Source organism: Odontesthes bonariensis, chromosome 21 (genome assembly GCF_027942865.1).
Source record: "Odontesthes bonariensis isolate fOdoBon6 chromosome 21, fOdoBon6.hap1, whole genome shotgun sequence".
In the NCBI taxonomy this organism is placed as follows: Eukaryota; Metazoa; Chordata; class Actinopteri; order Atheriniformes; family Atherinopsidae; genus Odontesthes; species Odontesthes bonariensis.
In genome coordinates this window covers 5,426,763-5,498,335 of record NC_134526.1, presented here as the reverse complement: position 1 = coordinate 5,498,335, position 71,573 = coordinate 5,426,763, and the positions used below count along the sequence as shown (strand labels likewise).

The following is a 71,573-nucleotide window of genomic DNA, read 5'->3' as shown; positions in this document are numbered from 1 at the left end:
CACTGTCCAGGGCATCTCTGCCAACTATGACAAGAAGAAGCTAGTCAAGGCCTTCAAGAAGGTAAGAGCGTGGGGTGGGGTCTGCCCACCTGTTCGGTGGCAGCCTGCCAGCTTTAACAATAGCTGCATTCCCACTGTAGGGACCTTCTGCAGTTCCTAGAACCTTTTCAGGAACGGGGCCGTTTTTTTTCCCTCATTCGAACATACAGGAACCAGGGACCACGGCCCTCAGTTCCTGGAACCATTTCAGCTCCTTCTCTTCAGCTGGGTCTGTTCTGGGTTGCATAGGAACACATCTGACGGAGGTGTTTGGTGGCTGGTAGCCCCGCCCCTTGGTGGTTGGTAGCTCCGCCCCTTGTCATGTTGTCAGGCTGAAATGTTTCCTCATACGACACGGACACAACCTTGGCGTGTTTAATAAGTTAAACCTCCACGTGGTCTCCTTTGTCTGCGGCGCTCTGCTCTCCTTCCTTCATGAAACCAAGAAGTATGGCCTGCGCTCCATCCTTCGTCTCCTGACTCTCTCTGTGAGCTCTTCCAGCCTCCATGTTAGACGCCCCATGTGATCCTCCATGATTAATATCACCATCATGCAGACCATGAACATGGTGGCCTCCCCGCAACTGAAAACAGCTGAAACAGTTCCCCTGGGGAAGGACAGTTATTAGGACGGAATTCCAGGAGGACCGTTCTTAGAACGGCTCTGTCCGAATGCGGCTAATGTGAAGATGCAGGGTGGTGTCGGTGTTTTCTGACTCAAACCTTTTTGGTTCCAACAGAAGTTCGCCTGCAATGGGACAGTGATCGAGCACCCAGAGTATGGTGAAGTGATCCAGCTTCAGGGAGACCAGCGCAAGAATATCTGCCAGTTCTTAATGGAGGTGAGCTGTTGTATTGATGGGTTTGTCTGTTCCTGCCGGTTTTCTTTTCTCAGCCGTTCTCAGTGAGCTCTTGTTTCCTCTCTGCAGATTGACCTGGCCAAGGAGGAGCAGCTCAAAGTCCACGGCTTTTAGACGCTGCCCTCTCCTGGAAGGCCATTAAGCGCCCCATCCCCCTCTTCCTCCTCCTCCTCCTATGTACTGCTGTTGCTCCTCCTCTCCTCTTTCCCCACTTTGCAACCCCACCAGCTCCTATTAGCTAACACGTGAATTACAGCCATAATATTATGACCACTGACGGGTAAAGTGAAAACACTATCTTGTTACTTTGGCACCAGGCAGCAAACAAACGTTGAGTCCATGAGTACGACGCGTCGGAACCTGAAAAGATGGGAAAGCGTGAAGATTTGACGGATTTTGACAAGGGCCGGATTGTAATGGCCAGACGTCTGGGTTTGAGCATCTCCGTGACCGCGTCTCTTGTGGGGTGTTCCCGGTCCGCGGTGGTCAGGACTTACCAGAAGTGGTCCAAGGAAGGAAAACCAGTGAACCGGCGACAGGGTCACGGGCGCCCGAGGCTCATCGACGTGCGCGGGGAGCAGCGGTTGGCCCACGTGGTTCAGTCCAACAGACGAGCCACGGTAGCTCAGATCGCTGAAGATGCTAACGCTTGCTTCGACAGGAAGGTGTCGGAACACACCGTGCACCGCAGTCTGCTGCGTTTGGGGCTGCGTAGCCGCAGGCCGTTGAGGGTTTCCCAACCGGGTCCGTGTCCGCCACCAAAGGCGCCGGCAGTGCGCACGTGTGCGTCAGAACTGGAGCACGGAGCAGCACACGGAGCAGCGCACGGAGCAGCGCACGGAGCTGGCCGGGTCTGATGCTTCCTGGTACGTCGTGAAGGTCTGATGCACGTGTGAAGAAGAGATGTAGCGCTTATGGAAAACCATCGCTCCTGCCTTTCTCATGGATTCTCCACGCCAGGCACCACCCACCGAAACATCAGGCCTTTTCACATATTTCTTTCCGACTGATGCGCCTTCGTGCATCGGTGGCATGGGGAGGGGTCAAAGTTGAACCGCCGCTGGTATTCCTCTGAGTAACGGAGGTGAAACGGGTGTCTGTGTCAGAGCATCACCCGTTTTCTCCCCGTTTCCTCTCCCACAGCGGACTCTGCCATGTGTGAGCACACGTTGGTGCGGGGCCGATGTGGGAGAGACCAAAGAGGAGCAGCGGGGGCTCAACAAGGACGTCTGTTTTTATCTGAAAAGGGCTGCTGTTGCTGACCATGTTCCCCCCTCCATGGAAACGCCTCCTCAGCAGCATAACGCCACACTACAGTGATAGTTGAGGGAGCACAGTGTTGGGATCTCAGTCCAAACGAGCATCTTTGGGGTGGTCCGATCCGTGGAGGCCCCGCCTCTCAACCAACGGGATGTAAAGGATCTTGGTGCCAGATAACGCAGCATACCTGTAAAGCTCTAGTGTTTTCCGTGCTTCGATGGGTCTGAAAGGACCCACTCAGTATTAAGCTGGTGGTCATAATGTTATGGCTGACTGCTGTACCTCTGAATAACATGGGACTCTGTAACACCCCCATTCCCCTCCAACACCTCAAAGAAGCACCACTCCACACCACATCAGGGACGAGTGGTGACCCCACACACACGTTTCCTCCCTCCATGTCTGCTCCATCGTCTATTTCCTTTTTCTATTTTTGTTTCAGGTGTCGTGCCATAATAAGGAGGCATCGCTTCATGTAACATTTTGGTTTTGTACTTCAAGGTGTTTCAATAAAATCATGAGTCTCCATAAACTGAAGTGGACTTTTGTCATGTGGGGATTGGGTGGGACATATTTGGGAGATTTAAGTAGAAAAAGGAGCTTTTTACTTCTCATCCTGGAGTATTTTCTCTGCCCTCATCAGACCATCAAACAAATGGGTTGGTACTCATTTGAATGCGATATTTTTTAGTTTTTTCTCTGCCAAAGCTTTAAAGTTGAGCAATCTTTGGTGGTTTTGGTTAAAACTGAGTTAATTCTCTGTGTGATGAAGTGACACTAGCCTGGCGACGCCGTCCTACGTACATACGCCCAAAGATTTTGGCTCCGCGCATAATCTGGCCCAACCAGCCAATCAGCAAACAGTGGCGAGTGGTGACGCAGAACTCACGCGCGGAGTCCATTGTAGTCCATGTAATTGTAGTTCAACCGCAGCAGAAATAAACATGGCGACGGAAGAGGAGACGCTAGAAGCTATCCATGAAGTCTCAACTCTGGAGAGCATGAGACAATTAAAATTACCGTTACAAAATCGGCACATGTCATTGACATCCATGATCTTAAATAATGATTGCCTCCGCGATGTAAACAAAGTCTAGCCCATGTTGGTTAGTGTTGCAACCCGGTATAATGAAAGCGGATGTGGGAAGCGTGATTCGCGAGCAAGCATGAACCTCTGCGCATAACCTACGTCATTTCTAAACATTACTGATTGGTTAAGGGAACTCCAATGAATTTAAGTTGGTGAGTAAGGTCCCACCCTCCATGGAAACGGATTCCTCTTGGGTTTTTCCAGACTGTTTGAGTCAACAGTCGGCTTTCGCTCAGGCTAAAGTGACACCAGGGTGGGAGAAGTCTGCTGCTTGACCAGCTTTCTGGTTTGGTGCTGAAACCTGGTTTCTAAATGTCCTGCAATGCAGTAATTTATACACAGGAGGCCATTGGCCATTGTTTGCTCTGCATATTCCTCATTTGGTTCCATAAAACTCGTGCAGTTTAGTCTGTTTTGTGTGATGGGTTTTACTCAACAGTCACAGGCATCTTTAGCTCAAACTTTACTGACGTTTTTACAATCTTAGCAACACATTTTCTGTAGATGGCAGCATCTAAACTGTTCAAACTTACCTTCTATATATGATGATAAAAGTTAATTTACTGTAGCAGAAATTAAGTTCTGGATTAGATTAAAGATACAAAACCCCTGTAAGGAAGTGGGTTTACAGTTTAGGTTGAACGTCCATATATAAAATATAAAGATATTATATACTTGGTTGAAATCATAAGGCTATTGAGATAATACCTGAAGTTGGAAAACAGTTGGTATTTTAATATTTACTATCACCTAATTGTAGTTTTTTCTAAATTTGCTCATGAAAATGATTATTAAATATCCTTTGTTGGTGTATATTTTGTTCCCTTTTGTTTTAGTTTAGTTCAAATACTCTTTTGAAAAACTACTTTTAATGCAAAATTAAACTTGGGTGATATTTTTGTTTTTGTTTTTTGCGTTTTAAAAACAAAAACGGTTATTTTGGAAATTTCGGTCGCTTATGAATGACGTCAAAGCGCTCTGTAAAGTATACAGAAAAATATACACATACATATATATATATATATATATATATATATATATATATATAAATTAATTTTAACTTAAAAAAAATCTCTGAACATACTAAGAACTCTTTAAATTAGAATTCTTCTTTAAAAAAGAATTAGTTGGTTTCCGGGTGTGCCTTTTTGTCCTCAACAGGGATCCGTACGGCTCCATGGCAACGCGCTGCTGCTGCTGCAGCCGCCATAGCTCGAGTCCCACTGTGTTTGTTCTATTTGGATGCAGAAATTTTGTTTTCCTTCCTACGATTAACGATGAATAATGGGAACTGTCACCTTATTTCAGGTTTACCAACAGTTCTCCGTTTTATTGACACCCGCCGGTGAAAGCGCGGGAAGGCACCGAGCGGTAAGATGTTAGCTAACGTTGTAAACACGGCTCGTTAATGTCTGTTACCAACGGATATTATCACTTTATTAAGATTTTTATTAAGTTTTGTTTGTGTAAAATCTGTCCTGGTCATTTAGACTCACTTCTGAGTGGGTAATAGATTGGGCCGGCAAACAAAAAAGCAGTAAAATGAAGCGAAATTCTTTTTTATAGAAGCTTAAATGACCAAAACAATCAGAAGTGGACTGTAGCGTCATTTAAATGGAGAAAAGAGCCAATAATAAATGCAGTTTAACCCTGGTGAAAAATCAATATACATTATTGTATTTTAAATGTATTCACGTTTTCAGTTGTGTTTTAATAATACACATATATATGAGAAGTATGCTAATGTCACGTGTTGAACCATTTTCATAGCAACACTTTAAAATAACTGTAATATAGTTAAACTTTTTTAGAATATGTTTGAAGATAATCTGTGTGTATCTGTTTCAACATGTTTGTGCTTATTTTAAGTGACATTTGAGCTTAATTTTTCGTGTTTCAGAGTTACAATTAACCTTGTAGCACCCACAGTTGCAAATATGCAACTGCCAATAAACCAAAAATGTTGGTTTATTCTCACCCATTTTTACATAAAATGTAATGTAATAAAATATTACACATGAATATAAATAATGTATGTAAATTTAAAAAATCAAATCAAATCATGTCATGTAAATAAAAATATAATGTAAATAAATAAAAAGCTTGTTGCATATCTGCAACTGTGGGTGCTACAAGGTTAAATACTAATAAAATGTGAAAATAGTGTAAATGAGAAGGCTATTCATGAAACTAAGAGGTGCTTTGGCAGTATATTTTTGAGGGACTTATAAAATAAAGTAGATCAGCTTTAATTTGCTGATCAAACATGTAAATGAGTCCAAACACAGCCTGTATTCATGAGTGCAAAGTGTCCTTTCATCTGTTAAACTTTATCACCGTAAGATAACTTATTTCTTAATAAGTTTAATAAGATTATTTTTCTCCGGGGAAAGTTGCTTTTTTTTAATCTTGTGTCTTTCTGTCAGAGCTCCTGACGGATGTTGTGATAGTTAAAGTCGAACAATGCCGGTAAGACAGCATTATCTTTATTATATTATAATATTCTCTGTAATCAGTGTTGCTGTTACGTTTTAAGCTGCTTGATGCTTGTCGCTGGTTTCGTTCCTCAGGTGTTGCCTGTTTGGGGGCTTGCCATCCCCCTCCCAGCAGTGCTGATGATCACTGTGAGTCTTTACATGCTTGTCCTGGGGATCGGGCTGGGGATCCGATACTGCCTCAAGGTTGGTGCTGCTTACTGTGTCTCAGCAGAGACTTTGTAAAATGGAGGGTGTGTATATTGGGACTTTGAAGCAGGAAAGTGGAGGTATATGAAAAATTAGTGTAGAAATTAGGGGTGGGACGATGCGCTTTGGTCGCAATTCGATTGTATCACGATTCTAAGGTGCCGATTTGTTTTTTATCACGATTCTTGATAATTGCGAATCTACAAGTATTGCGATTTGATATAATCAGTAATTGCAATTTTCTTTTCCTTCTTAAAAAACAAACAAGTTGAATCATAAACTTCTGGAATGAATGTCGTTCCCATAAACAACACACATCAGTCTGTGTCAGTCAGTCCAGCAGCTGACATTTATTTCAACTGAGACAAAAAGAGGCATTTTTTTAAGTTTACAGTTACAAAACGAATTCAAATGTCCACACAGCACAAATGTGGGCTAGTTTTAACATAACTTAATGTAATGAAATGATGAAGTGTTTCTGGATATGGATATGACGTAATATAATCGATTCCAGGGAGAAAAATCGATTTTTAAAATCATCCCATAACAAAAATTGCAATATGTACATGAATCGATTTTTTTTTGCCCACCCCTAGTAGAAATGGCAATGAAATCACATTTGTTGGCTAATTTTATAGCTGATATGACAGTAGTGGGTTCAATGATAAGCTTTTCATTGAAAACTATTAAAAATTCTGATGACTCATCCTTCCTTCTGGGGTGCTTTGCTTCTGATTAAAGTATTTTTCACATTTTGGATATTAGTGGAGATGATGTGGAATGGTTTAGTAATAAGATAAATTAAGATAAAAGTGTCATCGTACTACTGGGTATTAAAGCTGTCCTAAATAAGTAGGTTTTTGGCCTAGATGTGAAGAGGCCCGGGTCAGAAATAAGAGGCAGCTGGACGGGGGGCTTATTCCAGAGCCTGGGGGCAGCTTTGGGAAAAGGCTCGCTCACCCCAGGGTTTGTATTCTGACCTGGGCACTTCCAGCAGAAACTGATCTGTTCACCTCAGAGCTCTACCAGGACTGTTAAAAGCTCAGATAAATACCATGGGGCGAGGCCGTTAAGAGCTTTAAAAACAAACGTTAAAAGTTTAAAATCAGTTCTATAAAGGACAGGAAGCAAGAGAAACAAGTAATGATGTCAGTAATGTTACAGTGGCTGCACAGGTTGGTTACCCGGTCTAACAACGCCACAAAGATCTGGAAGCTCAGAGTGACAGACAGTTCCTGCTGTTTATATATATAATCTGACAGCAGAATCTAATATCCGACAGAAATACCCTGAAAATGAAATAATAACATGGTTTGTCTCTGTGTTCTCTCCTGAAGGACTACTGTTCTCCAGAGTGTGCCCGTTGCTGTCCAAACATGTCTGTATGTGACCAATGCTTCACTCTGGCTGAAATGTGTAACTGCCGCCTGCCAAACTTCAGCCTGTCCCTGCCCAACTCCTGCTCTCCTCCTTCTGTAAGTAAACCCAGAACATCTGCTTCCCACCGGTGGAGGTTGGAGCACCGAAACCACGAATCACACCGTGTATACTTTACTTATTTCACTGCTTCATGTCGGGACAAATACTCAGATCCAATCTCCTCAGTTACTGAAGGTCAGAGATGGAACCAAGTCACACAAGTCCCAAGTCTTAGCTTTCAAGTCCCAAGTCATTTTTTCTTGGGCAAGTCAAGTCAAGTCACCTTATTATTGCTATTTTACCTGCAGAATCTGATCTTAAAGGGATAGTTCGCCTCTTTTGACATGAAGCTGTATGACATCCCATATCAGCAACATCATTTCTGAACATCTTCTTACCCCCTGCTGCGTCCTGTGAGCAGAGTTCCAGCCTCGTTTTGGTGTTGATGAAGGTAGTCTGGCTAGTTGTGCATGAAAAAGTCAGACCTCACAATAGCTTGGCGCTATTTTTGCCTCCCTTGATATCAATGCGTCCAATGTAAACTGTGCCGACCGAAGAGCAGACCGAGCAGTCCCCTGCTTCCGAGCAGTAAACACCGTAACAGGTGCAGCTATCGCTGGGTGGCTTGACGCATTGATATCAAGGGAGGCAAAAATAGGGCCAAGCGATTGTGAGGTCTGACTTTTTCATGCACAACGATTTTGTGATGCAAATGTATTACTCTGTTGAACGCATATTGTTCTGAGAAGCAAGACGCTTTATTTTTTAAGCCCCAGCCAACTAGCCGGACTACCTTCATCAACGCCAAAACGAGGCTGGAACTCTGCTCACAGGACGCAGCAGGGGGTAAGAAGATGTTCATAAATGATGTTGCTGATATGGGATGTCATACAGCTTCATGTCAAAAGAGGCGAACTATCCCTTTAATAAAGTGAAAACACAAAGATATAAGTAACTGTCAGTAAACATCATTGGCCAATGTGTCCAACCTGTCCACCCCGTATCATATCAAGCTAACGTTAGCTAACTACCGACTAGGCTAACAGGATAATATTAGCTCATTTGACGAGCACTTACTGGTCAGAATGGATCTTCATCTAGCATCTTATGCTAGATGCTTAACACTCAAGTCATTCAAGTCATCGTGTCTCAAGACAAGTCAAGTGCCGAGTCTTTAACTTCCAAGTCCGAGTCGAGTCTCAAGTCTTTTATTTTTTGTGAAGTCACAAGTCATCAAAACAGCGTCTCGAGTCCAAGTCACAGTGACTTGAGTCCCCATCTCTGCTGAAGGTAAACTGATTCAGATGAAGTTGATTTAATGAATGTTGCTGCAACAAAGCAGCTGGAAATGAAAACATGAAGTTATGTAAGTTATAAATGAACAGTTGTTCTGTCCAGCAAAGCTCAGTCTGTCTGAAACAGGTGTGAACCTGTTCATTGGGTGTGTCAGAGGGGTTTTATCCAGGTGTTATGCCATTAAAGCAGCATTTTGGGGGGTTGATAACTGCTGAAAGCTGAGGGTGTAAAGGTGAAATGTGTTCCTCAGTGTGTGCCGTTGGACTGTCCCTGTGCCTGTACCTGCCAGCCTCCCGAGTGCAACTCCTGCAACTGCCTCTGCTTCGAGATCCGGATCAAGTAGCAGACGAGGCGGAGCTGCCGATCCTCCCAACGCACTTTTTTGTTATCTCATGCCTTTAACTGAAGAGTTTACTGAAGAGAGGTGAGATGTGGGTCTGTGGCTGACCTCTGACCTCTTAAACCTCTTCCTGAGGGGCGCCAGCACGACTTTTTTACAGACTATTACTGCCATCAGAGGACACCAGGCCTTCTAGTTTTTTAAGAAGATGAACAGAAACGATCTCCTTCACTTGCTGCTTCACGTTTGTTATTGTACTTCTGTGGATTAACCCTTCATAAAGAAATATCTGTTTCCTGAAGAATCTGTTGAATTATAAATACCTGAAAGTATCTTTGGTGGTGGTCACTCCAGCAGGCTGAGAGTGTTCAGATCGGGCTGTGAGTCACTGCATTCAATCAAATCAAATTTATTTGTAGCACATTTCTTTTTTTTTTTAAACTTTATTTTTATTAAGTTTTTCAATTTACAATATAAGTAGAAAAAAAGAAAAAAAAAAGAACAAAGAAGAAGGTGCACAGACGGAAAAATGTACGCATATATATCAATTACATAAGAGGTAGGTACAGGGTTTAGAGATACTTCAATAATTTTGTTCTATTTATTCTTCATTAGTCTACTCTTCTTACCAAGACAGGACAAAACCTCACATACAGCAAACCTGAGAGAGCACATCAGATAGGGCAGCAGGGGGCACCGCACCCAAGCAAAGAATAAAATTAAAAGAAAAAACAGCACAAGTTATGACAGTGTCACTTATTCATGATGAGCTGTCCATTTCCTCCATAACGCAGTGAATTTGTCCATGTTCAAGTTCAAGAAAAAAGTCAGTTTTTCCATGTCAAATATTTGCTTCACAGTTGCAGTCCACTCCTCTTTAGATGGGGACTCTTTCCATAGCCATCTTTGCGTAATAGCTTTTTTACTGGCGACCAACATTATTTTAATCAAATATTTATCAGTAGCACTGATTGTGGGGGAAATATCACCAAGATAAATTGTACATAAATCATATTTAATCTCAAAGCCCAATATTGAGTTAATTTTCACCACTACAGCCCGCCAGTACGTTTGTATAATCGGACAGTCCCAGAAGACGTGGAAATGGTCCGCCTCTGCGTTACCACACTCTCTCCAACACTTTCCATAACTCGTCTGACGCTTCTGAAGCTGTTTGATTTTGGGAGTGACAAAGAATCGGATTATATTCTTCCACGAAAATTCCCTCCAATAACCAGAGCTAGAAGTACTCATTTGAGTTTTGCAAATGTTCAACCAATCATCTTCTGAAATGGTTATTTTAGCTTCTTTTTCCCATTTGGATTTAAAGCTGCAGTCTGCAAGATTTGTTGTTGTCAAACGTAAAGTCCTACTTTTTGGCATTTTAAGAGTTTACATGATCTATCAGAACGCTTGAAGTTGAAAACGGTGACCTCCGTAGTCGCAAAATGCAAGAAATTATTATTTTTTAACCGAAAAATAAAAAGTTATTCAACTTCCTGTCCCGCCCCTTCAAAACACATGAGAACTCGTGCACGTCTACGTGCACGCCAGATGCGCGTACACGACTCCTCAATTCATCAACTCACCTGTCATTTGCGATCATGGAAGACACAGTAAGTAGACTAGCCCGTAATGAAGTTCAATAGTCCAGATAAATAAGCGTGGGGACGAGCCTACCTTGTATCGCGCGTGCACAATCGGTGATTGACAGGCAGCAGAGCCCAGCTCGTAACCTGATTGGTTACCTTTTACCGGTCCGGTCTGCAATTTTGTAAACAAACCTGCTGGCTTTGGAGGGACCTAGCGGGACATATAGGGGACCTAGAGAACTCATTTTTTTTTGTATTGGGGTTTTCAAAATTGCGAGTCTAAAGTCGGAAAATTCGAACTGATACAACTTTCAGGTCCCTCCCCCAACCTCTAAAGCCTGATTCTTACTCGGCGCAACCGCGCAACTGTTCTGGCTCGAGAACCATTAATGACGTCATCGAAAGCGCCAGCCCCTTCACAGTTCCTTCAGCTCATAAGCGCAGTTTGCGCCGAGTATGCGTCACATTTGCAGTTCTCTCCAGACCAGCGGGCGTCACTGTTGTGGAAACAAGCTGAAGAACCGGACGAAGAAAAGCATACACAATGCCACCTGTGGTGTCACGTCAGCAGAGGCTGGCACATCTGATGCGGAATGAATTTACTCTGGGTGTAGAACTGTATATGTATCTCAGAGCTAAGCGGCTGCGGCAAAAACAGAAGAGAAGGTGGATTGTTCGTCCTTTGCACCAGAACAGAGAAGAGACTGGTGTTCATGTTTCCTTTCTCTTGGTCAGCTGTTTCCGGTTGAGCTCGCGCGAAGTCAGGAAAAAAAGTTGTGTGCGCGACCTTGCGACGCGCGAGGATTTTTTAGCTTGCGACGGGGGGCGTGGCGGAATTTTGGGTCACGTGACCGTTTGCGCCATTTGCGACCAGCTAGTAAGAATGGGTCAAAGCGAGGTTGCGCCGAGTAAGAATCAGGCTTTACAAGCTCAGAATCGCCCCCCAAACCCCTCCCCCTCTGTGGACGAGGTTGTGCACGTGAGTTCACGCCAGTGTGAGCGCACACAAGCTGGGGCAGACTCACGCTCAGCAGCGTGTGCACAAGCTGTGATTGACAGGTAGGATTCCTCCACCCTAACTTGATTGGTTAAAAACAGCCGGCAGCGCTCGGTTTTTGTAAGCATGATTACAGGCTTCAGAGGGAGCTACAGAATTCGTTATTTTTCCTAAACAGCCTATTTAATATTCTACTTCCAGAATCCCATGACAGTTCAAGCTAATATGACTAAAAAAAAGTTACCGACCGCAGCTTTAACATAAAGAGTAGAAGTACCATTAGATTACTGTAAACAGGAGTACATTTTAGAGATCAGTTTCCGGTTTAGTTTGGATTTATATGCCTCGATCAAAATGTTTATTAAATCAGAACTGGCTTCCTCTGTTGTGCTTACATCACAGTTAAAATGGGCTCTAACGTGAAGGTATCTGAAAAAGTCTTGATTTTCTAAGTCGTATTTTTCTTTAAGTTTTTGAAAGCAATCTAGTGTCCCTTTGTCAGAAATAAGACAGTATGTTGTGATACCTTTGGGGAGCCACTGTTTAAAGCGTCCATCCATCTGGGCAGGTTTAAAATCGTGCTACCCAACGTAATATTTTCATGTGTTTTTCCAGTTTGTTTTTTTGGCATTCACCAAACCAAATATTTAGGGGAGTTCTTGTCCAATCGCTTAAGGTTTGTTTGTGCAATGCATATAGATTTCTATCACCCAGCAAACTCTGAAGGGGAATATCCAGTTGGCTTAATTCTATAATTTTCCATTTGGCATTGTAATATGGGTCGCACAAATAGATCAAGTATCTGAGCTGTGCAGATTTGTAGTAGTTCTCTATGTTTGGCAAGGCCAAACTTCCTTTTTTCCTTAGACAATTGTAATGTTTTATACCTAATCCTTGGTTTAAGGCCTCTCCAAATGAACCCAGATAGCATTCTCCTCCATTCTATTAATTGTTTTTGCAGTATTTCTGTTGGTATTGACAGAAAAAGAAAAAGCAATCGTGGTAAAATGTTCATTTTAACTATATCTATTCTGTTATGCAAGTCCAGTGGTAATAAACTCCATTTATTCAAATCTGCCTTTATCTCTGTTGTAATTGGAGGATAATTTGTTGCGTAGATGGTAGATAAATCCTTTGGAATTTTTATTCCTAAGTATTTAATAATATTATTTTCCCATTTAAAATTGCACAGGTTATTTATTTGAGGTGGGGGAATATAATTAAATGAGATAACTTGTGTTTTATGAATGTTTAACTTATAACCCGAGTAATGACCAAATGCTTTCAGGAGAGACATTAATGTTGGTAAACTCAGATCTGGTTGGGAAAGAGTGATTAATACGTCATCTGCATAAAGGCAGGTTTTATACTCTGTGCCTTTAAACCAGATCCCCTTAATGTTCTGGACTTCTGTAATAGCCTGAGCCAACGGCTCGATAAATAGAGCAAACAAAGTCGGGCTTAAGGGACATCCCTGCCGACAGCCTCTTTCAAGTGGCACAGGATTGGTCAAACTACCGTTTATTTTGATTCTGGCTAAGGGAGAATGATATAAATTTGTAGCACATTTCATGTACAAAACAGTTCAAAGTTCTTCACATAAAATAAAAGCATTGCAGCGGGGAGTGGAAGAAGCATTAAAATACATAAAGAATATAAAGAGAAACAAATAAAATAATTTAAATTAATTTAAAAACCAGCAACAGTCTAGATAAGTTCAAAGATAGCGTGCAGATTTCATGCATAGACACATGAGAAAAGAAATGTTTTTAACCTGGATTTAAAAATGTCTCCATTTGGTGAAAGTTTAATCTCCACTGGCAGTTTGTTCCACTTGTTTGCAGCATAACAGCTAAATGCTGCTTCTCCATGTTTAGTCTGGACTCTGGACTGGACCAGCTGACCTGAGTCCTTGGATCTCAGAGCTCTGCTGGCTTTATATTCTCTGAACAGATCACAGATTGTAAACCATCAGCAGGCTTTTAAAATCTATTCTGTGACTGACTGGAAGCCAGAGTAAAGATGTTAAAGCTGCTGTGATGTGTTCAGATCTCTTAGTCCGGGTTAAAACTCCAGCAGCAGCGTTCTGGATGAGCTGCAGATGTTTAATGCTCTTTTTGGGAAGTCCAGTTAAAAGAGCGTTACAGTGATGGAGTCTGCTGGAGATGAATGCATGGCAAAGGGAGGAGTTAAAGAATCTCGGGGGTCTGGTTCACAGGTGGAGGGAGAAAGTAGCCGGATTGGGTCGCAGTAATGTGGACGATGTATCGGTCTGTCGTGGTTAAGAGAAATCTGAGCTGGAAGGCGAAGCTGTCGATTTACCCGTTGATCGACATTCCAGCCCCCGTCTCTGTCCTGGAGATGTGGGTAGCCTTCAAAAGGGTAGCTGGGGCTCAGCCTGAGGGTGATTTAAGCCTGGTTTATGGTCGGTAACGCAAGACGCAACGCAAGACGCAACGCAAGCCCTTGCGCGGTTGCAAGCCCCCCCTTGCGTGCTTGCGTGTGTCACCTCAATTTTCTAAACTTCACGCAAGACGCAAGCGCAAGCCACTGGCTGTGGTCGAAACCGCCTACTACTTGATCGATCTGACAGTATGCAGAGCGTTTACACACAGTGCACTTCACTCCTGCCCGAGCCGAAATCAGCCGGCCTGAAAAGCTGATTTCCCTTAAGCTATAAACTCTGTAAATATATAACTTTAGCAACATTTGAAACATTTTCAGGCGAGAAAGTAGTCGTTTAGACCCCCAAGGTGTTGAAAATCTGACAAAATACCGGCTATTTACAAGAAGAAGAAGAAGCATGAATCTATGGAAGAGAGACTTGCCAAAGAGCTCCTGGCGGTGAATTTCCTTTCATCGTAGTAGGCTTGTCATTGAAAAAACCCGCTACTCCACCTACTGTCCTGGAGGTGAATCGCCACGCAGCACACGCAACCGCCGACAAAGCAAAATGAAGTATAAACGTCTCGAGCCATTAACATACGCGCAAGACGCAAGCGCAAGGGCAGTTAAAAGAAGTATAACTCAGCCTTTATGGTCGGTCGGCCAACATTCCCATCTTTCTATCCGTCGAGGAGGCGGAGACCCGCAGAGACCGCAAGGGTTGTGATTGGTCGGCTAACAACATCATTTCTGGAATCACTTTCCCGGTTTAGCTCCTTCCTCTCAGAGCAACAACGCCGCCATCTTTGAAAGAGTTTACTGTGTGCCGGTCAACATTTGGTCAAAATTATTTGCATTTCAACATCAACAAGCTCCAACTCCAACAACAGTCTTTCTCTCTCGGTCGCCATCGTTCACTGTGAGGAGGAACGGAGCCGGAAGGTGAACAACCAGTCAACCACTTTCACCATAGACGTCGCCAGATTGGGTCGTCTAACGTAGCGCCGCTTACTGATCGGGAGGTGAACTGCCTTGGGTATCCAACAGCCCGACGGAGAACTTTGAAAGGTTTAGTGACCACGGAGTCGGATTGACGGATAGCGACGGAGAAGCATACCGAGGCCTTTTGGGTTAGGATGAGGAGCTTGGTCATCCAGTCAGGGCTCAGAGTAGAGATGCTACGGTCAGGATGCCTCAGGGAGGTGTTTAGGATATGTTCCCCAAGACCAGCGATACTCATTATTGTTTTCACAAGAGCCACATTGGCAAAGCAAAATCAAGGGCAGAGCCACTTTTACCACAACATACTAAAGTCCCCTTTTTGCAAATATGCATTTGTACATATAAAACATCCCACAGAAAAAGAAACAACACAGCCAATATATGTTCAATTCAGACCACATTTACCTTTAAAACTGGGATGAGAGGAAGCTGGCATGCATGTCCTTGACTTTCTTCATGTTGTATTTGTAGTTTGTTGTTGTAATCATAGTGAAACATTCAGGATGAGCATGGTTTTTGTGCTGGTTTTTGCCCTTTTTTAATTAAAAACCGATCCATTGTGCCAGCATCTCGCTCTGGCTAAAGGAGCTAGCGTGCTCTGCGGTCAAGTGTGACGGTGGTTTAAGCGGGCTGCGTTGCCAGGTTTAACAGTCCCCCCTTTAGGAAACACCATTAAGCCTTAATTAATACTTAATAAAAATACTTAATACTTCAAAAAAATTGAAAAAATGTATTATTGTATTAATGTATTCATTTGTTATTGTTACCATATTGTTATAAGCTACTATGTGAGTGTGAGCCACCAATTAAAGCTTGAGGAGCTGCGCAATGAGTATCTCTGCCCTGGGGGGAGGCCTCCGGGCAGACCCAGGACCCGCTGGTGTTCTTTACTACAAATGTTTGGACGTTTAAAAGTGGGGAACTGCATGGCCTTATATACATACGTCACTCAGAAGCTCAGTGTTCACAGAAGGGGAAATCTCAGTGTATATAGACCCACAGACTCATATTTCTGTACTCTGTCGTTCCAAGAGATAAAGTCTTCTGGTACAGGACCCCAGTCTGCGATTTTACTGGCCTGGACCCAAGATCTGCTTCAGCTTCAACAAAAGCTATGATCACTTCAGAAGACTGAACATTTCCATCCATCTTTTGCCTCCCAAACAGTCTGTTTTCTGTCCCCTCATTGTTCACCTACTTACAGGATTGGTGTTGAAGTGAAGACATGTGCTTTTGGATCTGTGGAAAAGATCTGTCAGCAGGGTTGGAAATGGCAATCAGCAGCACAAATACCACATAGAGCAGGACATGCAGATAAAACTCTATGCAGATAAAACATGCAGTTTAGAGTCCGAACACCAGAGTAAGAGCTGCTCACTGTCATCTGCAAACTGCAGGGAGTTTGTATCAGTGCAACAGCACAAGCAGAGGTTAAATATCATCATCAATGAACCATCCCAGCAGGAAATGTCACTGGATCACTCAGGAAGGATTTTCCTTCATTTATAAAGCAGGTCAATACAATAATAATAACAATTTAACAGGATTTTAAATGTTAAGAGTCTTATCTATTGGTTTCATAAAGGTTTCAAAACTCACATTCATCATCATTTTATTATCATCATAGTGCAAATACTGCAAAGTGCTTTAAATTTCAGGTAAAAACATGCTTCACAACATTAAAATCATGTCTTAATAAGAGGTAGGTCGATGAACAGGCTATCATTACAGATACAGTGATGAAGCTGGCTGGAGGATACGGTCAGAATCCAATCCAATCCATTTTATTTATAAAGCACAGTTTAAATAAACACAAAGGTTTCCAAAGGGTTATACAATAAATAAAACATAATAAATAAATAGACTGTCCACCCCACCCCAAATAATATATCAGTGAACATAAAATCAACAGCCTACGTAGTATTAAAAGCCAAGGGAAAGAGGAATAAAAAAAAAAAAACACTAACATAAGCAGAGAAACCAAAGGATCTTGTGGATAACCCCATCATCATTTATATACATCGATAACTAGGCTTCAACAGAGGCCCAGAAGATTATTGGCACATATACAGCTGGAGCCCTGAGTGGCTGATTCCTCGTGCTCTGTGAGTCAGTTGGGTTTATGCCGATAAAGTGGCAAATTTAAGTATATTTTTACATTCATTTGTGCCTGACACATCATGTAAATTAGATTAAACTGGACTCCTCTATGAGAAGAGTTGGAGACACAAGGATAAGACGAGGAGATGGAGGCTGAGGAGGATGGAGGAGTGAACAGGGCTGCTCCCGCTGGTCGTCGTCACGGTGGTCAAGGTGGTGGAGGCCGTGGTAACGGTGGTGCTGGTGTTGGAGGTCGGAGACAGGAATGTTCCCAGTGACCGAGTCAGGAAGGTCTGGAAGCGGGTCAGTTTTTCGAAGACCATCACTGTGTCCTCTCGTTTCATCCTGTTAGACGAGCCTGCAAACGATAACACGGCCGGCTGGAACCAAGAACCATCGCTCTTACACATGAGCGGACCTCCAGAGTCACCCTGAACAAACAGAAGGGAAATCAGTTTGTCTAATCTTCCACGATATATGATGCACAGACTATTTTCTTGTGTAGTTTCATGTGAGCACCCTTGAAAAAAGTGGGCTGGGGTCCTCCTTAGAGGTAGTCGGAGGCGTTTCACCATCGGGAAGGAGCACAGAGCAAAACTGTTGAGTCAGCTGAGACCCAGAACACACTGGGGGATTAAATATCCCTACTGGCCCAATTGGTGTTGGGGGTCACTGCTCAATGAACAGGACCTAATCACCTGTAAAAACTAGAGATACGAACCTGAGCCCCCCAAACTGGACAGTTTCTGCCCATTGGCTGTGGCTTGAAATATTTTTTACAGAGTGCTACCCTGGAGGGGTCCAAATCCCACCATTAAACCAAAGCATTCCCTTTGGTGCACATTGACGGAATGGCCAGTAGCAACAGGCCCATTACACCATATTCCCAATTCAGCTCCAAAATGACACCCCAAACAACACGTTTCTATACTTTTTCCAAGCCAAAAAAAGAACATGTAGGGTAGTTGGGAAACTCCAATGCACCTTCCAGAATCCTTGAGGGTATAGAGATGGTCGAACGCTCCAATACCAGTGTAGAAAAACACATTATTCCTAACTGTCAGGTTGAACTATCAGCCAAACTCCTCTCCAGCACTGATTTTACCAACAAAGTTGAATAGTGGGATCCCCTTGTAGTTAGAAAACACCTTCCATTTCTTGATAAGGGGAATTACCACCCCAATCTGCTGGTGAGTCAGCCAGAGCAGCACAATTAAATCCAGATCAGAGTCTGAAGAAACACATTTATGAAAAACATGAAGAGATGATTGCTGGTTGCGATCTGTAATAATCCCTTAATGTACCTGCTCCAGTGTAAACAGTCCTGTACAAATGCTGTCGGCTGTTGATGCAGTCCCACAGTTTTGTATCGAGGTCTGGATCTCCTGCAGAACTTGCTCTTTTAAAGTTTTGAATGAAAAAAACAACAACTTAATAACATTGAAGTGCATTGGTCTTCAAGTTTAATCTGTAACAGTTTAGAATTATTGTATCATTGTGTATTCATGCTGTAGACTCACCTCCTCCTTGCCCGGATCTCCGGCCGGCTATCCAGCATGTCGAGCCCACAGGGAAGCTTCGTCCGTTGTCCAGACAGATGGGCTGGATGTAGTTGGTCAGGGTTGGTCGGGCTGACAGCTGCAGCACGGCGACGTTGGATCCCGTCAGGTTGCTCAGAGTGATGTTTGTTACACTTAGTGACACCTCAAAGGGGTTTAATCCGTTCTGCTTCAATCGACCCAACACGACCGTCCACTCAGATGCTACAGGGGAGCTGTGGGTGAGAAGACAAACTAAATTAGGACAAATAATAACCGAAAACATCTTCCTGATTTAAAAAAGAAGTTGGACCTTTTTTTGCTTTTTAGGATGTAGCTTTCTTTCATTTGCGTTCATGGTGTGTGGTGATCATGAGGATCAGCTGTAATAACTTTGATGTTCTAACTTTTAATTTCATCATTCAAACTAGCCAAATATCTAATGTCATCTACTCACCCTGAGAAGCAGTTTGCATTGCTCATCACCGAGTCCACAGCCACCAGCGTCCCACCGCACACATGCTGTCCATTCTTCTGCAGGCTCGCCATCCACGGCCACTCGCCGGCCCTCGCCACTGAGCTTCCACCCAAAATACGAGAATTCAGTGGAGCTTGTCCACAGACCACCGCTGCAAAGAAACATAGAACATGTTATAGATCGGATCCATAAATTTAAATCCATTTTGTTTACACAGACATTATTCAAACCCACACAAACACAAAAAAAATTCAGCTACCGTTTTGTGTAAACATTGCACATTTCAAAAAGCTGTTAAACTGATTATAGGTTTTTGAGAGATGGTCAAAGGTTAGAACTTAATTTTTACAAAATACGAACATGACAGGTACTGACTTTTGGGTGTGGTGCTTTGAATAGGACTTGTTGTAGTGGTTGTTGTAGGTGTTGTTGATGTTGGTGAGGATGTGTTTGGTGTGGTGGTGGTTGTAGAGTCGTTTGTAGTGGTTGTTGTAGGTGTTGTTGATGTTGGCGAGGAGGTGTTTGGTGTGGTTGTAGAGTCGTTTGTAGTGGTTGTTGTGGGTGTTGTTGATGTTGGCGAGGAGGTGTTTGGTGTGGTGGTTGTTGTAGAGTCGTTTGTAGTGGTTGTTGCACGTGTTGTTGATGTTGGCGAGGAGCTGTTTGGTGTGGTTGTAGAGTCGTCTGTAGTGGTTGTTGTGGGTGTTGTTGATGTTGGCGAGGAGGTGTTTGGTGTGGTTGTAAAGTCGTTTGTAGTGGTTGTTGTAGGTGTTGGTGAGGAGGTGTTTGGTGTGGTGGTTGTTGTAAAGTCGTTTGTAGTGGTTGTTGTAGGTGTTGGCGATGTTTGCGAGGAGGTGTTTGGTGTGGTGGTTGTTGTAGAGTCGTCTGTAGTGGTTGTTGTGGGTGTTGTTGATGTTGGCGAGGAGGTGTTTGGTGTGGTTGTAAAGTCGTTTGTAGTGGTTGTTGTAGGTGTTGGTGAGGAGGTGTTTGGTGTGGTTGTAAAGTCGTTTGTAGTGGTTGCTGTGGGTGTTGTTGATGTTGGCGAAGAGCTGTTTGTAGTGCTTGTAGAGTCGTTTGTAGTGGTTGTCGTGGATGTTGTCAATGTTGGTGAGGAGGTGTTTGGTGTGGTGGTTGTTGTAGAGTCGTTTGTAGTGGTTGTTGTAGGTGTTGTCGATGTTGGTGAGGAGGTGTTTGGTGTGGTGGTTGTTGTAGAGTCGTTTGTAGTGGTTGTTGTGGGTGTTGTAGGTGTTGTTGATGTTGGTGAGGAGGTGTTTTGTGTGGTGGTGGTTGTAGAGTCGTTTGTAGTGGTTGTTGTGGGTGTTGTTGATGTTGGTGAGGAGGTGTTTGGTGTGGTGGTGGTTGTAGAGTCGTTTGTAGTGGTTGTTGCAGGTGTTGTTGATGTTGGCGAGGAGGTGTTTGGTGTGGTGGTGATTGTAGAGTCGTTTGTAGTGGTTGTTGCAGGTGTTGTTGATGTTGGCGAGGAGGTGTTTGGTGTGGTGGTGATTGTAGAGTCGTTTGTAGTGGTTGTTGCAGGTGTTGTTGATGTTGGTGAGGAGGTGTTTTGTGTGGTGGTGGTTGTAGAGTCGTTTGTAGTGGTTGTTGTGGGTGTTGTTGATGTTGGTGAGGAGGTGTTTGGTGTGGTGGTGGTTGTAGAGTCGTTTGTAGTGGTTGTTGTGGGTGTTGTTGATGTTGGTGAGGAGGTGTTTGGTGTGGTGGTGGTTGTAGAGTCGTTTGTAGTGGTTGTTGCGGGTGTTGTTGATGTTGGTGAGGAGGTGTTTGGTGTGGTGGTGGTTGTAGAGTCGTTTGTAGTGGTTGTTGCAGGTGTTGTTGATGTTGGCGAGGAGGTGTTTGGTGTGGTGGTGGTTGTAGAGTCGTTTGTAGGGGTTGTTGTAGGTGTTGTTGATGTTGGCGAGGAGGTGTTTGGTGTGGTGGTGATTGTAGAGTCGTTTGTAGTGGTTGTCGCAGGTGTTGTTGATGTTGGTGAGGAGGTGTTTGGTGTGGTGGTGATTGTAGAGTCGTTTGTAGTGGTTGTTGCAGGTGTTGTTGATGTTGGTGAGGAGGTGTTTGGTGTGGTGGTGGTTGTAGAGTCGTTTGTAGGTGTTGTTGTAGGTGTTGTTGATGTTGGTGAGGAGGTGTTTGGTGTGGTGGTGGTTGTAGAGTCGTTTGTAGTGGTTGTTGTAGGTGTTGTTGATGTTGGCGAGGAGGTGTTTGGTGTGGTGGTGGTTGTAGAGTCGTTTGTAGGGGTTGTTGTAGGTGTTGGTGATGTTGGTGAGGAGGTGTTTGGTGTGGTGGTGGTTGTAGAGTCGTTTGTAGTGGTTGTTGTAGGTGTTGTTGATGTTGGCGAGGAGGTATTTGGTGTGGTTGTGGTTGTAGAGTCGTTTGTAGGTGTTGTTGTAGGTGTTGTTGATGTTGGCGAGGAGGTATTTGGTGTGGTTGTGGTTGTAGAGTCGTTTGTAGGTGTTGTTGTAGGTGTTGTTGATGTTGGCGAGGAGGTGTTTGGTGTGGTTGTGGTTGTAGAGTCGTTTGTAGTGGTTGTTGTAGGTGTTGTTGATGTTGGTGAGGAGGTGTTTGGTGTGGTGGTGGTTGTAGAGTCGTTTGTAGTGGTTGTTGTAGGTGTTGTTGATGTTGGCGAGGAGGTGTTTGGTGTGGTTGTGGTTGTAGAGTCGTTTTTAGTGGTTGTTATAGATGTTGGGGAGGTGTTTGGTGTGGTAGCTGCTGTAGTGGTAGTGGTTGTGTTTGTAATGGCTGGGAGTCCTGAGCATGAGACGCTGAGGTCACTGTCAGTCCCAGTGGATGTGAAGCTGATAAAACCCGGCTGGTTACTTGTTATCTGGTTGTTGATCCATGTCTCATACTGGGACACTCGAGCATAAACTCCTGGTAGATTAGGCTCAGCACATCCTGCTCCAAAACTAACAATGCCTGCCTGAATCCACCGACCGCCCTGCTTACTTACCAGCGGACCTCCTGAGTCTCCCTTCAAGACCAGAAACATTTTGGTTAGAGCAAGTAAGGAGAATTAATCTTTGTAAGAGGTAAAAATTTAATGAAAACAGGTCAAAATGATTACCTGACAGGCGTCTTTCCCTCCCTCAGCTAACCCAGCACATACCATGTTCTCTGTGATTGCGTTCACTCCATAGTTACATTTACACTGTCTGTTTCCCACAATTGGCACCTCCACCTCCATCAGGTTTTGTGGAGAAGGAAGGGGCACTAAGGGGACAGACAGAAATACAGTTAAATAAGACCCACTGAAGGTCAAATCTTTGACCCATCCACCACCATACAGAATATGAATAAATGTATTGTGACTGTGCTAGTTTCTTTTGAAGTTTAAATTCTTTGTTGGTCCATTCTGGCAGTAAAAGTAGTTGGTAATGATTGGTACTCTTCCACTGAAAGTATCGGTCACCTGGAGTTCCAAGTCTTGGGATAAGAGCAAAGATACACTTGTATTTAAGAAAATAACCAAGAAAAATGTGTTGTGTTTGCTTGGCCTGCACCAGTCAATATACCAGCATTGATAATGCAACGTTACACTGACGCCGAAGAATCCAAAACTACTGTTAAAAACTTGTTTAAGTTATAAGATAATACATTTTCCATTAATTGATTAGAATAAATATAGGGCTGGGTGAGTTGACTCGCTATTGTCGCGTCAACTCGTTAATTATTTAACGCAGACAAATATTTTATTGCGCGTTAGCGCAGGTTTTATTATTTATTTTATTTTGTAAAGGTCTGTTGCTCACAGGCTTTTATTTTGTAAAAGTCTGTTGTTCACAGGCTTTTATTTTGTAAAAGTCTGTTGCTGTCTGCTGTAAAACAGGAAAAGAAAGTAATCGGCGGATCCACCAAACATGGAGAAGGGTACGGAGCTTTTACTCGGCCATTTTCATGTTAAAGTTCTTCCAGACGGCGGAGTCGACAGAACCAAAGTCATCTGTAAACACTGCCAAGTTGAATTGTCTTCTCAGCGTAGTAGTTCCAGTCTAAAATATCACTTAAAGGCAAAACACACAACTGATAGCAGCAAGTCATTCAAGGAAACAGACAGTGGAGCGAGGCTTCTACATAAAAACTACAGAAAGATGCTGATGTTAAAAGTGTGTTTGCACAACAAATGTTATGGCACTTTCATTCATATGGCAGCACATTTAAAATAAAACTAAATACTAAAAGCTATACACTACTTTTGGATTCATTTTTGGATTTTGTGTACAAATGTGATTAATCGTGATTAATCAGGGAAATCATGTGGTTAATTAGATTAAACATTTTAATCATTGCCCGGCCCTAAATAAATATAATCCTGTCTCATACATCCCAATAACACCTCGCACAAAAAAGCACAAAACATACATAAGAGGTCATTTTTAAAGACCTTTCCTTTGGCTGCATCATGAGAACATACACTGAAAGTTTCAAATGAAGATAAATTATCCACATGTTGACTTTAGTGTAGTGTTTTTCCTCTCTAAAAGCATTTAGTACATTGTATCCAGCACATTGTCAACCTTTAAAAAATAATTTAATGTAACTGAATCCCTTTATCGACAGGTTAGTGGAGAGAGACAGGAAAGAAAATGCAGGATAAGCAGCAATGATCGGTACAGTCAGGACTCGAACTGGCAATCACTGTTGGCACTGCCAACATGAGACATGCTTTTTATCAAGGAGCCCCTATTTTAGTATTTTATTCCATTCTATGACCCACCTCCACTTCCAATGGTGCCCCATCCGGTGACCCAGGTGTCAACGCCGCTGAAGAAGGTGCTATTTGAGGCTGCCAGGCACACAGGTGCAATGAAGTTGGTAAAATTCACTGATGAAGACAGCCTCAAGAGGGCAATGTCGTTGTTGAAGTTAGTTCCTGAGTTGTAGTCAGGATGACGGATGATCTGTGACACTGTCCGAGACACCTCATTAGGGTTGGATCCCTCCTGACTCTGACGACCCAGAAACACAGTCAGGCCTGATGGTTCTTCACTGAGATCAGAAGAAGTGACATTTTAAAGGATGATGAAACCGTCATTTGCACAACATCCATCCATCCATCCATCCATCATCTTCCGCTTCTCTGGGGGTCGGGTTGCGGGGGCAGCAGCTTGAGCAGAGAAACCCAGACATCCCTGTCCCCGGCCACTTCCTCCAGCTCTTCTGGGGGGACCCCGAGGCGTTCCCAGGCCAGCCGAGAGACTTAGTTTCTCCAAGGTGTCCTGGGTCTTCCCCGGGGCCTCCTCCCAGTGGGACGGGCCCGGAAAACCTCCCCGGGGAGGCGTCCAGGAGGCATCCTAACCAGATGCCCGAGCCACCTCATCTGACTCCTCTCGATGCGGAGGAGCAGCGGTTCTACTCCGAGCCCCTCCCGGATGACCGAGCTTCTCATTCTATCTCTAAGGGAGAGCCCAGACACCCTGCGGAGGAAACTCATTTCGGCCGCTTGTATTCGCGATCTCGTTCTTTCGGTCACTACCCACAGCTCGTGACCATAGGTGAGGGTAGGAACATAGATTGACCGGTAAATCGAGAGCTTGGCCTTCTGGCTCAGCTCCTTCTTCACCACGACGGGCCGGTGCAGAGCCCGCATCACTGCAGACGCCGCACCGATCCGCCTGTCAAGCTCCCGCTCCATTCGTCCCCCACTCGTGAACAAGACCCCGAGATACTTGAACTCCTCCACTTGGGGAAGGATCTCATTCCCGACCCGGAGAGGGCATTCCACCCTTTTCCGGCCGAGGACCATGGTCTCAGATTTGGAGGTGCTGATTCTCATCCCAGCCGCTTCACACTCGGCTGCAAACCGCTCCAGTGAGAGCTGAAGGTCACGGCCCGACGACGCTAACAGAACCAAATCGTCCGCAAAAAGCAGAGACACGATTCTGAGGTCGCCAAAACGGACCCCCTCAACGCCCTGGCTGCGCCTAGAAATTCTGTCCATAAAAATTATGAACAGAATCGGTGACAAAGGGCAGCCCTGACGGAGTCCAACCCTCACAGGAAACATGTCCGACTTACTGCCGGCAATGCGGACCAAACTCTGACACCGGTCATACAGAGACCGAACAGCCCATATCAAGGAGTCTGGCACTCCATACTCCCGGAGCACCCCCCTCAGGAGTCCCATAGGGAGACAGTCGAACGCCTTCTCCAAGTCCACAAAACACATGTAGATCGGTTGGGCGAACTCCCATGCTCCCTCCAGGATCCTGCGAAGGGTATAGAGCTGGTCCACTGTTCCACGGCCAGGACGAAAACCACACTGCACCTCCTGAATCCGAGATTCGATTATCCAACGGATCCTCCTCTCCAGTACCCCCGAATAGACCTTACCAGGGAGGCTGAGGAGTATGATCCCCCTATAGTTGGAACACACCCTCCGGTCCCCTTTTTTAAAGAGGGGCACCACCACCCCAATCTGCCAGTCCAGAGGCACTGCCCCCGATGTCCACGCAATGTTGTAGAGACGTGTCATTAAAGACAGCCCAACAACGTCCAGAGCCTTGAGGAACTCGGAACGGACCTCATCCTTGCCACCAAGGAGCTTTTTGACCACCTCTGCAACCTCAGCCCCAGAAATGGGAGGCCCCACGTCCGAGCTCCCCGACTCTGCTTCCTCATCGGAAGGTGTGTCGGTAGGATTGAGGAGGCCCTCGAAGTATTCCCCCCACCGACTCAAGACATCCCTGGTTGAGGTCAGCAGAGCCCCGCCCTCACCATACACGGTGTTGACGGTGCACCGCTTTCCCCCCTGAGCCGCTGGATGTTGGACCAGAATCTATTCTAGTGGGTCTCCAAAGAGTTTCAGGGGAAACTAAAAAATATTACTTCATTATTTGTCAGGAGGGCATGATTTGCTTAAATGTTGAGATTTGGTTTAACACAATTCAAGGATAAATGTTTTTTTTTTCAAGAATTACAGTTTTTCCCAAAGAGACACAAAACATCCAAAAACAGCCAGTAAAACAAGCAAAATGACAACAAAGACACTGTCCTCTTTGGGGTTTATGAGATAAAATGATATAATATTATATATAATATGATATAATAATGAGAAACATGGAGGACTTGAGCTTTTTTTCAGAGGGGTGTTTTATTCCTAACTCGCTCCCTGACTTGGATGATTCAGAATAAATCACTTGTGTCTCTGTTGCTACTGGATACCTGAAGAACATCACACCAGATTTATCAGAAACTGATAAACTATAACTGTTTTCACACTGAGATCCGCTACCTTAGCGGGTCCAAATTGCCACTTCGTCCCGCGTCGAGCAATGTGAAAGCTTGGCGTATTAGCTGATCCGTGTCGCCTGAAGCCGAGTTCAGGGGGCGTTGCCTAGTGGCAGAGCGTCACACGAAACACATAAAATGCTGGGCGTGTACAATGACATAGGCACAAGCCATGCGTCGGAGGTAGGGTTAAATACACCTGTCTGCATCAAATTTTTCAAACCAACGATGGCGGGGCACCTTGAGGACTCGTTTTTGCAATTGTATATGCAGTTCATGGAGATGTTATTTTACGGGGTGTGTATGGTTACAACGTGGGATGCCGCCGAAGAACATATGCGGAGAATACAAAAGCACCATAGTCCCCGAAATGTGACGGTAAATAACGTCCTCTGCTCGGAGGCTGAGGAGCTCGCGGACCTCCTTCTCTCCCCAGTTGGCCATATTAAAAAATGTCTCGAACTTGAAGTAAAACAGAGTAAAACTTGTCCTCACCTGTCGCTGTTGTTCTGAATCAGCTGTCCATTCTGTCTTTTAAACTCCTCACGCCACGCCCACGTGCGACCCGCATCAATTGTGTTCACATCAAACTCGGCTCGGCAAAAAGACTAGGGTCCGACGCGGGTCGAAAGGCGAGTCGAGTTGACGCGGCAGCCCGGGTCGGCAGTCTGAACGCGGACCCGGGCTGAACAGTGGACACGCTAAATTCGCGAATTAAATGCGAGTTATTTGGCAGTGTGAAAGGGGCTTATGAAGCTCTATGAGCTCTACCCGTGTTGCTCACCTTGAGAAGCAGTGAGCAGCACTCAGCACCCACTGATTGTTGATGAGGGATCCTCCACAGAAGTGACCGGAGGTATGCAGACTGACCTGCCAGGGCCAGCTGCCTTCAGGAGCAACCTGTCCTCCAACAATCCTGCTGTTGAGTCGTGGCTGGCCACAATCTGAGGAAACACACACATTAAATCATCTGTCTGCTCTGAGCAGGAAGAATAAAAAGAGTCTAAATCTGTAAATGTTGCTTTATGTACAGAAGCTTTGACTTACCACTCAACTGTGACTGTGACTCTGAAAGATAAAAGCAAACAAGTCAAACAAAAAGGATTGGTTTGCTGTAAAGGTTCAAAGCTGGTGTTAACAGAGTGGTGAAATCAGTTAGAAGCTCAATTAACCTTTTTAAAACTCTGGAACAGTTTAAAACAAGTAAAAATGTATTTAACAAATAAATCTGTCTAGTTTCTGTTTCATGAAGGAAAACCACTAAAGTGCAGCACAAGCTCAGCGTACATTAATAATTCAGTAAACAGATTACACCACAGTCATCAGGGCTGTAGCGATACACTAATCTCACGATACGATACACGATATTCAGCCAACGATACGATACGATATGATTCGATTCGATTCGATTTGATTCGATACACTTACATCATTTTCTGGGGGAAAAAAAGGGACAGTGTGATTTGACATGAATAGTCGCTGATTGGACCGGTGGTCCGACCTTTGAACCGGAAGGACAACACATACCAGACAAACAGAAACAAACGAACATGTCACACACGTGAGAGCTGTGCACTTTATAACATTTTTATCAATTTATCACTGTTTTGTATAATGTGACCCCCCCTGGCATTGTATTGTATTACCTTAATGTTCTGTGTTTTCCCTAATTGTAACGTCTGACTTTTCAATAAAGTTTGCTTTAAAAGGAATAGATTTAAATTAAAATAAATAAATAAATAAAAAACCTTGCAGCTGAAAAATACACACTTTATGGGGAAACGAAATATTGATATATATCGCAGATAAAATTGCTCAGTCATATTTATTTATTTATATCTATAAATGTGGAAACATCACAAATAAATGCTCAGATGTCATGAACAGGTCCTTCAGATCAGGAATTTATATTTGTGTTAAAAACTTCCTGAAATAAATAGTTTTTTAGAAGTTAAACACCTTATTTCATGAAGTTTTTAACACATTTAAGGTATGCACACGTTTCTAGTGTTTACCTTAAATGTGTTTTTAAAACTTCCTGAAATAAAGTGTTTAACTTCTGAGACAGATGAAGTTGTCCTGAACCCCCCCACAGAGGCTGTGATTCCTGACTGAACAGCAGGTTTCTCCTGAAAGGACCACTGAGATCTCTGAGAAGTTTCCCAATTCTCGGTGTTTTCCTCTTTGTCCCATCACATCAGAGGAAAACAAACTTTTAAACCCACGACATGAACACCGGTCGGACGCTCCAGCAGCAGCTCAGTGTGACGCTTTATTTTACATTCTTTCCTGATCGTTATTCTGTGTTGTGACACCTTTTCCTTCATTAACATGAACTCTGGCTCAAAGCGATCCAGGTGTGCAATGAGCAGATTCTTACCTTGATTCAGGAGAGCCAGCACCGTCACCACGTAGAGCAGCTGTGAGGCCATAACTGTCAGATAACGTCTTCAGATCAGCTCCAGCATAAATAACCTGCCCTGCCCCTCCTTTTCTGTGTCACACACCTGTCCACCGACACACCCAACACCTCACCTGTCCCTCCTCACGTCAAACAACTTTTCCATTTAAGGTATTTTACTTCATTTCCTGCAGTATTTCCGTTCCCTGTGAACATTTGTGTCTTTTTAAAATGCATTTTCTCTGCTTTTTTCAGCTGGGATGTGTTCTCTGGAACTCTTTAGAACCCAAGTGTAAGTGTAAATGTAAATGTACTTTATTTATTCAGCCCTTTACAGACAATCCTTACGGTGTACCAAAGTGCTTTACAGCAGGTAATAAATAAAGAGAAGAAGAAGTAAAAACAAATAAAAACAATAAAATACAACAAAATCGATTAAGATCAAATAAGATAAAAGTGTCATCATACTACTGGGTATTAAAAGCCATCCTAAATAAGTAGGTTTTTAGCCTAGATCTGAAGAGGCCCGGGTCAGAAATAAGACGCAGCTGGACGGGGGGCTTATTCCAGAGCCTGGGGGCAGCTTTGAGAAAGGATCTCCTAGATTTTAAAGTGTAACCCAAAGAACTTTACAGCAGAAAAACTGCAGAGACAAAGGTTTGAAAAGTAAGAAAACCAAAGAAATAAGAGATGATTAGATGCATAAAAATCTCAAAGATTAAAAACACAGAAGATCAGTGAATTAAAGACGTTTTTACTTTGTCTTCAAAGCAGAGAGGAGGCCAGCAACCAGGCCTGTATTCTGAGAGAGAAGCACTCATCCAGGACAGTTTGATCCTTCAGATGCAGGATTTCTGAGGGCTGAACTCAGAATACAGACTGATGGGAGAACACGATGGTGAAGGGAAGCAGGGAGTATTTAATCTGAGGGAGCCAATGACTCCCACAGGCCAGGTGATGGTGATACAGGTGCACAGGGAGCAGGAGGGTCCAGCCGAACCTTCCTAACGGAGTAAAATTACCTGCAAAGTTCTGAGCAGCAGCCACTTCATTTGGTGATCAGCTGGCTTCTGTCTTCATCCGAGACGTACGACTACAGGTCTGATCACAGGACTACAAAGTCAATCATCGACCTTTGGTTCCAGGTGCACTTATGAATAGGAGAGTTAACTCGTTATTATCGCGTTAACTTGTTAATTATTTTACGCCGACAAATATTTTATCGTGCGTTAACGCAGGTTTTATTATTGTAAAAGTCTGTCGCTCACAAGCTTTTATTTTGTAAAAGTCTGTCGCTCACAGGCTTTTATTTTGTAAAAGTCTGTCGCTCACAGGCTTTTATTTTGTAAAAGTCTGTCGCTCACAGGCTTTTATTTTGTAAAAGTCTGTCGCTCAAAGGCTTTTATTTTGTAAAAGTCTGTTGCTCACAGGCTTTTATTTTGTAAAAGTCTGTTGCTCACAGGCTTTTATTTTGTAAAAGTCTGTTACTCAAAGGCTTTTATTTTGTAAAAGTCTGTTGCTCAAAGGCTTTTATTTTGTAAAAGTCTGTTACTCAAAGGCTTTTATTTTGTAAAAGTCTGTTACTCAAAGGCTTTTATTTTGTAAAAGTCTGTTGCTCACAGGCTTTTATTTTGTAAAAGTCTGTTGCTCACAGGCTTTTATTTTGTAAAAGTCTGTTGCTCACAGGCTTTTATTCTTTAAAAGTCTGTTGCTCATAGGCTTTTATTTTGTAAAAGTCTGTCGCTCACAGGCTTTTATTCTGTAAAAGTCTGTCGCTCACAGGCTTTTATTTTGTAAAAGTCTGTTGCTCACAGGCTTTTATTCTGTAAAAGTTTCTTGCTCACAGGCTTTTATTTTGTAAAAGTCTGTTGCTCACAGGCTTTTATTTTGTAAAAGTCTGCTGCTGTCTGCTGTGGAACAGGAAAAGAAAGTAATCGGCGGATCCACCAAACATGGAGAAGGGTACGGAACTTTTACTCGGCCATTTTCATTTTAAAGTTCTTCCAGACGGCGGAGTCGACAGAACCAAAGTCATCTGTAAACTCTGCCAAGTTGAATTGTCTTCTCAGCGTAGTAGTTCCAGTCTAAAATATCACTTAAAGGCAAAACACACAACTGATAGCAGCAAGTCATTCAAGGAAACAGACAGTGGAGCGAGGCTTCTACATAAAAACTACAGAAAGATGCTGATGTTAAAAGTGTGTTTGCACAACAAATGTTACGGCACTTTCATTCATATGGCAGCACATTTAAAATAAAGCTAAATGCTAAAAGCTATACGCTACTTTTGGATTCATTTTTGGATTTTGCGTACAAATGTGATTAATCGTGATTAATCAGGGAAATCATGTGATTAATTAGATTAAACATTTTAATCGTTGCCCAGCCCTACTTATGAACCATCTTATGCTCGAAAAGGACGTTTGTAATGAACAATCCATGAAGCTGCAGGTCGCTGCACCCAGACGCAGAAACTAACATTTCAACAGAGTCTATGCTAAGTGTTGCTTTTATTAAAACCAGAGAGGCCACAGATCTCACAGGTGATAAAAGGATGAAGTAGAAACTGGAAATTAAGTTTTTAATTAAAAACCGAACAGCTGAAAAGGGCCAAAAATACTTCACACGTCACTTGACTTACAGACTTATTCTGTTTCTTACAGGAGAATATCTTTTAATATTTAACTTCAGTTCTCCAAAGGCAATAATAATAACCTGACATCTTTTGGCCTTTCATGTTTTCAATAAGCAACCAGCATGTTTTTCCAGGTGATTCATCACGAGAGAAGGCAGAGAATGTACAGACCTGCTCTGACGTAGTGCCGCTCACTGAGGCCAGTTCATCTGTGAACATCCGCTGATGCAAAGAAGAGAAGGAAACAGAACAAACTGGTCCAGCTGGGCCATTGTCCCGCTGTTCAAGCATTTCTGTACCAGCAGATGACGTCATGGCTTACATTCATCTCCAGCACACGCACGTCTCTGCAGATTTCTATTTTAAAACTCCAGAAATAACAAAATCACCTCGTTGGGCTGAATCAGAGCAAAGGTAGATTTAATCTGATCTACAGAGATAAATCCTGCATTCAAACACCACTCAGTCACGAGCTACAGATACTTAATCTAAAGGAAAATAGCTGAATATTGGTGCTGAATAAAACCGTTCTCTTTGCTTTTTGTGTGATTATCGAAGTCTCCATTAATCCAAATAGATGTTTCAGTTAATATTACACTCAAGACAGTTTATTCAAGAATCAAGAATTTTTATTGTCACTATGCAGGCACAATGAAATTTATTTCAGGAGCTCTTGGCTTTGTATACACAAAAAATATAAAAAGATATCTAAATAATATACAAAAGAATAAAAGTAGTCAAAATTAAAGTAAAAAAGTAAAAAGTTTTGCATTGCCTTCACAGCCTGAAGGAAAGCAAGAAAAGGAAGCTGAAAAGATAAAAAAGATAATAATTTTGCTAAATTCGATATTACTTTTTTAAATATAGAATCAGTTCCGCCAATTTCATGATCACAGTTGATCAGGAAATATGTCAGGAATGGAAAAGTCTGTTCCCACAGTGGATATTTTAGGCTGGGTGCAGCCACATTCCCCTCATTAGTTTCCTGCCTTGCTCATAAATGCCTCTGCATGGGTGAGCTGCTGCTGTGCCCTAATCCTTCAGCACACAACACTTCATCTTGAATTAGAATCAAAGACTAAAAATGTGAGAAAGATCAGATCAGAATGTTGCCACACGGGGAAAACTCATTGGCTCACATGGAATATTGCCATGGCAACGATGAGGTGGGTAGTAACGAGTTACATTTACTTGAGTAAGTCTTTGAAAAACATTATACTTCTAGGAGTAGTTTTAAATCTCTATACTTTTTACTTTTACTTGAGTAGATCTGTGCAGCAGAAACTGTCCTCTTACTCCGCTACATTAGGCTACAATGAGCTGGTTACTTTTCTTCTTACCTCTTTGGTATTCTACGCCTCATTATTTTTATCCCCCCGCGTACGCCTCATTTTAATGTTTTATTCTGACAGAGAGAGAGACTTCCACCAAAGGCTCTACCACCTGACTGTGTTCCACCAATCAGACGCAGCCGTGCAGTCTGGTCACGTGACCGTACTCGATCTCAGCGGCGGGACGGGTTAGCTTTAGCATTAGCAGTCGTAGCAAACAAACAAAGAAACAGATGAAAAATGTCAGAACCAACGGTGGGAAATGCAGACGCAGACGAGGCCTCATACTGAAAGCATGTTTACCTCACAAAGAGTGAGAAACAGCAGCTACATTATGTGTCTTCTGTGTCAACCAAAACAAACGCACATTTCAGCAGAAACTCAGCATCTAACTTGAGGAAACATGTAGCGCTAAGTTTCCTAAACTCGTTTTTTCCCCATGGATAGGTGAATGTTTGTTTTTTAGGTTACATATGGGTTACATATGTTTTAAACATTTCCTAAGTCTCTTTTATTTTTTATTGAAGTACCTGAATTTACCTGGATTATTTTAATTTAAGCTATTTTGTAATTAATTTTAATTAATTTTAATTTATTTTATCAATTGGATGAACTCTAATTTGCCTAAAGATGATTATTTAGTATTTTTGTCTGTCTGATTGAACGCTTGTGTTAACAAATAAATCAGACGTTACTCAACAGTTACTCAGTACTTGAGTAGTTTTTTCACTTTTTTACTCTTACTCAAGTAATTGAGTATTTGGATGACTACTTTTTACTTTTACTTGAGTACAGTTTTTGGCTGCCACCTCTGCCATGGTAACAATGAGGCTGCAACATGCTCTGAAACAGGTTAGGTTTGTGAGTTTTTAAACAGTGGCTCCCCTCCCACGCAACTTATTAGCTGCCATGGAGTTTGGACTTAGGGTTAGGGCTCGGGTCCTGTGACCTTAGGTTTAGGGCAGGTGGCAGGTGGCAGGTGGCAGGGGAAGGTGTAAAAAAAAGAAAAGTATGGTGGTCTAATTAAGGGTAAACAAGTTTTTTGGGAAAAATTATTAAGATTATTTTTTCAAATTGTGGCATGGAAGGGCATGACCTTAGGTTTAGAGTAAATGGGATGTGAAGGTATATATAAAAAGGAAATTATGTTTCTGTTTGGGATGAAATTACAAAATTTTACAAAAATTATTGAAAATAGTTTTTCATCATTAAGGCTTATCCAATTGTTAAATTATAGCCTCTTATTTAAATGAGTTGGGTCCTGAGTCCGTGTAAAGATCTGTATAGCTTCTTAATAATCTCTGGTGTAATGACTCAGTTGATCCACCAGTGTAAAAAGTAATAATAACTTTGTAAAAGTTAATTATCTAAACTAAAATTACACTGAACGGTAATCAAGTAGTGCAAGAGATAAACACATGAACCAATCGAGTCTAAACACAGCATCCTCAGTGGAAATTTGCATGTGCACCCAGTTGTTTCTGTCAATATCATGTCAAGATGGAGGAGATAAAAAAGCACGACCATCTTAATAGACTAAATAGTGAAAGTCCTGCCGTATTTTCAGTGTTTGGTTCTGTTGCGGTACTGTGGTGCCACATAATGGAGGACAATCGAGTCGTTTATTTAAAAAACACATTTAAAACGGCTGCAACTGATCAACTTTCTGTAGGATGAAAAGTAAATAAGGTAGCTCAAATTGCTAAATGAAATGCAAGAGCTTTAATGTAATAAAAGCAATAAAATAAACAGAAACCAACAAAAAAAAAGAAATTCAAAGCAAAGTAATAAAATTGAGTTTTAAGACTAAATTTAAAGGTTCTATGTTCTGCTTTTGCATGTTTTCTTCTTCATTTGCAGATAAAATGATGTATAATAAACACAGCACAAGGAACTCGTTTCATCCTGTTAAACTCTCACTTTAAATACATTTTTCTACAACTTTTCACTCACTGGGTGAAATTCTCCAGGCAGAGTACCTATGTTACTGACCAGGTTTTCAGAACTTTGTTTTTGTTTTTGATCGACAAATTACAAACTATTTGGAGTTATGAAGGTTTTTTACTAGGGCTGGGCAACGATTAAAATGTTTAATCTAATTAATCACATGATTTCCCTGATTAATCACGATTAATCGCATTTGTACGCAGAATCCAAAAATGAATCCAAAAGTAGCGTATAGCTTTTAGCATTTAGTTTTATTTTAAATGTGCTGCCATATAAATGAAAGTGCCATAACATTTGTTGTGCAAACACACTTTTAACATCAGCATCTTTCTGTAGTTTTTATGTAGAAGCCTCGCTCCACTGTCTGTTTCCTTGAATGACTTGCTGCTATCAGTTGTGTGTTTTGCCTTTAAGTGATATTTTAGACTGGAACTACTACGCTGAGAAGACAATTCAACTCGGCAGTGTTTACAGATGACTTTGGTTCTGTCGACTCCGCCGTCTGGAAGAACTTTAAAATGAAAATGGCCGAGTAAAAGTTCCGTACCCTTCTCCATGTTTGGTGGATCCGCCGATTACTTTCTTTTCCACAGCAACAGACTTTTACAATAATAAAATAAATAATAAAACAGGGGTGGTCCGTGGCGTAGTGGGCTGAGCAGGCGCCCCATGTACAGAGGCTACAGTCCTCGCTGCAACTGGTTCGAGTCCCGCATCGGACGGCCCTGTGCTGCATGTCGTTCCCCCTCTCTTTGCCCCCTGCTTCCTGTCTCTCTGAACTTTCCTATCCATTAAAGGCACAAAAAAAACTGTGTTAATGCGTGATAAAATATTAATCGGCGTTAAATAATTGACTAGTTAACGTGATAATAACTCGCCCAGCCCTATTTTTTAATTTATTCAGAATCACAGTTTGTTCTTGTTTGTGATTGGTTCTCTGGTATCAAGTCTGCCCATTTTACTGAACATCCAAACCTAGATTGATATCAGTGTTGAGAGACTGGTGACGATGAGCTCATGTAGACATTCTTCAAGATCTAGAGAGCAACAATGAAGGTTTTTCAGACTTTAACACATGTCCAGACTATAATGTCATGCATGACATAATGGTTAAGGGCATTTTTAGAGGCATCTCTATTGTTCCAAGTTAAACATTGTTCCATGCGAAGGTGTCAAGCCCAGGGATTTTGCAGGACACAGGAGCAGGTGTTGTAATTCCAAGGTTTTTATTTTCAGGAGGAACACGGTTGTCCAAAACTCTCCAAGAGAGAACAAAAAGGACTATATAAGTTATTGATAATATTATATACTCCTCCCAAAGTGAGAGAAGTATATCTATGAAACGTTATAGAAATAATAATCACTCCACTGAGGAGGAAAAACAAAGGCTTCGAAACTTTATATTTAAACGAATAATCACTCCAGCTACGGAGGAAAACAAAAAACCCTCTCCTGTAAAATTAGGAGGCACTAAGATATAAAATTTAACTATAAAACGAAAAATCACTCCACTTGGAGGAAAACGCAAAAATGCTATTAAACTTAAACTATCTTTTAACAAGGCTATAAATACAAAAGTTACCCAAAACAAAAACTCTCTTTAGCGAGATCGGAAACGTGGCATAGGACATAAACTAGGTTAGAAGGCAAGAGTGAGGTATGTTGACCACAACGATAACGACACACTGGCACAAGACAAGGGGAGACGTCAACTCTTATACACACAGGGTTAACGGGGAACAGGTGGAATCACTCATGCGACAATCAGACTGGAACACAAGAGGAAGGGTAAGTGACCTGAAACGAGAGGAGAGTTAATCTTTCAAAATAAAACAGGAAATGACGAGACATGACAAAAAAAACCCCGCTTGACCTCACCGCGGTGTGACAGAGCCCCCCCTTCTAGGACCGACTCCTGACGGTCCAGGTAATTCAGGGTGGTCTTTGTAGAAGTCCGTGATGAGGGAGGGGTCAGCTATGTAGCTCCTTGGAACCCACTGTCTTTCTTCTGGGCCGTAACCCTCCCAGTCCACTAAAAATTGCTTGCCCCTCCCTCTGTTGCGTACAGCAAGTAATTTCTTAACTTTATATAAAACTCCCCCGTCGGCCGACTCCAGCGGTGGCGGGGGCTTGGTGGTCGGGACCAGGGGACTTTCCTTGGCAGGTTTAACTTGACTTACATGGAACGTGGGATGAACTCTGAGGGAGCGAGGCAGGCGTAGACGGACGGCGGCTGGGTTGATGACCTTCGAAACTGAGAAGGGTCCCACGAACCGCGGTGCCAGCTTTTTGCTGGGGACTTTAAGGTGTAGGTCACGGGCCGAGAGCCAAACCTTCTGTCCGGGTTGGTATGGTGGTGCAGGTTGGCGTTTGCGGTCGGCAGCTCTTTTGACCCGGTCCCCCTGGCGGATGAGAACTTGGCGTGCAGCAGCCCAGATGCGCCGACAACGGCGAACCAGGGTGTGAGCGGAGGGAACCGTGACTTCACGTTCCGCGTCTGGAAACACGGGAGGCTGGTACCCATATACGCACTTGAAGGGGGAGAAACCTGTGGCGGAGGTGGGCAGAGAGTTATGGGCAAACTCTACCCAGACCAGGTGGCTGCTCCACGTTGTCGGATTCTGCGACACCAAACACCGGAGGCCGGTTTCCAGCTGCTGGTTCAGGCGCTCGGTCTGGCCGTTGGCCTCCGGGTGGTACCCTGAGGTCAGGCTGACAGAAGCACCAATGAGCCGGCAGAACTCCCTCCAGAACCGGGAGATGAACTGGGGCCCCCGGTCAGAAACGATATCTTTGGGGAAACCATGGATCCTAAAAACATGTTGCATCATGATGCTAGCCGTTTCTTTGGCAGAGGGTAATCTAGGCAAAGCAATGAAGTGAGTCATTTTTGAAAACCGATCCACCACGGTCAGAACCGTGGTGTTACCTGCTGAGACCGGGAGCCCCGTGACAAAGTCCATCGAGATATTAGACCACGGTCTGGAGGGAATCGGCAGTGGGTGCAGCAGCCCCGTGCGTGACCTGGAGGATGTTTTGTTACGGGCGCAGACCGAGCAAGCCTCAATGTACTCCCGGACCTCCGGCTCCATGGCGGGCCACCAGAACCGCTGGGAGATGGCGAACATGGTTCTCCGTACTCCCGGATGGCAGGTGAGCAGCGAGGTGTGGGCCCAATGGATCACCTGTGGACGTAGATTAACCGGGACAAAAAGACAATTATCTGGGCAACCACTAGGTGGAGGAGTCTCACCGTTCGCTTGCTTCACCTCCTTTTCTATTTGCCAGGTAACCGCTCCAACCACACAGTTCAGTGGGAGGATGGGTTCAGGTTCCTTGGCAGCAGGCGCAGGGTCGTAGATACGAGATAGGGCGTCAGGCTTGATGTTCCGGGACCCTGGCCTGTAAGACAACGTGAAGCAGAAACGATTAAAGAATAAAGTCCACCTGGCCTGGCGTGAGTTGAGCCGTTTGGCTTTCCTTATGTATTCTAAGTTCTTGTGGTCTGTCCAGACAATAAACGGGTGAAGTGCCCCCTCCAGCCAGTGTCTCCACTCCTCCAAGGCAACCTTGACCGCCAGCAGCTCCCGGTTTCCTACGTCATAATTCCTCTCCGCCGGGCTCAGCCGTCGTGAAAGAAAGGCGCACGGGTGCATTTTGCCGTCTGTCTCGGACCGCTGGGAGAGAACGCCCCCGATGCCTTCACTTGACGCGTCGACTTCTACGACGAACTGCCGCCGGGGGTCCGGCAAGGAGAGAATGGGTGCGGAGGTAAAAAGGCGTTTGAGTCGCTGGAACGCCTCTTCTTCCTTTGGCCCCCAGTGAAAGCGAACCTGTGGTGAGGTGAGGGCGTGAAGAGGAGCAGCGATGGTGCTGAAACCTCTGATGAAGCGCCGATAAAAGTTCGCAAAGCCCAGGAATTGTTGGACCCTCTTGCGGCTGTCTGGTGTTGGCCACTCGGCCACAGCACTGGTCTTAGCTGGGTCCATCTGGACTTTGCCGGGAGCTATAATAAAACCTAGGAAGGAAGTGGTGTTAACATGGAATTCGCTTTTTTCTGCTTTGACATACAGGTGATTTTCTAGTAGACGTTGGAGTACTTGGTTCACATGGTGCTTATGAGTAATTAAGTCAGGTGAGTAGATTAAAATATCATCAAGATACACATATACGAAAAGGTCCAGAAAATCTCTAAGAACATCATTGATCATAGCTTGGAACACAGCAGGAGCATTAGTAAGTCCGAAGGGCATGACGAGATACTCATAATGGCCACTAGGGGTGTTAAAGCCGGTCTTCCATTCGTCCCCCTCTCTAATGCGAACAAGGTGGTATGCATTGCGTAAGTCCAGTTTAGTGAATATGGCAGCCTGTTGAAGCTGGTCAAAAACAGTGGACATCAAGGGAAGTGGGTAGCGGTTCTTTACTGTGATGTCATTAAGAGGACTGTAATCTATGCAGGGTCTTAGTGATCCATCTTTTTTGTCCACAAAAAAGAACCCTGCTCCGGCAGGTGAGGAGGAAGGACGGATGAGACCCGCCTTTAAGGATGTCTGGATGTAGTCCTTCATGGCTAATTGTTCGGGTCTTGACAAAGAATATAAGCGGGCCTTGGGAATGGTGGCTCCTGGAATGAGGTTGATGGCACAGTCGTATGGGCGGTGCGGGGGAAGAGACATGGCCTTGTCTTTATTAAAGACGTCCTTTAAATGGTGATAGCAGGCGGGAACCGACGTCAGGTCTGGTGACTGGAACTCTGTGACAGGAGCAGAGACAGTGTTTAATATGGCTAAAACTGGGCTGTCAACCTTGGTCGGCAGGCACCTGCCCTCACAATCTCTTCCCCACCCCAGAATCTTGCCCGAAGGCCAGTCAATGTGAGGATTGTGTTTTATGAGCCATGGATGTCCCAAAACCAGGGTGTGAGTGTGCGAATGGAACAGGAAAAAGGTTATTTTTTCAATATGTCCCTCGGTGACCAGGGTTATGGGTTCTGTCACGTGGGTGATGGAAAAAAGCGAGCTGCCATTCAAAGCGCTGGCTTTAATCGGCTGTGGTAGAGCCTCGGTTTTTAGCCCCAGTTTTTTGGCTATTTCCCAGACCATGAGGCTTTCATCCGCCCCTGAGTCAATAAGAGCCTCCAGGTCTAAGGTGGTGTTGTTGTGTTTTACCTGAGTGTAGAATCTTTTGCGTGGCGTGGAGCTTGAATTGTTGTGATTTGTTTTCACCTGAGAGGGTCTCACCGGGCATGAGGAGACGTGATGTCCGGTTTCTCCACAGTAGAAGCACCGTCTCTCCCTAAAGCGGCGTTGTCTCTCTGCCTGCGTGAGTTGGGCTCGGTCTAGTTGCATGGGCTCCTCTCCTCCAGCAGGAGAGGAAGCGTGAGAACGATGAGGTGACGGGATTCCGCGGATGGATGAGAAAGAGGGTGGAGGATGTCCCGCTGACAGGTGGTGCCCTCCCCGCTGCGTCTTGTACTCCTGGAGTCGGTTGTCCGTCCGGACAGCGAGTGCGATGAGAGAGTCCAGGTCAGCAGGAAGGTCCAGAGGCAGCAGCAGCTCCTGAATGGGGGCGGCCAGCCCCTTCAGAAAGACGTCGTAAAGAGCCCGGTCATTCCATCCACTCTCCACTGCAAGGGTCCGGAAGCGAATGGCAAAAGCGCACACTGATTCTCGGCCCTGTTTAAGTCCGCTCAGCTCTCTTGCCTTCTGATGCTCTGAAGAGACCGGGTCAAAGACTCGGCGCAGCCCCTCTTTAAAGCCCTGAAGGGAGCTGCAAAGTGGTGAGCGCTTCTCCCACTCAGCCCTGGCCCACTCTCTCGCTCTTCCAGACAGATGGGTAACCATGTAGGCGATCTTGGCTCTGTCTGTGGAGAACTGGTGGGGGTTTAGTTCAAAGTGCATCTCGCAGTCAATAATAAATGATCTGCTCTGACCAACCTCTCCTGCAAAGCGCTCCGGAGAGGCTAGGCGGGTTCCGACGACGGAGTGGGTCGGAGCGGGTTGAGGCGTGGGATCCAGGGGGGCAGATGCAGTGGCGCTCTGATCATTGCGCTCCAGAAGTCGCTGCATCTGGTCCGTGAGTTTCCCCATGTAATCCGAGACGCTGTCCTGGAAGTCCCTCTGGCTCCGGGCGAGGTTTTCAAGCCCTTGGCCGAGGGCTGCCATCTGTTCCTCCTGTTGGGAGAGACGATCTCCCTGCGAAGCGAGTGCTGCGCTCAAAAACTCGGAACCTGCTGCGTCCATTCTGGCCAGTGTGTACTGTCAAGCCCAGGGATTTTGCAGGACACAGGAGCAGGTGTTGTAATTCCAAGGTTTTTATTTTCAGGAGGAACACGGTTGTCCAAAACTCTCCAAGAGAGAACAAAAAGGACTATATAAGTTATTGATAATATTATATACTCCTCCCAAAGTGAGAGAAGTATATCTATGAAACGTTATAGAAATAATAATCACTCCACTGAGGAGGAAAAAACAAAGGCTTCGAAACTTTATATTTAAACGAATAATCACTCCAGCTACGGAGGAAAACAAAAAACCCTCTCCTGTAAAATTAGGAGGCACTAAGATATAAAATTTAACTATAAAACGAAAAATCACTCCACTTGGAGGAAAACGCAAAAATGCTATTAAACTTAAACTATCTTTTAACAAGGCTATAAATACAAAAGTTACCCAAAACAAAAACTCTCTTTAGCGAGATCGGAAACGTGGCATAGGACATAAACTAGGTTAGAAGGCAAGAGTGAGGTATGTTGACCACAACGATAACGACACACTGGCACAAGACAAGGGGAGACGTCAACTCTTATACACACAGGGTTAACGGGGAACAGGTGGAATCACTCATGCGACAATCAGACTGGAACACAAGAGGAAGGGTAAGTGACCTGAAACGAGAGGAGAGTTAATCTTTCAAAATAAAACAGGAAATGACGAGACATGACAAAAAAAACCCCGCTTGACCTCACCGCGGTGTGACAGAAGGTAAACTGGATCTGCAGGTTGAAGAGTGATAATTAAAGATTAGTGATGGAAATGCAGGTAGTGCAAAGGAATTTTGGCCGTGCTCCAAAAACAAGAAGGAAAACATTAAAGTCTGGTGAAACCAGATGACACAAACATAATTGATGAATTAACATTAATGGATAATCCATGACGAGCACAGAAGTCCAAAAACAAAACACCCCTTTGGTTCTCATCAGCTCACATTGTTTGCTAGCATCTGCTGCTAGCTTACAGCTACATGCTAACCTGTTTCCCTCTGGGAACAACAGAGGAACTATCTGTATCTATATATAAAGCTGGAGGGTTGTTGGTCTGACTGCAGGAACAGCTTCATTATGTCTGTGTTACTGCATTAAATCACACAGCAGATGTCCAGCTGTTGACGACAGCTAACGTAGGTAAACACACCGTAACTCGTCCTCGCCAACGAACAAACAGACATAAATAACCCTGGTGAGGAGCTGCTGATTTTGGTGGAATGTTTTTCCATACTTGAGCATTTAATCATCAGCAGTACTTACATCATTTTATCCATCATGTTGCTGATTTATATCAAATTCTGCAACAGTTTAGTGGTTAATCTCTTGTGATGTTGCCAGTTGAAGTCGAGTCTTTTGGTTGATGATTCCAGTGATAACTTATGCTGATGTGCCCACCTGGTTTTATTACTATGTAGAGAAACTGTTTTAGCATTGTTAGCTGTGAGGTTGTTCGATGCATTTGGAGGTTCACGTTCCTGTAACCAGCGCCAGTTTTACCTCCGGGGAGATAAAAGGAGGAGGAAGTTTACTCCAGCTGTGTGTGTGTGTGATACATGTGATCAGGATGATGGTTAATTACACTCCCCCCCCCCCCTCAGATTATCTGTATCTTGCTTTCAGACTCCACTTTGCATCTTTTTTAGCTTCTTTTCTATCTGAAACATGGTAACCGCAACAGAAACTGGTGCTGCCTCGTACGTAAGAGCCAGGGCCGTATTAAGTCAATGTGTAAACCTCAAGTGTACCCCCCCCACACACCTTGCGCGCGCCTTCAGTAACCTACTGCACTCACAAACTTTGACCTTTGCTGAAATAGTAGCATGTACATAAGCAAGAGTACACATAAAAAGTGTCTTTCTTCCTCATTGAAATTTTACTAAGTAGGCTACACCAGCCCATCAAATGCACTGAAAACAACCAAGGATAGGCATATTGAAATGAATTGAAAATTCGAAATATAAATTCAAATAACATCCAGTACAGCATATTCAGATGTACAATTATTTACATATGTGCATAAATTCAAAAGGTATCTGTCCTGTATGAACATAGACATATCAATTATCACCAGTAGATGGCAGACCGCCACTGGGGCATACTTTGTAACCACGAGTTCTACAGCAGAATAAAAGGACTGAACCAGCAACATGTCCTCCCTGTTGTGTCTCGGGCAAAATAGTTTACTTACACTATAAGGAAGCAACATAACAGTAATCATCTAGGCTACATTTTCAAACGTATTCATTCAAAATCAGTAACAATTAAAGCAGCATCCATCTATATACAGTATGTAGGATTATTCAAATATCTCCATTTAAAACCAATCAATTCAATTTACTATCAATCCAAACAGCATCCATATATTAAAATGTACAGATTCAAAATGTGTATCAATTTGAAGAGCATTTGTCTATATTGAAATATATTATCAATTCAAAGAGCATCCACCTATGCAGCACTAACAACACTCCTATTATCCAGGGGGATGTCATTGCCACAGCTGTCCCAGAGCACCATAAGTTATGGCCTAGGCCCTGTTGCTGTTATGGAGTCTTTCATTTTTTTTTATTTTTCTCTTCGCACAACCACTCAATTGATGTCTATCCATTTTTTTTTATTTTTACCGCGTTTTTTAAAAAATAGATACATTTCACCATAGGTGGACTGGCTCAACTGACAGGTTGAGGGAGGGGGGTTAATGTTCACTTTAGGCCACTATTGCTCAGAATTATGATATATCGTTGCTGTTCTTATCACAGTAGTTTTAATAATGAATTTTATATGAATATTCATGTCAAGTGTAACCATTTTAAGTGTACAAACATTCATGAAAAAAATATTTTTAAAGTTTGTCGTGTGGTGCCCCCCACTGGCTGTAAATGGTTGGTGCCCCTGGGCATTGTGCCGCAGGCCCATAGAGTTAATCCAGCCTTGGTAAGAGCAGTATAAATGTTGCTTTCATCACTTCCCTTTGTTGGTTTAATTCTCCCATATGTGGACGAGCTCGAATGAATGCACAAAAAAAACAAGCTCTGGATGCCGGCTGCTTTCAGTTACAATGTGAAAGCGTAATACTTATCATCAGGTAGAATCTGGGCTATGTTCCAACAGGAGCGGCAGCCAATTAAACAAGTCAGTGAGAGGGTAAACGCTCTAAACTACTGTTAAGAGAGTCTCTGGATTTGTGTCATGATCAACATGACTCCTTTAAATTCATGTCAACATAAATATCTTAAATACATCTGCAGATATGAGGCGTCCTTTCCTTTACACTTCATCCCAATCAGATGGCTTTGTTCATCACAGGTGGTGTGGCAACTCACACTAAAAACAACTCATTTAAAGGGGTTTTATTCCTTATTAAATGACTCAGTGGGGTCACATGGCACTGAAAGGATCGGATTATTGGCTAAATTCCAATCAGACTGAGTTATTAAGTGCATGTAGACACCTTAATCTGACTAAGAACTGGATCGGATGGGATTCCGACCCCGAGATAACCGGGTTGAAAGTCACTCTAAACCTGCTTATAGACGCTGAAGCACGTGGTGAATCAGACTTTGCGTTCTGCGCATGCTCCAGATGTTTTCCCGGGGTCGTGACCCGGAAGTCAAAGGAGACGATATTCCTGTTGTTGTCGCCGTCAGAAAGAAACAAACAACGCGATGGAGAATGCTCCGTTGGGCATCGAGTTTGTGCAACAAGCAGCTCATCACAGACCAAATGTAGAGGGACGTAGCTTCATCTGGCTCTGCGTTCTCCATCTTTCTCCAATGCCTGAGTTTGTTGTTGTTGTTGGTGGTGAAGAGGTCAACAGGAAGTGGCTCCATTAGCAACAGCTGGAATGGGTACAGCGCCACCTATCACACCGGGGTATGACACGCTTTGTGCCTCTGATCCCATTCATTCACCGCCATATATCCAAGGAGAATTACCCTTATAACTCAGTCTTATTGTCATTTAGCCAATAATCTGATCCTTTCAATGCCATGTGACCCCACAAGCTTCGTTCAATCCTTTTCCTATCACCATGAATAGAATGTTTACCCTCGGTGCTCTGTGGGCTAAAACAAAGACAGACTACATTTGTTACATTTACCATTATCGCTATAGGAGGCAGTGCAGTAACTAAACAGCTGACACACGAAACAGTGAAAACAGGATATGGATAGAGAGAGAGAGAGAGAGAGCTGGTGGCCATGTGAAGCTAGTGAACTCTGGACAAAAAGTGAAAACCTGTCGAACACCAGAGATCTCTAGAAATGTGTCCGAGAACAGAACAAGAAGTCTGTGATGGAGTTTACAATGTGAAATGTGTCATTATAAGAATGAAAATAGTGAGATTTAGGAATCCAAGAAGAGTCCAACAGAAAACAAATGTGGTAACAGGAAGTGATGTCAGAATACGTCTTACTGCGGAAACGTCAGCACGTCAGGAAGAAGAAGTGACTCTCAAAGCCCTGCGCAACAGCACAAGTGGAAGTTATTCATTTAACATTGGACACAGTTATATTTCATAGGTATTAATGTAAACAACATCTAATCATCGCTGCACCATTACAGCACAACAGAAAATGTTGGTCAGGAAGGTCAATACAGCAAGAAGACAACTACACAATATCAATGTTCCCCTTGGAAGACTCCTTGGTTTAATAAAAGATTAGATACTTTTATTACTGCTGATTATGGTGCAGATTGATCATTATCATTTTCAGTGCAAATACTGACGATGAACATTAAGTGCTATGAATTTCAGATAGAAAATATACTTCAAAATATACTTCAAACATTCACACCACATTCCTGAAACATCTAAAATACGATGCTCCAAATCCACTGACTGCAAAGTAACGCTTTGTTTATCAAATCGTTCTTCTTAAAATGGATGTTAAATAGTCTTCATTTGACAAAAATGACATATTTTAAACATATTTCAGCCCAGTACAGATTTGGTAAACATACTATAAAATGTTGGAATGCCAAAGTGATGCGTTCAAGTGCAGCTTTAAGAATTCTTCATTTTCACACCCCTAAAATAAAGTGCTGACCACATTACAGATACAGTGATGAAGCTGGCTGGAGGATACGGTCAGAATAGAAAAATAAAACACTAAAATAAGCAGAGAAATCAAAGGATCTTGTGGATGACCCCATCATCATTTATATGCATCGATAACCAGGCTTCAACAGAGGCCCAGAAGATTATTGGCACATATACAGCTGGAGCCCTGAGTGGCTGATTCCTCGTGCTCTGTGAGTCAGTTGGGTTTATGCCGATAAAGTGGCAAATTTAAGTATATTTTTACATTCATTTGTGCCTGACACATCATGTAAATTAGATTAAACTGGACTCCTCTATGAGAAGAGTTGGAGACACAAGGATAAGACGAGGAGATGGAGGCTGAGGAGGATGGAGGAGTGAACAGGGCTGCTCCCGCTGGTCGTCGTCACGGTGGTCAAGGTGGTGGAGGCCGTGGTGGCCGTGGTGGCCGTGGTAACGGTGGTGCTGGTGTTGGAGGTCGGAGACAGGAATGTTCCCAGTGACCGAGTCAGGAAGGTCTGGAAGCGGGTCAGTTTTTCGAAGACCATCACTGTGTCTCGTTTCCTCCTGTTAGACGAGCCTGCAAACGATAACACGGCCGGCTGGAACCAAGAACCATCGCTCTTACACATGAGCGGACCTCCAGAGTCACCCTGAACAAACAGAAGGGAAATCAGTTTGTCGAATCGCTTGCAACATATGATGCATAAAGACTATTTTCTTGTGTAGTTTCATGTGAAGTTTTATGCCAAGCTCTGAGATTTTTCCCTTGACCACAGGTAAGGGTTGGAATGAAGACGGATCAGTATATTGAAAACTTTGCCTTCCAGCTCAGCTCCGTCTTCATAACAACAGATCAGAGCAGCGCCGATTGAGGCAGGCAGGGACCCATCACTGATCCGTAGGGCACACTTCACCTTTTCCTGGCTGTGCGCTGAAGGTCATGGCTTGAAGAAGCCAACAGAAATGCATCATCTGCAAAAAGGCAGAGATGTAACTCTGAGGTTCCCAAACCAGACGTCCTCCCCTCCCAGAGTACGCCTCGAAATCCTTTCCGTGAAAGTCACAAACAAGATTGGAGACAAGAGGTAACCCTGTTGGTGTCCCAACATACAATGTAAACAAACTCGATTTGTACCAGAATGTGACCAAAGCACCTTTAGGATGGCAGCTGGGCTCAGTTTTAGAGATAGGGCGAGGAGTTTGAAGGAGCTCAGAGTATAGCCACTGCTCATCCACATCAAAAGTAGTCAGCTGAAGTGATTCATCTGCCGTTTTCGGACATGTTCAACTGAAAGGAGATCCCGGGGCAGAACCAGAACACCTCAGGATCTCCCAGGAAGAGCTGGAGAGTATCACTGGGGAGAGGGATGTCTGGGTTTCCCAAAGGACTCCATGACCCGACCCCGGATAAGCAGAAGATAACGGATTGATGGATGGATGGGTTTAGTTTCTTGGTCTATGTCTTGATCTTGGGTCTCTGACCTCGAGTCCATAATAAAGCTTAATTGATTGACTGAATAAATCCACCTTTGCTGGGCTGAAACTATTGCCTCACACTTTGAGTTCTTCATTTTCATCTCAGCCTCTTCACACTTTGCAATAAACCACCCCAATGGGTGTTGAAGGTCACGGCTGAATGAACCCAAATAATAGATATACCAACCTGAGCCCACTGACCTGGACAGTTTCTGCTCTTTGGCTCCCACCATTAAACCTAAGCATTTCTCTCTGGTGCATATGAACAAAATGGCCAACATGGCCAGCATGCCATATTCCCAAATTCCCAAATTAGCTCCAAAAGGATACCCCAAATACCATATTCATATTCTTTTTCCAACCCCAAAAGGAACATGGGCGACTCTTGTGCACCTTCCAGAATCCTTGAGAAGGTATGGAGATGGTCCAGAACCCCATACCCTGTATCAAAACCACAATGGTCACAGCGGTGAACTATCAGCCAAACTGCTCTCCAGTGCATAGGCACTGACTTTACCAACCAAGCTGAGTAGAGTGATCTCATTGTAGTTAAAAAGCACCTTCTGGTCCCCCTTTCTTAAGAAAGGGAACAACTCTCTATATCTTGTCAGTGTTTTTCAGTCTTTCGCACAAACTCCGGCTCTTTCCCGAAGTGATATTTTATGTCCCTCAAGGCAGTATAGAGTCACAGGGATCAGACCTGCCTTAAGAATTAAATCTGATCCACAATCGGGTGGTTAGGTGGTCGCTCAATCCTCTTCTAGGTTAAGCCCAGATGGGCTTGATTGATAAAGGTCCAACCTTTTGTTGTCTTGTTGTCCAACCTATGTCTGGCTCCAGGGTAGGCAGCGGTATCCCTTTCTCAAGCTATTTGTATTTCTTCCTTGTTTGTTATTGGGTTTGCACATCTGGTCTCTCATCCAGGATTGATTTGCCATGTGAGACCCTACTGAAAGCAAATCGCCCCCAACAACATAAATCATGGGATTTTTCTGGGTTGTCAGATTTGTGCAGGAGTCTGAAGAAACACATTTATGAACAACATATCAAGAAATGGTTGGTGATCACTATCTGTAATAATCCCTTAATGTACCTGCTCCAGTGTAAACTGTCCTGTACAAATGCTGTCGGCTGTTGATGCATTCCCACAGTTTTGTATCGTGGTCTGGAACTCCTGCAGAACTTGCTCTTCTAAAGTTTAAAACAAAAAAAACCCCATAAGGTTTAATCTGTAACAGTTTAGATTTACTGTGTCAGTATTTGTGCTGTTGACTCACCTCTTCCTCGCCCAGAACTCCAGCCGGCTATCCAGCAAGTCGAGCCCACAGGGAAGCTCCGCCCGGTGTCCAGGCAGATAGGCTGGATGTATACGGTCAGGGTTGGTCGGGCTGACAGCTGCAGCACGGCGACGTTGGACCCCGTCAGGTTGCTCAGAGTGATGTTTGTTACACTTAGTGACACCTCAAAGGGGTTTGATCCGTTCTGCTTCAATCGACCCAACACGACCGTCCACTCAGACGCCACCGGGGAGCTGTGGGTGGGAAGACAAACTAAATTAAGACAAATAATAACCGAAAACGTATCACTGCCTCCTGCCGCCTGCCGACAGCCGCGCCTGTTACGGTGTTTGCTGCTCGGTCTGCACAGCAGGCAGTGATACGAAGGGAGAGAAAATAGGTCCAAGCGATTATGAGGTCTGACTTTTTCCTGGAGAACGATTTTGTGATGCAAATGTATTACTCTGTTGAACGCATATTGTTTTGAGAAGCAAAACGCTTTATTTTTTAAACCCCAGCCAACTAGCTGGACTACTTTCATCAACGCCAAAACGAGGCTGGAACTCTGCTCACAGGACGCAGCAGGGGGTAAGAAGATGTTCATAAATGATGTTGCTGATATGGGATGTCATACAGCTTCATGTCAAAAGAGGCGAAGTATCCCTTTAAAAAAGAAGTTGGACCTTTTTTTGCTTTTTAGGATGTAGCTTTCCTTAATTTGCATTCATGGTGTGTGGTGATCATGAGGATCAGCTGTAATAACTTTGATGTTCTAACTTGTAATTTCATCATTCAAACTAACTAAATATCTAATGTCATCTACTCACTCTGAGAAGCAGTTTGCATTGCTCATCACCGAGTCCACAGCCACCAGCGTCCCACCGCACACATGTCGTCCGTTCTTCTGCAGGCTCGCCATCCACGGCCACTCGCCGGCCCTCGCCACCGAGCTTCCCCCCAAAATACGGGAATTCAGTGGAGCTTGTCCACAGACCACCGCTGGAGAGAAAACATTTTCGGTTCTATTTTTTGTCTAAGTACTGCACAATTTAAAAAAGCTGTTAAGCTGCGTTTTTAACAGATACAGGTTAATAATAACGGTTTAATAACACTGAAAATGAATTTGTCAGAAAGTCAGAGCATGACAGGTACTTACGCTTGGGTGTGGTGCTTTGAGGGGGACTTGTTGTAGTGGTTGTTGTTGCAGTGGTTGGTGTGGTGGTTGTTGTAGTGGTTGTTGTTGCGGTGGTTGGTGTGGTGGTTGTTGTAGGCATTGTTGTTGCAGTGGTTGGTGTGGTGGTTGTTGTAGGCATTGTTGTTGCAGTGTTTGGTGTGGTGGTTGTTGTGGTAGTGGTTGTAGTGGTAATTGCCGGGAGGCCTGTGCACGAGACGCTGAGGTCACTGTCAGTCCCAGTGGATGTGAAGCTGATAAAACCCGGCTGGTTGCTTGTTATCTGGCTGTTGATCCATGTCTCATACCGGGACACTCGAGCATAAACTCCTGGAAAATCAGGCAGAGCACATCCTCTTCCAAAGCTGACAATGCCCGCCTGAATCCACCGACCGCCCTGCTTACTTACCAGCGGACCTCCTGAGTCTCCCTTCAAGACCAGAAACATTTTGGTTAGAGCAAGTGAGGAGAAGGAATCTTTGCAAGAGGTAAAAATTAGGGATGCACTGATCCGCTTTTTTCACCTCTGATACCGATATCTGAGGTTTAGTATCAGCCGATACCGATCCAATACAAAAAAACAGCGCGGAATTATGGTAACAAACCACAAACGGTAAGATTCGTTGCGTGGAAAAGACTGGGATCATTCTTTTGTGCAAGGCAACATCAGACTTGACTTAAACATTTCTTTCCTGTTTTTTTTTAAAACAAATAGACATATAAATGTACTGAATTACTTATTTATTTAATAATTGTGCACCAGTAAAACAGTCTTAATCATAAAAATATAACAAGTGGAACTGGTTCAGTTCAGTTAGGGATTCAAAATCCAATGTAAAACAAAATATTAAATAACAAAGGAGCTGAAATTGAGAAAAAAAAACAATAGCTTCACTAGTTTGGTTGGTAGACTTTCAAAATAAATAGCAATCAGCTCTTTATATAGTTTTGTGTAAATGGAAATTAGACATCCATTACAAAAGCATTTGAACAAAACAATAGCTTCTCTGAGTCCCAACTTAACAACTTTTTTCACCACTAGAGGGGGCAGAAGGCCCTTGCATGAATGCCAATGCTGGACAGGTCAAGGGGAAAAATAAATGGCCGATATGGATCGGCCCATTGTCACTGATACCCGATCTAGAATTTTCTCTGATATCGGCTCCAAATATCAGATCGGTGCATCCCTAATAAAAATCTGATGAAAATTATTACCTGGCAGGAGTCTTTCCCTCCCTCAGATAATCCGGCACACACCATGTTGTCTGTGATTGCGTTCACTCCATAGTTACACTTACACCCTCTGTTTCCCACAATCGGCACCTCCACCTCCATCAGGTTTTGTGGAGAAGGAAGGGGCACTAAGGGGACAGACGCAAATACAGTTAAATAAACAACATGTGACCATGAAGAATCCAAGAAGTTTAGGAAGTTTTGGGTTTTGTACTGACTTGTCAAAGCAATCAGCGCCCCAGAGAGCATTTGGGCACTTGTATATAAGATTTACTTTTATTGTCATTCATTTCATTGATGGAAAAGAAAAGAAAAAGTAAAACTATGCAGATATTACAGGGAATTGTACAAAATATACAGATAGGATAAAATTAAAGATATGAATAGACATTAACAAAAGTAGGTATTCGGTAGCCAGTCATGCCTTTAAGGCCAAATAAACTGCAGTTTTGGGCTCTGTCTGAATAAAATGTGCCTAAGTTTTGGCAGCAACACTCATCTTGAGTCTATGCCATTCGTTAGCTGGGCAGCTGTAGTTCTGGAGGAAGACGAGTCATTATTCAAACTGATGGGTTCTGGTCCAATTGAATTCAATGTGGGCAAGATACCTAAGTCTACATTGTGTTCCTCACTTTAGGTTAAAGCATGTCTGAAATGAATGTGATGTAAATGTCAGTCAAGGCCATTTATGGGCCATAAGAAGACTGAAGATGTGGGACAACTTTCAAACATTCATTGCTTTCTGGGACCTCAGTTTCTTCCATCAATGCCTTCTCTGAGGCCTCTCCAACATTTAGAAACCTTACAATAACAACGCATGTATGTCACTTTTTAAGTCTTCACCCATAAAAACAGACTGAACAAAAAGGTGTTAAAACATCCTATCTTATACATCCCAATACCATGACATGCTCTTTATCAGGCAGCCCCTATATCTGTATTTATGGGTGCCAGTGCCGAAGCCATTAGACACACCTACTAATCTTGTGCCAAACTCTTATTTTTCTCCCGTTTCCGTCATGAATTTCGGCGCGCTACTAGTACTGCACCAATGGTCCGAGCGACATAAAAAGCACACCGCTGTGTACGCAACGATCGGGAATAGTGTGCTATGACTTTTGAGTCTCATTAGTGGAAAGCAATTCCGGCAAAATGGGAAAAAGTGGGAAAATTGTCAATGGGAAAATGTATTGAAAATCAAAAACTGGCCTATTTTGGAGGCCTCATAACTCAGCCATACTGACATGATTCAAAGTTTATATGTGACAGGAAACACTGAACTACAGCCTCTGTCTCTGGGCGGGCAGTAGCTTCGCACCCATCAAAGTTTCTTCAGAAATTTTCTAGTTTATTCCATTCTTTGACCCACCTTCACTTCCAATGGTGCCCCATCCGGTGACCCAGGTGTCAACGCCGCTGAAGAAGGTGCTATTTGAGGCTGCCAGACACACAGGTGCAATGAAGTTGGTAAAAGTCACTGGTGAAGACAGCCTCAAGAGGGCGATGTCGTTGTCGCTAGTGTCTATGACGTAGTCAGGATGACGGATGATCTGTGACACTGTCCGAGACACCTCATTAGGGTTGGATCCCTCCTGACTCTGACGACCCAGAAACACAGTCAGGCCTGATGGGTTGTTACTGAGACCAGAAGAAGTGACATTTTAAAGGTTGATGAAACTGTCCTTTGCACAACATAATCATTTATTTCTTAAATTATTTGAAATATTTAAGGTTTTCAAAGTGGGACGGGGGGCTTCTAGTAGTTCTCCAAAGAGTTTCAGGGGAAACTAAAAGATATTAGTTCCTTAATTATTTGTCAGGAGGGCATGACTAGCTTAAATGTTGAGATTTGGTTTAACACAACTCATAGTTCCATAATTTTATGAAGAATGTTCCAGTTTTTCCAAAAGAGACACAAAACAACCAAAAACAGATTCAACAGCCAGTAAAACAAGCAAAATGACAACAAAGACACTCTCCTGTTTGGGGTTTATGAGATAAAATGATATAATATTATATATAATATGATATAATAATGAGAAACATTGAGGACTTGAGCTTTTTTTCAGAGGGGTGTTTTATTCCTAACTCGCTCCCTGACTTGGATGATTTAGAATAAATCACTTGTGTCTCTGTTGCTACTGGATACCTGAAGAACATCACACCAGATTTATCAGAAACTGATAAACTCTGAAGCTCTATGAGCTCTACCCGTGTTGCTCACCTTGAGAAGCAGTGAGCAGCACTCAGCACCCACTGATTGTTGATGAGGGATCCTCCACAGAAGTGACCGGAGGTATGCAGACTGACCTGCCAGGGCCAGCTGCCTTCAGCAGCAGCCTGTCCTCCAACAATCCTGCTGTTGAGTCGTGGCTGGCCACAATCTGAGGAAACACACACATTAAATCATCCGTCTGCTCTGAGCAGGAAGAATAAAAAGAGTCTAAATCTGTAAATGTTGCTTTATGTACAGAAGCTTTGACTTACCACTCAACTGTGACTGTGACTCTGAAAGATAAAAGCAAACAAGTCAAACAAAAAGGATTGGTTCGCTGTAAAGGTTCAAAACTGGTGTTAACAGAGTGGGGCTTCTCCACTGTTATCCCTCTGTTCAGTGTCAAAGGTTTCCTGATACATGAGGACATCCTCTGCTGCGCTTTCAGAGTGGAGATGAAACTTTTACCAAATGGAGACATTTTTAAATCCAGGTTAAAAACATTTCTTTTCTCATGTGTCTATGCATGAAATCTGCACGATATCTTAGAACTTATCTGGACTGCTGCTCGTTTTTAAATTCATTGAAATTATTTTATTTGTTTCTCTTTATATTCTTTCATGTATTTTTAATGCTTCTTCCACTCCCTGCTGCAATGCTTTTATTTTGTGTAAAGCACTTTGAACTGTTTTGGACATGAAATGTGCTACAAATAAATTTAATTTGATTTAATGAATGCAGTTTCCTTTTATCATCTTCATAAAGAGCTCTACTTAGTGCTAAGAACTTCTTTGTGTTTACTTGCAATGAGAATAAAGGAATCTCTATTTTCTCTGAAAACTACTTTCTGCTGAGGAAGACCTGTGATAATAACACGCTGAGTGAAATAAAGTTTGCTGAATGCGTTGGATAAAAGTTTAAAATATCAAAATGTTCCTGTTATTACACAGAATCTTCTGCAAACTCAATTCAAACGTTAAAAGTTGGCCATAAGATCTAAAAATTAAATTAAATTAATTAATTTTCAGTGTTTTTTTAACGTAATATTCCTTGAAATAATCCATCAGCGCCCCCTGCTGTGCAGACAGATTCCTGCATGTCTTTATTACATATTAACTATAAAATTGTACAAATAGAAGAAATGAGTTTAAAAGTCTTGGTATTGATTTGTGACCAATGGAAATGTCTTCCAATCACATTTTAAGGGGGAAATGAACTAACCCATATGGCATGGGCGGCCGTGGCTCAGTGGCTAGAGTCCAATAACCGGAAGGTTGGCGGTTCGATTCCCACTCTCGCCACTCAAAAAAAAAAAGATTGGTGGAACTGATAGCTGGAGGGGTGTCAGTCCACCTCCTTGTCACGGCTGAGGTACCCTTGAGCAAGGCACCGTATCCCCCATGCTCCCAGGGCGCTTCATGGCTGCCCACCGCTCCAGGTTGGCATCTGTCTCTGAGTGTGTGACCCTGTGCATGTGCATGTGCATGTGCATGTGCATGTCACCAGGTGCCAACCTGGATGGGTTAAAAGCAGAGGACAAATTTCGTGTGTATGCATGTATACATGACAATAAAGTGGATCTTAATCATTAAAATACTAAAAATATTAATTATTATTCATTTTCTCTGAGAGGTTTTTAAACATTGAACATCTTTATAAAATCAGGAAGAAACGGCTGAGACTGAAACAAGTTAATGAGCCTTTTAAAACAAATAAAAAGGATTTTCAGTCTGATTCATGAAGGAAAGCAGCTAATGTGATCGAGAGAACGCAGGCATACACGGGGAGGACGTGACCTCAGGAGCTCAGCGTACATTATTAATTCAGTAAACAGATCATTATTAATACACCACAGTCATAGATATCCATCTATAGATAGATATCTATATTTATAAATGTGGAAACATCACAAATAAATGCTCAGATGTCATGAACAGGTCCTTCAGATCAGGAATTTATATTTGTGTTAAAAATGAAGTGTTTTTAGAAGTTAAACACTTTATTTCAGGAAGTTTTTAACATATTTAAGGTATGCACAAGTTTCTAGTGTTTACCTTAAATGTGTTCAAACCTGAAATAAAGTGTTTAACTTCTGAGACAGATGAAGTTGTCCTGAACCCCCCCACAGAGGCTGTGATTCCTGACTGAACAGCAGGTTTCTCCTGAAAGGACCACTGAGATCTCTGAGAAGTTTCCCACTTCCCACCTGAGTGTGGGTGTTCTCCTCTGCTCTCAACTCAAACTAACACTCACACCTTTCAGCCCTCAGGATGAGTCTGAGCAGAATCCAACCTCAGAGCAGGAACCAGTCTTTCCTCTTTGTCCCATCACATCAGAGGAAAACAAACTTTTAAACCCACAACATGAACACCGGTCGGACGCTCCAGCAGCAGCTCAGTGTGACGCTTTATTTTACATTCTTTCCTGATCGTTATTCTGTGTTGTGACACCTTTTCCTTCATTAACATGAACTCTGGCTGAAAGCGATCCAGGTGTGCACTGAGCAGATTCTTACCTTGATTCAGGAGAGCCAGCACCGTCACCACGTAGAGCAGCTGTGAGGCCATAACTGTCAGATAACTTCTTCAGATCAGCTCCAGCTCAAGCATTTATACCTTTTATGTGATGCAGTCACACCTCCGTCAGCTCCGACAGTCACCTGTCCATGACACGCCCAACACCTCCCGGTTCCTCCCTAAAACAAACATCTTTCACCTTTCAAGCTGCTCATTTTCTGCAGCATTTCTGTTCCCTATGAACATTTGTGTCTTTTTAAAACGCATTTTCTCTGCTTTATTCAGCCGGGATGTGTTCTCTAGAACCCTTTAGAACCCAAGTGTAACCCAAAGAACTTGGAGCACAGAATAAATCAAACTAGCAACGGTTATAAAAACAGCTGAGGACCCAGATGCAGAAAGACATTATGGACTAAAGCTAAACCGAACAGAGGAAGGACAAATGATGTTGCTAATATGGGATGTCATACAGCTTCATGTCAAAAGAGGCGAACTGTCCCTTTAAATGCACTGTTCTTGTGGCATCTTTTATCTTTTATACACTTTATTATACTCTCTGATATTTATACTCTTACTTCGTTTAGGATTGTTCAAATCAAGTTTGGTTGCGCTGTACTCTGCAAATCAAATTTCCCCTGGAGGGGCAATAATTATTATAATTAATATAATTATTAATTATTATATCAGGGACTGAACTGAACTGAACTGAACTGAACTGAACTGATTAGCTGAGTCTCTTTGCAGAGTTTAACGCAGATATTCTTCAAGGCCACGAAAACCATCTCAAACCCAGGCTCCAGGTAAAGGTTCAGAGGATTTTTTTATAGGCGTCTCTATTGTTTCATGTTGAGCCAAACTGGCTCTGCAGGTTGAACTTCAACAAGGAAGCGTATTAAGTGAGTGATAATTAAAGATTAGTGATGGAAATGCAGGTAAACAGGAGTGCAAAGGAATTCTGGCTTTGATCCACGACAAGAAGAAAAACACTCTGAACCCGACGAGAGAAGACCAGAGATAAGATGTCAGCTGGTTTTCCACTGAAATGTAGGTTTTAAAAGGTGTGGTTTGTTCATCCACCGTGAAGCTGCCGCGAGAAGGAACAACATGACAACAGAAAGCAAGAAGGAAAAACTACAGAAAATAACAACCGAATGCAGAGAGATGAATAAAACTAACTCAGTGTGCTGCTCTGCTCTGCTCTGCTCTGCTCTGCTCTGCTCTGCTCTGCTCTGCTCTGCTCTGCTCTGCTGTGCCCGGTTCTGCTCTGCATGCCCGGCTCTGCTCTTCTCTGCTCTGCTCTGCTCTGCTCTGCTCTGCTCTGCTCTGCTGTGCCCGGTTCTACTCTGCATGCCCGGCTCTGCTCTGCTCTGCTCTGCTCTGCTCTGCTCTGCTCTGCTGTGCTCTGCTGTGCTCTGCTCTGCTCTGCTCTGCTCTGCTCTGCTCTGCCCTGCTCTGCTCTGCTGTGCTCTTCTCTGCTCTGCTCTGCTCTGCCCTGCTCTGCTGTGCCCTGTCCTGCTCTGCTCTGCTGTGTCCGGTTCTGCTCTGCGTGCCCTGCTCTGCTCTGCTCTGCCCTAATCTGCTTTAGACAGGGCTTTAATCTTTATTGCTGGTAGCTGCTCGAATGTTGTGACTCTTCTGCCTTTTGCACAAGGCCACACTGATCTGCGGGCAATTTGCAGAGTATTGTGCCGCATGATAGATTTTGTTATTAGTTGTTTTTACACCGACACCACCGTATTCTCAATCAGCCGCTCCCAAGACAGTGTGACAGCAGTCATCTCTCATTGTGTCTGGGCGCACCTCACACAGCTACTTTTGTCCCGGATCAATGAAATATTGTTGCTTTTAAAAGATTGTTAGCCACTCTGAGCTGCTTAATATTTGAATAAGTAAATGGGTGCTTCCGTGTAGCAGCTGATCTGCTGGCTCTACTTTTGTCTTTCAGCTACTCGTGTTTTGCATCCATGTCAGTGGTTGCAGGGTTACTAACCTTTGCTTTGAATTTTTCCCCTTTTGTAAAGGACGGAAGAAAAAAAAAAAAAAAGGACCTGTTAATAATATACGTACATTTAATAGTTTTATTTAGGCTCTCCTGCATAGCTTTGACCAGCGCCGTTTCAAGCTCCCTTATATTCGATCCCTCCTAGCTGGCATTAACTTCCATGCAAACCTCTATCATCTGGGCCCATGCCCGAGTCTGTTCTCTAACCATGCCATTCTAAGGGCAAAGGCCCTGCCGTCATCTCCTAGCCGTCTTGGCGGCCCGTTTTGTCCCTTCCTAGCCATGATTAAATTCGCTTACAAACGCCATAAGCTCCGCCCCTCCAAGCTAAACCGAACAGAGGAAGGACAAATGATGTTGCTAATATGGGATGTCATACAGCTTCATGTCAAAAGAGGCAAACTATCCCTTTAAATGCACTGTTCTTGTGGCATCTTTTATCTTTTATACACTTTATTATACCCTCTGATATTTATACTCTTACTTCGTTTAGGATTGTTCAAATCAAGTTTGGTTGCACTGTACTCTGCAAATCAAATTTCCCCTGGAGGGGCAATAAAGCTCTGAACTTAACTAAACTAAACTGGACTGGACTGATTAGCTGAGTCTCTTTGCAGAGTTTAACGCAGATATTCTTCAAGGCCACGAAAACCATCTCAAACCCAGACTGCAGGTAAAGGTCCAGGGTATTTTTTTAGAGGCGTCTTTATTGTTTCATGTGGAGCCAAACTGGATCTGCAGGTTGAACTTCAACAAGGATGCGTAATAAGTGAGTGATAATTAAAGATTAGTGATGGAAATGCAGGTAAACAGGAGTGCAAAGGAATTCTGGCTTTGATCCATGACAAGAAGAAAAACACTCTCAACCCGACGAGAAAAGACCAGTAACTGTGTTTCACCAATCAGACGTAGCCGTGCAGTCTGGTCACGTGACCATACTCAATCTCGCGGGACGGGTTAGCTTTAGCATTAGCAGTCGTAGCAAACAAACAAAGAAACAGATGAAAAATGTCAGAACCAACGGTGGGAAATGAAGACGCAGACGAGGCCTCATACTGAAAGCATGTTTACCTTACAAAGAGTGAGAAACAGCAGCTACATTATGTGTCTTCTGTGTCAACCAAAACAAACGCACATTTCAGCAGAAACTCAACATCTAACTTGAGGAAACATGTAGCGCTAAGTTTCCTAAACTCGTTTTTTCCCCATGGATAGGTGAATGTTTGTTTTTTAGGTTACATATGGGTTACATATGTTTTAAACATTTCCTAAGTCTCTTTAATTTTTTATTGAAGTACCTGAATTTACCTGGATTATTTTAATTTAAGCTATTTTGTAATTGATTATTTCATTTTAATTTATTTTATCAGTTGGATGAACTCTAATTTGCCTAAAGATGATTATTTAGTCTTTTTGTCTGTCTGATTGAATGCTTGTGTTAACAAATAAATCAGACGTTACTCAACAGTTACTCAGTACTTGAGTAGTTTTTTCACCGAGCACTTTTTTACTCTTACTCAAGTAATTATTTGGATGAATACTTTTTACTTTTACTTGAGTACAACTTTTGGCTGCTCTGCCCACCTCTGCCATGGTAACGATGAGGCTGCAACATGCTCTGAAACAGGTTAGGTTTGTGAGTATTTACTCAGTGGCTCCCCTCCCACGCAACTTATTAGCTGCCATGGAGTTTGGGATAGAAGCCAAGGCGGGTGCACGCTACAACTCGTGATCTGGCTGGTAATTGCTGCGTGTACTGGCATAGTTTTCAAACTTTGTGCCATTTGAGATGTGTTGAATGTGGGTGTGATAGACATATATATATAACCCTAAGTCCACCCTAACCCTAAGGTGGACTTAGGGTTAGGGCTCTGGTTCTGTGATCTTAGGCTTTTGGTAAGTGGAAGGGGAAGGTGTAAAATTGAAAAGTATGGTGGTCTAATTTAGGGTAAACAAGTTTCCATCCATCCATCCACCATTATCTTCCGCTGGTCCGGGAATCGGGTCGCGGGGGCAGCAGCTTGAGCAGAGAAACCCAGACGTCCCTGTCCCCGGCCACTTCCTCCAGCTCTTCTGGGGGGACCCCGAGGCGTTCCCAGGCCAGCCGAGAAACATAGTCTCTCCAACGTGTCCTGGGTCTTCCTCGGGGCCTCCTCCCAGTGGGACGGGCCCGGAAAACCTCACCGGGGAGGCGTCCAGGAGGCATCCTAACCAGATGCCCCAGGAGGCATCCTAACCAGATGCCCGAGCCACCTCATCTGACTCCTCTCGATGCGGAGGAGCAGCGGTTCTACTCCAAGCCCCTCCCGGATGACCGAGCTTCTCACCCTATCTCTAAGGGAGAGCCCAGACACCCTGCGGAGGAAACTCATTTTGGCCACTTGTATTCGCGATCTCGTTCTTTCGGTCACTACCCACAGCTCGTGACCATAGGTGAGGGTAGGAACATAGATTGACCGGTAAATCGAGAGCTTCGCCTTCTGGCTCAGCTCCTTCTTCACCACGACGGGCCGGTGCAGAGCCCGCATCACTGCAGACGCCGCACCGATCCGCCTGTCAATCTCCTGCTCCATTCGTCCCTCACTCGTGAACAAGACCCCGAGATACTTGAACTCCTCCACTTGGGGAAGGATCTCATTCCAGACCCGGAGAGAGCATTCCACCCTTTTCCGGCCGAAGACCATGGTCTCAGATTTGGAGGTGCTGATTCTCATCCCAGCCGCTTCACACTCGGCTGCGAACCGCTCCAGTGAGAGCTGAAGGTCACGGCCCGACGACGCTAACAGAACCACATCATCCGCAAAAAGCAGAGACCCGATTCTGAGGTCGCCAAAACGGACCCCTCAACGCCCTGGCAGCGCCTAGAAATTCTGTCCATAAAAATTATGAACAGAATCGGTGACAAAGGGCAGCCCTGAGTCCAACCCTCACAGGAAACATGTCCGACTTACTGCCGGCAATGCGGACCAAACTCTGACACCGGTCATACAGAGACCGAACAGCCCACATCAAGGAGTCCGGCACTCCATACTCCCGGAGCACCCCCCACAGGAGTCCCATAGGGAGACAGTCGAACGCCTTCTCCAAGTCCACAAAACACATGTAGACCGGTTGGGCGAACTCCCATGCTCCCTCCAGGATCCTGCCGAGGGTATAGAGCTGGTCCACTGTTCCACGGCCAGGACGAAAACCACACTGCACCTCCTGAATCTGAGATTCGATTATCCGGCGGATCCTCCTCTCCAGTACCCCCGAAAAGACCTTACCAGGGAGGCTGAGGAGTGTGATCCCCCTATAGTTGGAACACACCCTCCGGTCCCGGTTTTTGGGAGAAAATTATTCAAATTAATTTTTCAAATTGTGGCATAGAAGGGGGGGGGCTTAGGGTTAGGGCTATGGTCCTGTGACCTTAGGTTGAGAGTAAATGGGATGTGAAGGTATATATAAAAAGGAAATGATGTTCCTGTTTGGGATTAAATTACAAAATTTTACGAAAATGATTGAAAATATTTTTTCATCATTAAGGCTTATCCAATTGTTAAATTAGAGCCTCTTATCTAAATGAGTTGGGTCCTGAGTCCGTGTAAAGATCTGTATAGCTTCTTAATAATCTCTGGTGTAATGACTCAGTTGATCCACCAGTGTAAAAAGTAATAATAACTTTGTAAAAGTTAATTATCTAAACTAAAATTACACTGAACGGTAATCAAGTAGTGCAAGAGATAAACACATGAACCAATCGAGTCTAAACACAGCATCCTCAGTGGAAATTTGCATGTGCACCCAGTTGTTTCTGTCAATATCAGGTCAAGATGGAGGAGATAAAAAAGCACAACCATCTTAATAGACTAAATAGTGAAAGTCCTGCCGTATTTTCAGTGTTTGGTTCTGTTGCGGTACTGTGGTGCCACATAATGGAGGACAATCGAGTCGTTTATTTAAAAAACACATTTAAAACGGCTGCAACTGATCAACTTTCTGTAGGATGAAAAGTAAATAAGGTAGCTCAAATTGCTAAATGAAATGCAAGAGCTTTAATGTAATAAAAGCAATAAAATAAACAGAAACCAACAAAAAAAAAAGAAATTCAAAGCAAAGTAATAAAATTGAGTTTTAAGACTAAATTTAAAGGTTCTATGTTCTGCTTTTGCATGTTTTCTTTTTCATCTGCAGATAAAATGATGTATAATAAACACAGCACAAGGAACTCGTTTCATCCTGTTAAACTCTCACTTTAAATACATTTTTCTACAACTTTTCACTCACTGGGTGAAATTCTCCAGGCAGAGTCCCAATGTTACTGACCTGAGGTCCGTTTCACGTAGCAGGTTTAGTGAAAACTCTGAGTTGGTTAACCCTGAAATGAGGGAAACCCTGAGTTTTCCGTTTCACAAAGGGAGGTAACTCAACCCCGAGAAAGAGGGGTAACTCTAGCCTGTTTCACAAAGAGAGGTAACTTAACCTCACGGTCAGTTACCGGAGTAACAGACTCTCTGAACCTAACCTGGTCGGGACCAGGTTTTATTCAAGAAACCTTGAGTTTCTTTCTGTCTCCGCCCTCTTTCAGCCACACACGCCATTTGATTTCCTCATTCATTCAGTCAGCAGAGCGAGTTCTTCTACTTCTATAAGTCCATTAGATACAGTAGGAGGCAACTTTTTTTCACGAACATGTCCTTTTGACAACGATCCCGTGGATGAAGGTGCAGCATTATTGCAGAGAAATAAATATTCGTCGGAGATGGTTATCAGACCGCGCATAGATTTTTGCATTTACAGACAATTATCTTTTTGAGCGGCACTATCAGAATGTGTTGGGACAAAAGAAAAAAAAAGACATAAAAGACAAATAAATATTTGTATGAATAGGCTTAAAAAAGACATATATATAGGCCTATTATATTTTATAAAGGCACTCGTGTCTTGGGGGTGGATTCCCTCAGCCACTGGCCTCCCGTTAGAGGTGGTGGCCACCACCCGTTTTATGGGCATCTGCCTTCTTTCTGTTGGCTCAGTAAAAGTCTGTGTTAGTTTAAATAGGCTTAATTATTTAACAGAACATGATATAGATGATGACTCTAAATTGTCCTTCTGAGTGACTGTGAGTTTGTATGGTTGTTTGTCTCGTTTGTCTCTATGTGGCCCTGTGATGGACTGGCGGCCTGTCCAGGGTGTACCCGCCTCTTGCCCATTGACCGCTGGGATAGGCTCCAGCCCCCCCGCGACCCGACTGACGGATTCAGCGGTGTATAGATAATGGATGGATGGATTATATTGATGAGAAGACATAGTTTATGTGTGTGAAAACAGCATTATGTTGGGAATAAAATAACTGCACAGTCAAATAGCCACTTAATATTTATTTTACAGTGTAAAACATGATCAAAATGAGGTACCTCCATGCCGAGGTCTCACCTGTTTGAACAATATTTTTATATTTCATCTTAAACTGCTGCCAAGAGCGCTTCTCCCCTGCGGGATTGCACCTAAATGAAATAAATGAATGGGCTACCATTCAAGCAGTTTCCCTGTAATATTATTGTGATTGCAAAGGACTACATTTAAAATTACACTTTTACTGCTGCAGCGGTGTTGCACTTAATTCTAAAAACGTATTGAAACTCGCCGTATGAGCGCATTAAGATTTCCAATTCGAGGTTGGTGAAAAACGTAGCCCCTCCTCTTCCCCGTTGCCAAGGTGACTCGTCGAATCGGGGCTCCATTGATGCTGGCTTTTTAAAGTTGTGGTGCACGCGCTAAACTCAAGGTGAACTTACTCAGAGTTGATTAACCTCACTCAAATCAGCGATTCTGGAACCGAAAACTCAGGGTTTTCTATCTCAGAGTAGATCAACTCAGAGATCAGGAATAGACTCAGAGTTGGTTGAACCTGCTACGTGAAACGGACCCCAGGTTTTCAGAACTTTGTTTTTGTTTTTGATCGACAAATTACAAACTATTTGGAGTTATGAAGGTTTTTTACTAGGGCTGGGCAACGATTAAAATGTTTAATCTAATTAATCACATGATTTCCCTGATTAATCACGATTAATCGCATTTGTACGCAGAATCCAAAAATGAATCCAAAAGTAGCGTATAGCTTTTAGCATTTAGCTTTATTTTAAATGTGCTGCCATATGAATGAAAGTGCCATAACATTTGTTGTGCAAACACACTTTTAACATCAGCATCTTTCTGTAGTTTTTATGTAGAAGCCTCGCTCCACTGTCTGTTTCCTTGAATGACTTGCTGCTATCAGTTGTGTGTTTTGCCTTTAAGTGATATTTTAGACTGGAACTACTACGCTGAGAAGACAATTCAACTTGGCAGTGTTTACAGATGACTTTGGTTCTGTCGACTCCGCCGTCTGGAAGAACTTTAAAATGAAAATGGCCGAGTAAAAGTTCCGTACCCTTCTCAATGTTTGGTGGATCCGCCGATTACTTTCTTTTCCACAGCAACAGACTTTTACAATAATAAAATAAATAATAAAACAGGGGTGGTCCGTGGCGTAGTGGGCTGAGCAGGCGCCCCATGTACAGAGGCTACAGTCCTCGCTGCAACTGGTTCGAGTCCCGCATCGGACGGCCCTGTGCTGCATGTCGTTCCCCCTCTCTTTGCCCCCTGCTTCCTGTCTCTCTGAACTTTCCTATCCATTAAAGGCACAAAAAAAACTGTGTTAATGCGTGATAAAATATTAATCGGCGTTAAATAATTGACTAGTTAACGTGATAATAACTCGCCCAGCCCTATTTTTTAATTTATTCAGAATCACAGTTTGTTCTTGTTTGTGATTGGTTCTCTGGTATCAAGTCTGCCCATTTTACTGAACATCCAAACCTAGATTGATATCAGTGTTGAGAGACTGGTGACGATGAGCTCATGTAGACATTCTTCAAGATCTAGAGAGCAACAATGAAGGTTTTTCAGACTTTAACACATGTCCAGACTATAATGTCATGCATGACATAATGGTTAAGGGCACTTTTAGAGGCATCTCTATTGTTCCAAGTTAAACATTGTTCCATGCGAAGGTAAAATGGATCTGCAGGTTGAAGAGTGATAATTAAAGATTAGTGATGGAAATGCAGGTAGTGCAAAGGAATTTTGGCCGTGCTCCAAAAACAAGAAGGAAAACATTAAAGTCTGGTGAAACCAGATGACACAAACATAATTGATGAATTAACATTAATGGATAATCCATGACGAGCACAGAAGTCCAAAAACAAAACACCCCTTTGGTTCTCATCAGGTCACATTGTTTGCTAGCATCTGCTGCTAGCTTACAGCTACATGCTAACCTGTTTCCCTCTGGGAACAACAGAGGAACTATCTGTATCTATATATAAAGCTGGAGGGTTGTTGGTCTGACTGCAGGAACAGCTTCATTATGTCTGTGTTACTGCATTAAATCACACAGCAGATGTCCAGCTGTTGACGACAGCTAAGGTCCGTAAACACACCGTAACTCGTCCTCGCCAACGAACAAACAGACATAAGTAACCCTGGTGAGGAGCTGCTGATTTTGGTGGAATGTTTTTCCATACTTGAGCATTTAATCATCAGCAGTACTTACATCATTTTATCCATCATGTTGCTGATTTATATCAAATTCTGCAACAGTTTAGTGGTTAATCTCTTGTGATGTTGCCAGTTGAAGTCGAGTCTTTTGGTTGATGATTCCAGTGATAACTTATGCTGATGTGCCCACCTGGTTTTATTACTATATAGAGAAACTGTTTTAGCATTGTTAGCTGTGAGGTTGTTCGATGCATTTGGAGGTTCACGTTCCTGTAACCAGCGCCAGTTTTACCTCCGGGGAGATAAAAGGTGGAGGAAGTTTACTCCAGCTGTGTGTGTGTGTGATACATGTGATCAGAATGATGGTTAATTACACTCCCCCCCCCCCTCAGATTATCTGTATCTTGCTTTCAGACTCCACTTTGCATCTTTTTTAGCTTCTTTTCTATCTGAAACATGGTAACCGCAACAGAAACTGGTGCTGCCTCGTACGTAAGAGCCAGGGCCGTATTAAGTCAATGTGTAAACCTCAAGTGTACCCCCCCCCACACACCTTGCGCGCGCCTTCAGTAACCTACTGCACTCACAAACTTTGACCTTTGCTGAAATAGTAGCATGTACATAAGCAAGAGTACACATAAAAAGTGTCTTTCTTCCTCATTGAAATTTTTCTAAGTAGGCTACACCAGCCCATCAAATGCACTGAAAACAACCAAGGATAGGCATATTGAAATGAATTGAAAATTCGAAATATAAATTCAAATAACATCCAGTACAGCATATTCAGATGTACAATTATTTACATATGTGCATAAATTCAAAAAGTATCTGTCCTGTATGAACATAGACATATCAATTATCACCAGTAGATGGCAGACCGCCACTGGGGCATACTTTGTAACCACGAGTTCTACAGCAGAATAAAAGGACTGAACCAGCAACATGTCCTCCCTGTTGTGTCTCGGGCAAAATAGTTTACTTACACTATAAGGAAGCAACATAACAGTAATCATCTAGGCTACATTTTCAAACGTATTCATTCAAAATCAGTAACAATTAAAGCAGCATCCATCTATATACAGTATGTAGGATTATTCAAATATCTCCATTTAAAACCAATCAATTCAATTTAATATCAATCCAAACAGCATCCATATATTAAAATGTAAAGATTCAAAATGTGTATCAATTTGAAGAGCATTTGTCTATATTGAAATATATTATCAATTCAAAGAGCATCCACCTATGCAGCACTAACAACACTCCTATTATCCAGAGGGACGTCATTGCCACAGCCGTCCCAGAGCACCATAAGTTATGGCCTAGGCCCTGTTGCTGTTATGGAGTCTTTCATTTTTTTTTATTTTTCTCTTCGCACAACCACTCAATTGATGTCTATCCATTTTTTTTTATTTTTACCGCGTTTTTTAAAAAATAGATACATTTCACCATAGGTGGACTGGCTCAACTGACAGGTTGAGGGAGGGGGGTTAATGTTCACTTTAGGCCACTATTGCTCAGAATTATGATATATCGTTGCTGTTCTTATCACAGTAGTTTTAATAATGAATTTTATATGAATATTCATGTCAAGTGTAACCATTTTAAGTGTACAAACATTCATGAAAAAAATATTTTTAAAGTTTGTCGTGTGGTGCCCCCCACTGGCTGTAAATGGTTGGTGCCCCTGGGCATTGTGCCGCAGGCCCATAGAGTTAATCCAGCCTTGGTAAGAGCAGTATAAATGTTGCTTTCATCACTTCCCTTTGTTGGTTTAATTCTCCCATATGTGGACGAGCTCGAATGAATGCACAAAAAAAACAAGCTCTGGATGCCAGCTGCTTTCAGTTACAATGTGAAAGCGTAATACTTATCATCAGGTAGAATCTGGGCTATGTTCCAACAGGAGCGGCAGCCAATTAAACAAGTCAGTGAGAGGGTAAACGCTCTAAACTACTGTTAAGAGAGTCTCTGGACTTGTGTCATGATCAACATGACTCCTTTAAATTCATGTCAACATAAATATCTTAAATACATCTGCAGATATGAGGCGTCCTTTCCTTTACACTTCATCCCAATCAGATGGCTTTGTTCATCACAGGTGGTGTGATTATTGGCTAAATTCCAATCAGACTGAGTTATTAAGTGCATGTAGACACCTTAATCTGACTAAGAACTGGATCGGATGGGATTAAGACCCCGAGATAACTGGGTTGAAAGTCACTCTAAACCTGCTTGTAGACGCTGAAGCACGTGGTGAATCAGACTTTGCGTTCTGCGCATGCTCCAGATGTTTTCCCGGGGTCGTGACCCGGAAGTCAAAGGAGACGATATTCCTGTTGTTGTCGCCGTCAGAAAGAAAGAAACAACGCGATGGAGAATGCTCCGTTGGGCATTGAGTTTGTGCAACAAGCAGCTCATCACAGACCAAATGTAGAGGGACGTAGCTTCATCTGGCTCTGCGTTCTCCATCTTTCTCCAATGCCTGAGTTTGTTGTTGTTGTTGGTGGTGAAGAGGTCAACAGGAAGTGGCTCTATTAGCAACAGCTGGAATGGGTACAGCGCCACCTATCATACCGGGGTATGACACGCTTTGTGCCTCTGATCCCATTCATTCACCGCCATATATCCAAGGAGAATTACCCTTATAACTCAGTCTTATTGTCATTTAGCCAATAATCTGATCCTTTCAATGCCATGTGACCCCACAAAGCTTCGTTCAATCCTTTTCCTATCACCATGAATAGAATGTTTACCCTCGGTGCTCTGTGGGCTACAACAAAGACAGACTACATTTGTTACATTTACCATTATCGCTATAGGAGGCAGTGCAGTAACTAAACAGCTGACACACGAAACAGTGAAAACAGGATATGGAGAGAGAGAGAGAGAGAGAGCTGGTGGCCATGTGAAGCTAGTGAACTCTAGACAAAAAGTGAAAACCTGTCGAACACCAGAGATCTCTAGAAATGTGTCCGAGAACAGAACAAGAAGTCTGTGATGGAGTTTACAATGTGAAATGTGTCATTATAAGAATGAAAATAGTGAGATTTAGGAATCCAAGAAGAGTCCAACAGAAAACAAATGTGGTAACAGGAAGTGATGTCAGAATACGTCTTACTGCGGAAACGTCAGCACGTCAGGAAGAAGAAGTGACTCTCAAAGCCCTGCGCAACAGCACAAGTGGAAGTTATTCATTTAACATTGGACACAGTTATATTTCATAGGTATTAATGTAAACAACATCTAATCATCGCTGCACCATTACAGCACAACAGAAAATGTTGGTCAGGAAGGTCAATACAGCAAGAAGACAACTACACAATATCAATGTTCCCCTTGGAAGACTCTTTGGTTTAATAAAAGATTAGATATTTTTATTACTGCTGATTATGGTGCAGATTGATCATTATCATTTTCAGTGCAAATACTGACGATGAACATTAAGTGCTATGAATTTCAGATAGAAAATATACTTCAAAATATACTTGAAACATTCACACCACATTCCTGAAACATCTAAAATACGATGCTCCAAATCCACTGACTGCAAAGTAACGCTTTGTTTATCAAATCGTTCTTCTTAAAATGGATGTTAAATAGTCTTCATTTGACAAAAATGACATATTTTAAACATATTTCAGCCCAGTACAGATTTGGTAAACATACTATAAAATGTTGGAATGCCAAAGTGATGCGTTCAAGTGCAGCTTTAAGAATTCTTCATTTTCACACCCCTAAAATAAAGTGCTGACCACATTACAGATACAGTGATGAAGCTGGCTGGAGGATACGGTCAGAATAGAAAAATAAAACACTAAAATAAGCAGAGAAATCAAAGGATCTTGTGGATAACCCCATCATCATTTATATGCATCGATAACCAGGCTTCAACAGAGGCCCAGAAGATTATTGGCACATATACAGCTGGAGCCCTGAGTGGCTGATTCCTCGTGCTCTGTGAGTCAGTTGGGTTTATGCCGATAAAGTGGCAAATTTAAGTATATTTTTACATTCATTTGTGCCTGACACATCATGTAAATTAGATTAAACTGGACTCCTCTATGAGAAGAGTTGGAGACACAAGGATAAGACGAGGAGATGGAGGCTGAGGAGGATGGAGGAGTGAACAGGGCTGCTCCCGCTGGTCGTCGTCACGGTGGTCAAGGTGGTGGAGGCCGTGGTGGCCGTGGTGGCCGTGGTGGCCGTGGTAACGGTGGTGCTGGTGTTGGAGGTCGGAGACAGGAATGTTCCCAGTGACCGAGTCAGGAAGGTCTGGAAGCGGGTCAGTTTTTCGAAGACCATCACTGTGTCTCGTTTCCTCCTGTTAGACGAGCCTGCAAACGATAACACGGCCGGCTGGAACCAAGAACCATCGCTCTTACACATGAGCGGACCTCCAGAGTCACCCTGAACAAACAGAAGGGAAATCAGTTTGTCGAATCGCTTGCAACATATGATGCATAAAGACTATTTTCTTGTGTAGTTTCATGTGAAGTTTTATGCCAAGCTCTGAGATTTTTCCCTTGACCACAGGTAAGGGTTGGAATGAAGACGGATCAGTATTTTGAAAACTTTGCCTTCCAGCTCAGCTCCGTCTTCATAACAACAGATCAGAGTAGCGCCAATTGAGGCAGGGACCCATCACTGATCCGTAGGGCACACTTCACCTTTTCCTGGCTGTGCGCTGAAGGTCATGGCTTGAAGAAGCCAACAGAAATGCATCATCTGCAAAAAGGCAGAGATGTAACTCTGAGGTTCCCAAACCAGACGTCCTCCCCTCCCAGAGTACGCCTCGAAATCCTTTCCGTGAAAGTCACAAACAAGATTGGAGACAAGAGGTAACCCTGTTGGTGTCCCAACATACAATGTAAACAAACTCGATTTGTACCAGAATGTGACCAAAGCACCTTTAGGATGGCAGCTGGGCTCAGTTTTAGAGATAGGGCGAGGAGTTTGAAGGAGCTCAGAGTATAGCCACTGCTCATCCACATCAAAAGTAGTCAACTGAAGTGATTCATCTGCCGTTTTCGGACATGTTCAACTGAAAGGAGATCCCGGGGCAGAACCAGAACACCTCAGGATCTCCCAGGAAGAGCTGAAGAGTATCACTGGGGAGAGGGATGTCTGGGTTTCCCAAAGGACTCCATGACCCGACCCCGGATAAGCAGAAGATAACGGATTGATGGATGGATGGGTTTAGTTTCTTGGTCTATGTCTTGATCTTGGGTCTCTGACCTCGAGTCCATAATAAAGCTTAATTGATTGACTGAATAAATCCACCTTTGCTGGGCTGAAACTATTGCCTCACACTTTGAGTTCTTCATTTTCATCTCAGCCTCTTCACACTTTGCAATAAACCACCCCAATGGGTGTTGAAGGTCACGGCTGAATGAACCCAAATAATAGATATACCAACCTGAGCCCACTGACCTGGACAGTTTCTGCTCTTTGGCTCCCACCATTAAACCTAAGCATTTCTCTCTGGTGCATATGAACAAAATGGCCAACATGGCCAGCATGCCATATTCCCAAATTCCCAAATTAGCTCCAAAAGGATACCCCAAATACCATATTCATATTCTTTTTCCAACCCCAAAAGGAACATGGGCGACTCTTGTGCACCTTTCAGAATCCTTGAGAAGGTATGGAGATGGTCCAGAACCCCATACCCTGTATCAAAACCACAATGGTCACAGCGGTGAACTATCAGCCAAACTGCTCTCCAGTGCATAGGCACTGACTTTCCCAACCAAGCTGAGTAGAGTGATCTCATTGTAGTTAAAAAGCACCTTCTGGTCCCCCTTTCTTAAGAAAGGGAACAACCCTCTATATCTTGTCAGTGTTTTTCAGTCTTTTGCACAAACTGCGGCTCTTTCCCGAAGTGATATTTTATGTCCCTCAAGGCAGTATAGAGTCACAGGGATCAGACCTGCCTTAAGAATTAAATCTGATCCACAATCGGGTGGTTAGGTGGTCGCTCAATCCTCTTCTAGGTTAAGCCCAGATGGGCTTGATTGATAAAGGTCCAACCTTTTGTTGTCTTGTTGTCCAACCTATGTCTGGCTCCAGGGTAGGCAGCGGTATCCCTTTCTCAAGCTATTTGTATTTCTTCCTTGTTTGTTATTGGGTTTGCACATCTGGTCTCTCATCCAGGATTGATTTGCCATGTGAGACCCTACTGAAAGCAAATCGCCCCCAACAACATAAATCATGGGATTTTTCT

The 71,573-nt window shown here is 43.3% G+C and overlaps 3 protein-coding genes and 1 long non-coding RNA gene across 4 annotated transcripts in view; 1 reads left to right on the top strand and 3 right to left on the bottom strand.

The window, feature by feature from the left end:
• The window catches only part of LOC142371269 (eukaryotic translation initiation factor 1b), a 3,810-nt gene extending 1,119 nt beyond the window's left edge, over positions 1 to 2,691 (top strand). The window contains exons 2-4 of the mRNA XM_075453900.1: positions 1 to 61; positions 780 to 881; positions 969 to 2,691. The exon at positions 1 to 61 is cut by the window's left edge and continues 103 nt beyond it. Of these exons, the coding sequence (XP_075310015.1) occupies positions 1 to 61; positions 780 to 881; positions 969 to 1,013 (208 nt within the window). The 3' untranslated portion in view covers positions 1,014 to 2,691. The remainder of the gene's footprint in view (positions 62 to 779; positions 882 to 968) is intronic.
• Positions 2,692 to 16,559: 13,868 nt separating this feature from the next.
• Positions 16,560 to 28,795, bottom strand: LOC142371868 (uncharacterized). The gene is made up of 12 exons (XM_075454610.1): positions 28,691 to 28,795; positions 27,358 to 27,378; positions 27,095 to 27,254; positions 23,798 to 24,069; positions 22,148 to 22,293; positions 20,193 to 22,054; positions 19,552 to 20,060; positions 19,456 to 19,503; positions 19,060 to 19,231; positions 18,585 to 18,838; positions 18,369 to 18,463; positions 16,560 to 17,495 (listed from the first exon to the last, which is right to left on the bottom strand). The coding sequence occupies exons 1-12, from the start codon at positions 28,740 to 28,742 to the stop codon at positions 17,172 to 17,174; spliced, it is 3,915 nt and encodes a 1,304-aa protein (XP_075310725.1). The 5' UTR covers positions 28,743 to 28,795; the 3' UTR covers positions 16,560 to 17,171.
• Positions 28,796 to 46,493: 17,698 nt separating this feature from the next.
• LOC142372032 (uncharacterized) lies at positions 46,494 to 48,696 on the bottom strand. The gene is made up of 2 exons (XR_012768175.1): positions 48,506 to 48,696; positions 46,494 to 46,586 (listed from the first exon to the last, which is right to left on the bottom strand). It is a non-coding gene; the product is annotated as an uncharacterized LOC142372032 (long non-coding RNA).
• Positions 48,697 to 48,699: 3 nt separating this feature from the next.
• LOC142371866 (serine protease 33-like) lies at positions 48,700 to 55,909 on the bottom strand (the record flags this gene model as incomplete). Its single annotated transcript, XM_075454608.1, has 8 exons — positions 55,824 to 55,909; positions 53,581 to 53,601; positions 53,318 to 53,477; positions 52,463 to 52,731; positions 51,076 to 51,221; positions 49,846 to 50,290; positions 49,517 to 49,688; positions 48,700 to 48,943 (listed from the first exon to the last, which is right to left on the bottom strand). Coding segments are annotated over exons 1-8 (1,509 nt in total), but the record flags the coding sequence as incomplete, so codon positions are not given.
• Positions 55,910 to 71,573: the final 15,664 nt, after the last annotated feature.

Bases quoted from the DNA above. Each gene is read 5' to 3' on its own strand.
- LOC142371868 (XM_075454610.1), bottom strand. From the start codon at position 28,742: ATGGCCTCACAGCTGCTCTACGTGGTGACGGTGCTGGCTCTCCTGAAT. The intron at 19,232-19,455 runs GTCAGTACCTGT...GTTTCTTTGCAG, and splicing joins TCAAAGCACCACACCCAAAA to CGGTGGTCTGTGGACAAGCT. The intron at 17,496-18,368 runs GTACATTAAGGG...CTGTTTGTTCAG, and splicing joins GACTGTTTACACTGGAGCAG to GGTGACTCTGGAGGTCCGCT.